This window comes from Cupressus sempervirens, chromosome 10 (assembly GCF_028749045.1).
Source record: "Cupressus sempervirens isolate cs-2001-9-10 chromosome 10, ASM2874904v1, whole genome shotgun sequence".
Classification (NCBI taxonomy): Eukaryota; Viridiplantae; Streptophyta; class Pinopsida; order Cupressales; family Cupressaceae; genus Cupressus; species Cupressus sempervirens.
This window is the reverse complement of record NC_143127.1, coordinates 286,785,683-286,857,771: the sequence shown is the minus strand read 5'-3', so window position 1 is coordinate 286,857,771 and position 72,089 is coordinate 286,785,683.

The following is a 72,089-nucleotide window of genomic DNA, read 5'->3' as shown; positions in this document are numbered from 1 at the left end:
CTCTTCTGCAATCTTGATCTGATTATACCTAGAAAATCCATCCATAAGGGATAGAATTTCATGTCCAGCTGTAAGATCTACAATCATATCTATGTTGGGCAAGGGAAAATCATCCTTTGGACAAGCTTTGTTAAGATCTCTAAAATCAGTGCAGATTCTGATGTCACCGGAAGGCTTAGTGACAGGGACCATGTTGGAGATCCATTCTGAGTAGTCGATAGGTCGGATAACCTTAGCAGCTAACATTCTTTCTAGTTCAGCTTTGACTAGTAATGCCACCTTGGGGTGCATTTTTCTAAGCTTTTGTCTTACGGGCTTGATCTTTGGATCGATTGCAAGATGATGAACTACAAGCTTTGGATCAAGTCCTAGCATGTCCTGATATGACCATGCAAATCGGCCAATGTTCTCTCGTAAAACCTCAAAGAGGAGGTCAGCTTGGTCTTGTGATAGGGATGTAGCAATGTGAACAATTCTAGGGATCTCTAAAGAACCAATGTTGACTTCTCTAGTATCCTCTATTAGAATAGAAGACACCTCTGGTTGATTATCTTGAGGAGGCAATACTAAATCCTCATGTTTTGCTTGTGGCTCTGGATTTTCTTGCGGAGGGGTTCTCTTCGCTGCCTTAGCTAGTCCCAGATTTACCTTAGTTTCTATTTTGGGTGTATTGAAACTAGGTTGGGAATTTTCTCCAAAATACCCCTTGGGATCTAGCTTGTAGATGTAGGTAGAATCTGGCTTTGTCTTTTTATGAGGAGTTTCGGCTCCCATGAATCTTAGAAGCACTTCCTCTGATGCAAACTCATCAATATGTATGACACTTGGTTGGTCCCAATCTATGAGTTGTAGATGAGCAAGTGGTAGGTCAATGAGATGGATGGATAGTTCTCGGAGAACAGAGTCTCCTAGGAAGATTTGGTCTGGGATATCGTCATAGGCTCTCTTTTCAACTTCCTCAGGAATGTCTTCAATTTCGACAAGGTCGCGGTGGATGTTCGAAAAAGCATGACCGTTCTCATTGGTGCCCCCAGTTGTGGGTATGCCAAAGCCAAGACCTGACTTTATTTCCCAATCATGTGCTTCGATGGGACATTGCATGCCCCTTTCTTCTGGTCCTAGTCCACCTCGTTGATAGTTCCATTTTTCAGTGATGACCTTATGTTGTTGGGGATACTTCTGGCTGAAGTGATCAAGGCGTGCTTGATTTCTTGGAGGTGCATCCTTATGTAGCCAATTGTTGATATCTGGAGTGAGCTCCTCATGAAGAGGGGTTTTTGAGGACACAAAGGTGGTTGGGCCAAACTGTTTGTATCAAGGAGGTGGAATCTCCTTAGCTTTGTGATATGTTGGCCATCCATGGGTATGTGGATCGAGTGGGATTTCTCTGACAGCAAATGCATCTGATAGACTATATTCTCCACATCCTTTGTTGTTGATCTTTACAGTAGATAGGGTGGAGGCAAGGATGGTTTCTGCGTCATTACAAGTATGGGATGAGCTGGCGATGGCTGTGCCAATGTCTATTCTAGGGCAATGGTTTGTATATGAAGCTTCAACTGCATTGCAGTAAGCAAAGGGTTCTGGATCGGCATGGATGGTTACCTCAGTGCCCTGATGCGGAAATTTGATGCACTGATGGTAGGTGGATGGAACGGCCTTCATAGCATGAATCCATGGGCAACCGAGGAGGATGTTAAATGGTAGGTTTAGATCAACAACATGGCAAACTGTCTCTTGGATGACTGGCCCAACCTTGATTGGTAGCAAAATAGTCCCTTCTGTGGTCCTTTCCAAGTTGTCATAAGCTTTGATGGTGATAACCTCACTGATCATATCTGCCTCAGTATACCCAGCTTGTTTTATGAATTTTAGGGTGCAAATGTTCAAGGCTGATCCATTATCTATCGTTAATCTTTTCACGACAAAAATGGATACCATGATGGCTATGCGAAGTGGAAGGGTGTGATCTGGCTCAACCGCAGGTATGTCGATGGGTTTGAAAGATAGGGCACATGAGGATGAAATGTGTCCAACAAGATTACAAAAATTAGTAGCATTGATATCAGAAGGGACATGGGATTCTATGAGAGCACTGTCAAGGATGTCTTTGTACATAGGACTAGTGCAGAGAAGGTCTAAAATGGATATTTGGGCTGGCATGTTCCCAAGGTGTTCCAAGATATTGTACCGGCTTTTTGATGCAGCTGATGGTGTTGATGAAACTGGTGGGCCTGCGATGTTAAATCGCGCTCTTTGAGTGGTGACCGCACACTCATTGTCTGGTCCTCGGATGTTGATAACATTGACAGAAGGCTCTTTCTTAGATATACAACCTATAAGGCTACCATAGTCTATATAGGATGAAGTGTGGTCATTGTTCTTCCCATGCTGTTGGTTTGGCTGGCGGTTGTTGGTGTTGTTTTGGATAGGTACTTTTCCAAGATTTTGGTTGTTGTGTGGAGAAAAAGCATTTTGATAAATCTGTAAGCCTGCATTGGGAGAGGTTTGGGCACCAACAGTGATTTCCTTCCGATCAATGAGGTCTTGCACATAGTCTTTCAGTTTCATGCATCTGAGGGTGGTGTGACCGTTTGCCCTATGGAACTTGCAATACTCATTGTCCTTGTACCATGCATCTTTGGATTGGTTTGGATCAATTTGCTGGGTAGGAGGAAATTTGATGAGGTTTTCCTTAGCCAATTTCTCAAAAATAACATCCAATGGCTCACCAAGGGGTGTATAGTTTCTAGGTGCAGGTTGGAATCTGGGCTTTTGCCCTACAACTACATTGATGGCATTAGCTTGATTGTTAGACCCTTGAAAGTTGGGTCTTGTATTGTGGTTTTGATAGCTTTGGTTATTTTGTTGTTGGTAATTGGTAGCTTGTTGGTTGTTTGTTTGATATGGTGGGTTAGACTGGTTTTGAGAAGGACCAACGACATTCACATGTCTTGTGTCAGTAACCCCATCTGTTGCAACATGCTTGTTTTTGTTCCAATACCTAGACTTGTCATTGGAATGTGATTGATTTTGGTTGGCCTCTTTGTAAATCTTTACCACACCATCTTTGATGAGTCCTTGCTCAAGGATCATTCCTTTCTCTTTGATATCCTTATAGGTCTGCAAACAGTTCATGGTCATGTGGTGAGCCAAGCTGGGATGTGCATTATCAATAAACATTTTCACCACATGGCGTTCTGGCAAGGTGCAGGACATGCGGGTGGTAAGGGTTTTCCATCTTTGCAGGTATTCAGCAAGGCTTTCTCCACCTTTTTGCTTGGTGTGGACAAGATCAACTATTGATAGCTCTGTTTCAACAAGATGGGCATATTGGGCTACAAATGCCTCAGATAATTCAGCAAAGTTTTTAATTGTGCCATAGGGGATTCTATAAAACCATTCAAGAGCTGGTCCAGCCAAGCTTTTGGAAAAAAGGCGCAAGAGGAAGACATCATTGTATGCCACGTCCTGGCAATGCATGTAAAATTCTTTGATATGTGTGACAGGGTCTCCTTTTCCTCTGAATTTGTCAAATTTAGGTACCTCAAAGTGTTTGGGAAATGGTGTCGTGGTAATGGCTCTGTCAAATGGGTAAGGACACACATTCTCAAACTTGAATGTCTTTGGATCATTCCCTTCTTGGATGGCTTTCAGAGATGTCTTCATTTGCTCCCACTCTGAATTGATAGGTGATGGTTGGGGTGCCCCCAATGTAGGAGTGCCTTGAGGTAGGTATGTGCTGGATGGGGCCATTGAATATGGATGGTTATGAGGGATTTTCTGATAGGGATTGTACATTGTTTGGGCAGCTGCATGGTGGATGACGGGTTGTTGAGGGGGAGGTGGCGCATATTGCTATTTGTGCTGTGAGGCTTGCTGTTGATATGGGATTTGAGGTTGGGATTGAGGAACATAAGCTGGCTGTGGGGTAAATAGATTGCTTTTTGGAGGTAAGGTATAAGATGGTTGTGAGGCTTGGGGAAAGGATCGGAGGGCTTGTGGGGTTTGACCAATATATGTGGGTTGTGCCCCCATTTGGGATGGCATCTACAAATAATTGGTGGTTGGCTGGGGTGGTGGATTACCTCCTAGAAGTGGCATTGAAAAGTAGTTGATAATTGGAGGTAATGGATTAGTTGGTGGTGGAGGTGGTGGGAATTGAAAGCTTGGGAATGGAATTGATGGGGTTTGATAGCTTTGTGGCTGGATTTGGAGGCTTGGTAGAGTGGTGGTGGGAGCTAGGGTCACTTGGGAGCTTGGTAGAAGATTGGCAGTAGCTTGTGGATTTGTGGCTGGTGGTATTGAGCTCCCAAGACCTAATGGAAATGATGGGATTGTGCTTTGGGCTGTGGTGAACAAGCTAGGGGCGATGAAAGGTTGATTACTTGGCCCCATGGGTGACATCCCTGTTGTATATTGCTGAGGTTGGCCAAAGATGCTAGCACTGATTTGGGAGATGGGTGGATTTGGAAGGCTAGGTTGGGGAGCAGCAGCAATAGTGAAGGGGGTGAACGGTGAGATGTTTTGGGTGAAGGGGGTTTGAAGCAGAGAGGTATGAACCAAGGATGGAGTGGTGGTGGCTGGGTTGGCTTGCGGCATGGAGATTTCAACTTGGGTGGATGATGGTATGTTTGGGTCTGTTGGGTCATATGGATTGGATAGGGGCTCTTCTTTTGGAATATATTGAGGATAATTTGGATAAGAGCCTATGGGTGGTGGCAGCTGCCCAAACAACGGGTGAGATGGATCTGATAATGGAGGGGGTCTTCCAAAGTCAAAGGTTCCTACATTGTCCCTTTGAAAATTAGCCATGATTGTCTCTTTGTTTTTGTCTATAATGGCGTTTACCAATACTGCATTTCCTGGTTGGTTCATGAAAGCTTCAATGTCAGTAGGTGATGGCATATCTGGCTTTGGGCTGAAGGATGGTTGAGTCCTCAAGGGGGGTGAGGCTGTTCGATCCAAATGATAGGGCTCCATTGTTTCTTTCTTCTTGGCTAAGCGAGTGACGGGTGGCATGAAAAATGCTCCTAGGGATGAGATGCAATAATGCTGATGGATGCAAAAGGGGGAAGGCTTTTCTATGCAAATGATTTCCTAGGCTGAGGCAAAGCTATATGACAAAACCTAAGGAGGATTGGGTTGGGGATTCTAACTTCAAAGATATGTTGTCAAAGCACAAAAGGTCTGCTTTCCTATGTGCAAGATTGGTGGTGATTGTGTCAACTTAAGGATAGACTGATGATCCTTTAGGAAGAACACGAGATTGACCACTTGTGGATCGCAACCTTTAGCTCAAGGTGATGAGGGATAACAAGTGACAAAGCTAGATTACCCTAGACAAAGCTCTGTCAAAGGGATAACCTTGGTGAGATTGGTGGATTTGGAATATTTTAAGAATGGCAAACTTTTAGCAAGGTGACAACAATTTTGAAAGCTTAGATGTGCAGATTTTGGATTGCTGGCTAGATGGTTTGATTCTAAATGAGATGGATGAGCTAATAATGCTTAAGGGGATAACCTAAGATGGCTGGCTTTTCTACAAAGATGACTCTAAAGTGAAGCTTATCCAAGAAGATGTGGAGAAACAAGGGTGTCTAATCATAGAAATCATGCCTAGTTGGTAAGGCATAAGCAGGATTAACTCCTGGATGTTGGCTAAATTTGATGGTGCGCTCTAACCAGGCCTCTTGAAGTGCTTCGTCGATAGCTTTGTCCTCTGCTTTGTGGAGTTTGGCAATTCGTGGGCTTGGTGTTATTTCTTTTCTCTTGGCTAAAAGTTCTTGGTATGCTAGAGATGGCTTGAGTTTGACCTTGTGAAAATTCTGTTTGGGTTTGGGTTGTTTCGACATAAATTCCTGAATTTTCTTGGCTTTGGGAAAAATCTCAGTGGTTTTGCTTCAACTTGTTCAACTTTCAAAATAGGCAGTGACTACACTAAGTGTGCCCTAAGCTAGGATTGACTAAGTTTGGCAAACATTCATTCAACAAGTAAAATAAAAACAAGCAATAGATAGGAACACCCAGATAGAAGTTTGTGGTTCTCAGAATGTGATACTTGCACCAAGGAGTGTGTATGTTCTACAAATGTTTCGATCAGTCACTCCAAACACATTAACATCCTAGATGGTTTTTTGCAAGGCTGAAAATTGGTTTAGCTAGGGAGTCCTCGATATACGCAAGGTACGTGAGGCCCAAATCCGTAGATGAGACCAAAAGGATGTCACACAGCCGAGAGAAGCGGTAACCCACTTCTCCTCTTTTGCTTCTCAAGGGTATAAAGTTCCTTGAGGCTTAGCCCGAATGACAAAATCTTGATCCCAAGAGAGGTGTCTTTCGATTCACCTCCCGATTCTTATACTCCGCCGGAGCGCTGGAGTTGAGGTCATCCAAGGGGTGATGAAATCCCCAAGCAGGCCTCCTAAAAAGAAACAAGGTTTTGGATCCTAATCTTATGCACCCAAGATGGCCTCGAAAGACGACAAGGGGAGAGAAGACTCGGATGACCTTGGGCTAAAAAACACGCTTGTTCTTTTACCAACTGACTCTTATGTGTGCTAATCTAGACTTTGCAAGCACTCATGTTTAAGAGACAATGTTCAATTCCAACTTGAAGCGCCAACAAAAGTAAATCGATCGAAGAATGCAAACAATAAGAAGAGTTAGGGTCAACAAAAGCAAACTCGCGCGCCCGGAGGCCCTCCACGTCAAGTATCGATTAATTTTCTTTAAGGCATTCAAGATTGAGTGTGAGTTTGTTTTAAGCCCAAAACAAAAGTGTGTGAGATTCGATTTCAAGCGCATGCCCGGAGGCTCTCCACGTCAGTTGTTGTTCAATTTTAGTGCCCAAACTTGAAGTGTGATCGATTTAATCTAGAGTTTTGGCCATTTAAGAATTTTGATAAAGTTAAAGCAAACGTTCAAAGACCAAGTGAGTGAGTTAGATTGTGGAACATTTAACACCTTTTTCAAGTAGACCCATCCCCGTAAATGGCGCTGAGATTGCAACCAATGGTTAATATTTGATGGGTGATTAGAAAAGAGGTGAGTCCAAGGAACTACTCAAATTGATTTTTGTAAATTTGTATTTTAACTTAACAAAGTTTCTTAAATGTCCAAAAATCAAACTTTACCTAGATTGCATGTGAAAAAGAGATTTGTAATGGTTAATTGATCCTTGGCATTCAAGATTGGATTTTTTTGTTTAAAGCATGCATTCCAAAGAAAGTTGATTTTAATCCATGACATTCAAGAGTGTGTTTTTGAGCAACATTCATTCAATGAAAAATGTGTTTAACCATTCAAGTTCATTTTTTTTTGAGCAACATGCATTCAAAGACAAATGGTTAAACATTCAAGTTGATTTTTTAGCAACATGAAAACCTGTAAGAAACATGGTTGGTGGTTCCATATGTGCTCCAACCTGCAATGAGACAAAGAAAAAAAAAAAAAAAAGCAATTTAGTTAGTTAGCCAAAATCTTCAAAAATGAGAGCTTAACTATGGGAAATTTTTTTAAAACTTTTTTTGTTGTTTTTTCTACCGTAACATAAGCAACATAAGCAACCAGAGAAGACAGTTTGTCAAAATACGAAGAGGACAAAAACAGATTTGCAGCACAGAACACAGGTGACAAGCAGAGATGCCGATTTGCGCAGATGCAGATTTTCGCAAACGATAATTTTCGCAGACGCGGATTTTTGCAGATGTCGATTTTCGCAGACGCAGATTTTTGCAAACGTCAATTTTCGCAGATGTCGATTTGCACAGACGCAGATTTTCACAAATGTCGATTTGCGTAGACGCGGATTTTTGCAGACAAAACAGGTTGCAGATGCCAAAACTGCGCCAAAAAAGCTGAAAAATGCAAATTTTTTTTTTTTTTAGATGGTATTTCTTCTTCCTAAGTGCATTCTTTAACCTGAAAAAACAAGCAAAACACCCTCACAACACACTCAAACAACAACAAACATTAGATGGTTAGAAAAATGACATATAGATGAAAATAGATGATTAAATGACCCATAGTGGGGTCCCACCGGGCGTGCCAAAATGTAGAACCAGAATCAGTGTGCAAAGAACATTAACAAATAAAGTAAACATTCACAAACCAAAAACTAAATTCACATATATGCTTAGACAAAGAAAGAAAACAAGAAGTGCAAACCTCACAAGAGAAAACAATCCATGCTTTCTTGATTCTGTAGATGTGTCCTTTTGCTGTGGATGTATGCTCAAGATGCTCAAAAGTTGCTTCAATGGAGATGGGTAATGGCAAATTGGTAGCTTTGTGAGCTCTCAATTTGGCATTATAAGGGTAATATTGATGGCTTTGGTTCTCAAAATAGCATGGTAACTTTAGCTCAAAGATTGTTGATGAAATGGCTTGGGATGGGATTCAATTTATAGGCTAAGGGGTAGAGGGATGGAGGGCTTAGATGCAAGGATGGATGAAGGCTTAAGGAGGGCTAGGATGCACTCAAAGGAGAGCACATGGATTGTGCTTGTTTAGCACCAATGGGAAGGTGACACTTGTCACAAGGAGGATGAGTGTGAGAGGGTAGGGTAAAGGGTTGGTTAAAGTCATGATGAGTGGGGTTGAGTATGTAAGAGAGATGTAAGAGAAATGAGTGTGGAAGAGGGAAGAGTGTGGAAGATGGGTGTAAGAGTCATGAGTGGGCTTTTAAGAGTCTTTATGTTTTGTAAGAGCACTCATGACTTAGTGGTTGGATTTTTTGAGGGGGGACTTTGGTTTGGATTAGGAAAGTCTTAAACTTGTTTAAGGAATGTGAAAAAATTAGGGGGTGGATTAGGCTTGGGTTTAGGATTAACTTAGGGATGTTAGAGATGTGCAAGTGGATGGAATTTAATGAGGGTGGGTGAGTTAGTGGCTAAGCTTGGTTAGTATGGGTGGATGGGGTGGATTAGGCTAAATGGAGGATTAGAGATAGGTTAGGGGTTTTTGAATTTGAGGATTTCATTTATCAAATAGATTTATTTAATAAATGGGGATTTTTGGAATTAGATAGAAGAATAGGATTTAATTGATAAATAATAGATTATTTGATTTATCAATTAGGACTATAGATGATTAATTAAATTAATCAACTAGGGATGGCAAAGGATTAATTAAATAAGAATTTAATTAATGATGCCTTTAGAGATGGCTAAATTAGATTACCAAAGCAGTGTAATCAAATTTTGGTGTCTACAGGATTGACTTCCAATTTTCTTCTAATCATTTTCATCCTTTCTACACTCTACTACATCTCAAATTTCTTCTGTATCTCTTTGTATACTACTTTACATCATATTTCTGGTGTGTCATCTTTCGATTTCACTCTGGAGGGGGCAGGATGATTACATCATTAAACTTGAATTTCAAATCAATTTGAATCTTCATCACTTGGGGTATCTTGTTCCTATCTTATGTCCTTATCACTTGGGGCATCTCATCTCTCAGGACATCTTGCTCCCTTCTATCTGGCATCTTTGCTATCTATCTTATCTTTTCATCAACTGATCAATATTATAACAACTCTTCTTAGAGTTTGATGGATAGGTATTGAGACAGTCTAAACCCCAACTCCTCATGATCAAGCCTCATTCTGGAGATGATTCTATGACTCATAATTTGATCTTACCATCCTTTCTCAATTTTAGGTATCTAGGTGTTCTATTTGGATCCTTAAAGATTAAGCTCCATTCTGGAGATGATCTTTTAAATGCTATTAATCTCAGGTATCTAGGTGTTCTATTGGATCCTTAAAGATTAAGCTCTATTCTAGAGATAGTCTTTTAAATGCTTATCAATCTCAAGTAGCTAGGTGTTCTATTTGGATTCTTAAAGGTTAATCTCCATTCTAGAGATGATCTTTTAAATGCTATCAATCTCAGGTATCTAGGTGTTTTATCTGGATCCTTAAAGATTAAGCTCCATTCTGGAGATAGTCTTTTAAATGCTTATTAATCTCAGGTATCTAGGTGTTCTATCTGAATCCTTAAAGGTTAAGCTCTGTTCTGGAGATGATCTTTTAAATGCTATCAATCTTGGGTATCTAGACGATCTGTTTGGATCCTTAAAGGTTAAACTTTGTTCTAAAGGAAACCTTTAAAATGCTTATCAATTTTGGGTATCTAGGTATCTTGCTTGAATTCCTTGGGATTAAGCTCTATTCTAGAGATGGTCCTTAAAAGCTTATCAATTGGTCTTCGTATCATCAATTTTGGAACCAATCTCATTTCTTGATCCTCACATCATGCTTTTTGATTTTCTTTGAATTGAACATGCTGCTCACACATTCATTCAAAGAGGGGCAAAATGTAATACTCCAAAATTGGCTCATTGCCATGATTACCAATTCTAATCTATTATGATCAATTCTAACACCTATTCTAATAGGCAATTCTCATTCTGATTGTCGCTACTTGACTTAATTGTTAGATGGAGAAAACCCTAATCTATATTCATCATATTTCCTATTTAATCCCTGTAGTACTCACTCATATTAGCCACATTAAACCTATTTGATTTAAATTTAATTTAATCAAAAGTATTCATACTTTATTAAATTAAATTATCTCCTAGGCTAATGTACTACGGGGTTAAATTTATTTAATTTAATAAATATTCTTATTTTAATTAATTAAACAAAATTATTTAATTAAATAGGAATTCATTCATAATTAATTAAATGAAATTATTTAATTAAATAGGAAGTCATTCCTAATTAATTAAATGAAATTATTTAATTAAATAGAAAAGGTATTTATGAGAGCATATCTCATTTTATTAAATTAAATATTCTTCCTAAATCTCCTCTTCAGTTCAAAATGGAAACTTTGAGTGAACTACTTCTCAAAATTAGAATCAATCTAGTTAACTTACTGTCTCACTCATGGCAAGTTTAGTTGACTACTCATCACACTCAGATTAGAAACAATTCACTTCACCTGCAGAAGGAAGTTTCCATCTTGACTAAATCTTTGCTTCAATCTCAACCATCAATCCGAGTTGATCTCACCTATTGATGGATTCCAGAAATTCTATTTAAGGGACTCATAATTCCTTATCAAAAAAGGTTGATTCTTGTTGCTATCAAATTTCTATTGAATTTCATATGCACTTTTTCTCACACATTTTCATACATTCATACTTCTAGCTTAATCTCATCTAGTTCTTAAAAATGCATAGGTTTAATCTAGTTTGATTTACATGTTCTTAGATTAATTGCATCTTTCATATAGAGTAATTTCATATCACATAGATTGATTGCATTTGTTTAAATCCTTCGTTCTTCAAGGGTCTGGTTGCTTACACCTTGAATCTAAGGATATCTAATAAGAAAAATCCCTTTAGATAGAAGGCAATAGGTCACCTTTCCAGACTATTCTTGGGTGAACAATCTTATGTTCATTCCAGGATGAATCCGCAAATAAGGACCGTGTTGAAGTGTGTGTGTTAACAGAGGCTGCATATTTACGCATACACCAAACACATCTTTTCAAACCTTCTAGTCTTCCATTTTCAAAATTTTCTCTAGAGAGCATTATCATTTGAGCTTTAATCCTTGAATCAAAGAGCATCTTGATCATAATCCTTTATCCAAATCAAATATAAAAAAATCAACATTTTGTTCTTTTTAAAACCCAACCGTAGGTAACAAGACTCCCAAAATTACAACATTAGACCTTCACCCATAGAATATTTTTTTATCATAGTTGTACTCACTCATTTGGGATCACAAGTCCATCTCTAAATATTGAGTCTTCTATTTGGTGTCCTATCTTTCTTGAGATCATTTTTCAATCTCTCATAGGAGAAATATACTATTATCCTAAATCCATTTGGTTTGGAAATCCAAAAGGTCTCTTGTTCGCACGTAGGTTGTCTTATACCTTAGTCATTTTTCAACATCATATCAAATCCAACAATCTAATCAATCAAGTCCTTGGTTATCAATCATAATCAATTAATCCTTGATATGGTTGTTCTCCCTTTACACATAGGTTCATTTTCTCTCTTATACTTTCCCCTTCCTTTACAATATTTCATCCATCATTTGGTCACACTTGTATGGTACACATGTGATCCAATAGATTCACTTTGAATCCACCATCTTGATTATTGGCATCACAAAGACATCAAGAGTTGGAAAATTCTTTCCCACGTAGATAAAAACCATTGAGTGACCTATTCCCTTCTAGTCTAAACATCGACATGCTTATATCTACAACACTAAGGGAACATGGGATTCCCTTACAAAATACTACTATAGGCATTGCCATATAAAATCAAGAAGAACCTTATCAAGATGAAGAGCCCACTTGGGATGATAATCCTCTCCCTGATGTTGCCAAGGTTTTTTCACACCCATATAACATGGAGATATTAGAGAAATCTATTAGGGAAAACAAGACTCATATATTCCTAAATCCTGTCAAGATGATGTTAATGTCCCTACAAACTTTGATGAGCATACTTTGTTTAGATAAATCACCAAAGATACTGCTCAAGTGTTACAAAATCCCATTGAGGCAAAAATTTCTAGCAAAGGAAAAGAACTTGTAGTGGAAACAAAAATTTCACTTACATCAGCTCTAGAATGACCTACCTTTCAATTAAGTGCATAACACATTCATAAAATCATTAGTGTTATGCCCAACATGACTACAAATGCCAGTATATCACTTTCCACCTAAATAGGTCCAACCATAGGATGTTTTAACATTGGGCAAACACATATCCAACAAAAAATGGTCATGACTCAACCAATGTATTCCTCATTTCTCCAAATTCCAACCAACATGTTGAAGATATCCATTCTAATTTTCACATCAACATACCAATACATTAGCCACATTGGAACACCATTGCCTCTACCACCTCCACCTCCACCTCATAATCCATTTGGAAAATCATATAAATTTGGAACAAGGTTTAATATCAATCCATTATCATCACAGACACATCAAAGTGAAGATTTGGTCCAATAGTTACAAGAACTCAAGAATTATGTCACAATTTGAGTAACAAAGGGATGAAAGAATTCTCTTTTGAGGAGATTTTCCCTTTCCCCTTTGACAAATCTATCAACACGATGTCATTTCCACCAAACTTTGAGATTTTTGAATTTGACAAATACATAGATTAAAAGTGGTCCATAACACATCTCAAAGAGTTTTTCGTCCTGTATTAAGAGTGTTAGAGTAATAAGGTATTGCCTTACTAATTAAATTATTCTGATTTAATTATTAAGTCACTTATTATCTCTAGTTTTTTGTTGATAGGTAATTGGACAAAGTCAAGATTATTTATTATTAATTTTATTATTATTGTTAGATCAATTATTATTATGTGTTAATCTTGAGTAGATTCAAACCCAAGACCTCTCTGATGAGAGATTCACAATTTACCAATGTGTTATAGGCTCTTGCCTACTTATTATCTCTAGTTTACTTAAGCTAATCTTTAGACATATAATAATTAATTATTTTATTAAATATTATCATGCAACCTAGGTTTTACTTGTTAGAGTTTTGATCTCCTTTTATAAGGATTGATCTCGTTGTAATTTGATTAATTTAGTCTTGATAATAGCAATTTCTCTTTTTGCTCATCAAGAATGTCTAATCTATCGATCAGGGAATTCTAGCCTCCATATCTTTTGCTTCTCTCTTTTCGTGATAGGTGTTTGCACACAGGTGATTCTTGGGAGCTGTGGGGTTGATCATTCATCAATTTCAACATGGTACTAAAGCTCTAGATCTTCATGCCCTTATTCTATTTATGAGAAGTTTGGCTTGGCTTTTAGATCTATGCTTTTTCATTCAAAGGGTTTCATTTTTTTAGAGTTTTTTTAATTATTGAATTTAGGGGGTCACAAATTTTTTGGTGCACTTTGAGCCCAAACGGACCAGACCGTTAAGCTCAAAGCACCCCAAAACCTCTAAAATTTGTCTAATTTGGACATAGTTGAAATCTAAGGAAAATAATATTGCATCCATATTGGGCACGTTTCCTGAGGTGGTGATTTTCTAATTTTTTGGCATGCAAATAAAGATTTTTTGGTTCAAAAATAAAGATTTTTGACACATTTTTTGAGACAATGATTTTCTAAATTTTGACAAACAAATTGATACTTTTTTGAAAACTAGGATTTTCTTAACATATTTCCCATGGTGATAATTTTTTAATTTTTGGCTCAAAATTTGAGATTTTTTTGGTATGCAAATCAAGATTTTTAGTCACACAAATCTAGATTTTTGGGCATGCAAATCTAGATAGCTTTGGTACATAACTAGTACGCTTTATGAGGCAATTTATGGTACTAGTGTGCATGATTTTCAAGGCATTTTGACATGGATCTTGAGGCGGTAAAAAAATTATTTTACCCTTACAATGCTTTTTTGATCTACATGTGGCTTTTTGGCCATAACTTGCTCATCTAGACTTCATTTTTTGATCCAAAAGAAGTGCTAGAAAGCTGATTTTGAGCCCGTTGTGATGGTTCAATGTATTCAAACTTTTGATTATTTTTGGTTGCCAGTTTATGTAGTCAAATTCAAAAGTTCTATTTTGCACTCCAGGAGACATATCTTGAGATATTCTATTTTCTAGATTCTGCTCCAGGCACATCCCATTCAGTTTTTTTTCTTTTTTGCATTCTGATGGATATCTTGGTTGTTTCAGGTCTGAGGATCAATTTTGTCTCTTTAGATGATATTTCATGGGTTGTACTATCTCTTGTATTATCCTTATGTCTCTTTTGATCTTTGTTGATATCCTTTTATCGTATTTTTGCAAACACACTAAGATAAACTGCCACTCTATTGCATCAAAATCTTGGACATGTTTGTGTTTTATTATACTTGCACTACATTATAAAGTACCTTGAGGGGTTTCATGTTGGCCATATTCACCATCTTCCTTTTCCAAGTGAGTGTTCCTTCCATGACATTAGCTTCATGATGTGTTGATGACACATGCCATTATAGGTGTTTGTACTTCTTTTGCACTCTAAATGTTCATGATTCTTCTTTCTATAGGAGATATTGCATTTAGTTTCAGTGTTCATGTCTTAACTCTCAGTATTATAAGGGGATTATGTTGGTTCTATTTCTTTCTTGGTTCAATGGAGTGAGCTATGTATTCAGTATTTGATTTTATGTACTAGGCAATTGCAATGGCTGGATACCTATGTATTTCAGTGAGATGGATCATTTACCATATAGACATTCTTTCATTCCTATATTTGGAGGCCATGAAGATACCTTCCATCTTCAATTGATCATCTCTTAAAACTTAGTCTTCTGTACCTAGTCATGTTCTATATAGTGGAGGTTCTTCAGATCAACAAGCTGGCAATGTTTGTAGCTTCATGCTTCAGTGGTGTTCTTCATGATCATCCTTTTGTTACTATCTTTTGGAACATTTTATTTCCATCTTTTTTTTGAGTAGAATTTTTCCCATGTGGTTTTCTCTATTTCTCCTCTTTTTAGAGATTTGGTTGTGCTTGGGTGCCTAATTAGGCCTTGTTTTTAGGACCCAAATTTGCTTTCAGCAATAGTTTCTAAGTTTTTAGCCACTCCCTAAGTTTATCTTAAGGGGGGGTGTTAGAGTAATAAGGTATTGCCTTATTAATTAAATCATTTTAATTTAATTATTAAGTCACTTATTATATCTAGTTTACTTAAGCTAAACTTTAGGCATATAATAATAAATTATTTTATTAATTATTATCATGCAACCCAGGTTTTACTTGTTAGGGTTTTTGATCTCATTTTATAAGGATTTATCTCTTTGTAATTTGATTAATTCACTTTTGATAATAACTATTTCTCTTTTTTATTATCAAGAATATCTCATCTAAAGATCTAGGAATTCTAGCCTCCATGGCTTTTGCTTCTCTCTTTCTATGATAGGTGTTTGCATGCAGGTGATTCTTGGGAGGTGTGAGGTTGATCTTTCATCAACTTCAACAAAGAGGTCATCTATAGTGAGGATTACTTTAAGAGACTTTTCACATGGAGTCTCAAAGATCCCACACTTGAATGGTTGATGAACTTACCAAAAGGATCTGTTACATCCTTTAATGAATTGAGCATAAAATTGTGACACAATACTCATACACCATTGAACACCATACATCCTTGAGTGACTTGTGCACCATAAAAAAAAGCAATGTTGAGACATTTTCTCATTTCCTACAAAGATGGTGACACCTTGTGAATTACATGTTGTACAAAGGTGAAGATTCACACCTAGTGGACATATTCATTAAAAACATGATCCCTAAGATGTCTTTCCAGATGAAAATGACTGGTCTTGAAGATTTCACAACCTTGGTCAAAAAGGGACAGAACATTGAGAATGGAATCTTAGAAAAGGGTTCCAATTTTATAAACATTACAACTCTTTATAATATAGAAATGACTCCAAAAATAATAGAAAACCTAAGTTTTGGTCCAAAAAAAAAGGTATTATACATGACAATGTCACTGATGTAATCAGTGTGCAAAACCTCCAAGATGGCAACAATAACAACAACTATCACAATAAGAACAATAATATTTAGAACCACAAAAATGAAAATTAGAATAATGAGAATCATAATCAAAAAAAAAAAAAAAAAATCAACAATCATGCAATCAATCATAGTTCCTTCCTCACAAACAACAAAAAGAAAAAAGAAAAAAAAAGACTACAATTACAATAATGATCGAAACAAGATACTCACTAGCTTCTAATAACCTTTAGATACCATATTCCAGAAACTAGTGGAGCATAATTTAATGGTCTACCCTAATATGAGACCCTTTGATGAGAAGCAACCTAACCCACCATGGTGCAAATGCAAAAAATATTGTGATTATCATCACATCAAAGGACACAACACTAAGAAATGCATCAAGCTCAAACATTAAATTCAAAACCTTATCGACGATGGAGAAATTGAGCTTGAAGGAGGACCATCATCTACCAATTCTAAACTAAAGACCCTTCAAAAATTTTTCCTCGATCACAATAATGACAACAAAAATTGAAACAACAACACAAACAATGTCAATTGAGATTCAAAATCTAATGCACTACACTACGACTATTCTACTAACTACATATCTGGCTTTGATTCCTTGTGTAAAAAAATAGAAACAAATGATATATGTGGCTTTGAATCCATGTATGGCCAAATTGAAAAAGTTGACACCCATGTAAACATGCTCACATTACAAACAACAAACTATGGTACAACTACATGACGAGGAAGAGTGACTTTGTAAGTTTCCACTCCCAATCTTGGTAGTTCATCAATTCCAAATGTGCATGTTGCACTATCTAGTTCACAAATAATGACTTCACACTATGATGTCCTTTCAAAGTTAGGAAAAACCACTACAAAAATGTACATACTTGAGCTTCTGACCATATCACCCATCCATAAAGAGATCCTTGATACTACTCTTTTAGAGTCTCATGTTCCTAAAAATATGAATGCATCCCAATTCACTACCATGATTGGAAATATCACTGGACAAAAACATCTTATCTTCAAAGAAAAATATTTCCAAGGTCATGTTCACCACCACAATTTTTCACTCCACATTGAAGTCCTTATACAATGACACAAAATAAAGTGAGTCCTTATAGATAATGGGTTTGGTTTAAACCCATGTACATTAAAGATGATTCATTTCTTGGGACTTCTAGATGATCTCCTTGATATCACCAAAATAATAACCATAAAGGTATATGATGAGAGAGAGAGAGAGAGAGAGAATCAGAAGGGGTTATCATGCTACCACTATAGGTAGGACTCATTGTAATAAGCACTTAATGTCATGTCCTTGACATATAATATCATGCTGAATAGACCCTTGATACATACGCTAAAAGTTATCATGTATAGTTATCATCAATGCTTGAAATTTACCTACCAAGAAAGAGAGGTCATAGTTATAGGAGATCCCTTATCTTTTGCCTTTTGCAAGAGGTTACAAAGTGCTCAAATATTTTTTTTTCCCCAATCAACGAGTTTGTGAAGGTGATACCTAAAGCTCTGCAAATAATAGAAAAACCTTTTGCAATAACCACATAGACACCTAACACTAAAGCAAGTTCTAAAAAGGAAAGGAGAAGGTTGAAGTAGTCAAGGTTAGAGCTACATAGAAGAAGGTGATCTTTTTCAATCAAGGAATGAGAGAGTACAAGTTGGAGAATGCCTTGTGCATTGAAAAACTACAACTCTCTCCACAATCCTTTGGTAAACCTTCCTAAATACTTCCTCCTATAGATAAGGAAACCTTGCATGTAAATAGAATAACCTTTGAGCATTGGGGTTAACCCCTTAGTGATGAACACGTGGAGTCCAATATCCTAGATTGGGTCTATTATGATGGTAAAGATGATCTCGTGAAATTCCCCAAAGAAAAGTATGTAAAGGCCTCACCTATTGTTGAAAATATGGGCTATCATAGTGTGGGCCTTAGAAGTAATGAAGATGGAATTATAAAAAACCTTGAGGCTAATAGCTATCATAAAGGATGGGGATTTCACTCTGTCAAACCAAAGGTATCCTATCCTTTCTTGACAACTATTGTATGCTTGAACCTGCTTTTGAGATTGAAGAGGAGGAATTCTTCAAAGTGCCCTTCCAATACATTGAAGATGACCTAGATAACTATGTGTGTGTCATGACCATAGCTGACCTTTCATCCCCCAACCTTCCTCTTACTAACTCCAAAATGATAGATTGGAACGTTCAAGACACACCACTAGCTCTGGATATCTTTAACTTTGATGAAGCAACAATGACCCACTTTGGCCTCAAGAATCTCCAAGACTATGAGAACAAGATTGAATACAACAATAAAGCATAATTTGGTATCTAAGTAATCTCTCTTAGTTGCAAAAGTGAAAAATAGTTTTCTTTTAAAAAATGAAGAAACATCGTCTAGTAAAAACTCTTCTAGGGTACTTCTGGATGAAGATAAAGATAAAATAAAGGATAAATATTTTGGTGAAAACCTCATCGAGGTTCTAGAAGATGGAGAGGATGAATTTCTATTCAAAAATATACCACCATAAAATTCATCTATCCTAATTGAAGATACTATTCTAGTTAGCTTGGGTACCACTGATAATCCACAGATCACCTGGATTTCTTCAACCCTAAGTTCTAAAGAATAAGAAGTAATGACTCAATTCATACAAAATGGAAAAACCAATTTTGCATGGAATTACAAGGATATTCCTGACTTAGACACAAAACTAGTTGTACATCCCTTAGGAATCAATCCAAAGACTAGACCTATTAAACATACATTACACAATATGCATCCTAAAGTGGCGCTCTTGTTAAAAGAAGAAGTACATAAAATGTTAGAAGAAAATTTTATCCAACCTATTGATTATCCTAAATGGGTTTTCCAATATTTTACCTATAGGAAAAGCCTTTGGGGGCATACACATATATTCAAATTTATGATATCTTAATCTTGCATGTCCTAAGGATGTTTTTCTACTACCAAACACAAACATTCTAGTGGAATTGACTGTCAGACATGAAATATTATCTCTGATGGATGGTTTATCAATTATAATCAAATCATAATTATAGATGGAGATACACATAAAATTAAATTTACTACCCCATGAGGAACTTTCTATTATCAAGTCATGCCATTTGGCTTGAAGAATATTGATGCCACTTATCAACTCAAAACAACCTGAATTTTCCATGATCTTCTACATGTGATTATGGAGGACTATTTTGATGACACCTTAGAGAAATAAAAGATACAAGATTCAAATATTATTGTTCTTACTACAATATTTTAAATATTGGAGAAGTACAAAGTATAGTTAAATCCCAAGAAATGTGTCTTTGGTGTAAAATTAGGAAAGTTGTTGGGTTACATTGTCTTAAGAAGAGGAATTGAGGTCAATCCTATGAAAGTGAAAGCTATCATGGAAATTCCTCCACCTACTAAATTAAAAAATCTCCCCAAATTTTAAGGTTGGTTATAATCTATCATATATTTTGTGTCTCAATTAGTACATAAAGTCCACCCGCTCCAACACTTGCCTAGAAAAGATACAAAATTTAGATGGGATTTCCTTTATGAAAAAGAATTTGAACAAGTCAAAGTATACCTAGCTAATCCAATAGTGTTACTTCCTCCTATAACTTACTAGCCATTGATTCTTTACATCTATGCTACTACTGTAGCATTGGATGCTCTCTTAGCACAACTAGATGACAATGGAAGTGAATATGCTATTTAATATCACTGTCGAACACTGGTTGGTTATGAGTTGAATTACACTTCTATTGAGAAATTTTACTTGATTGTGGATCCCAACATATAGAAGCTACCCCATTACATGCTTAATCATACTACACAACTCATAGCCAAGGTGGATCCTCTCAAATATCTACCATCAAAAGCTACACTCACTAGTTGCATTGCAAAAAGGGTCTTGATTCTTAGTGAATTTGACATTTTTATGTGCATTTCAAGGCTATAAAAGGACAAGGCATTACTACCCAACTCATGGATGCTTCTCTTCAAGAAGAGAACCCTATTGTGAGGCCTCACCATGACCCATCATAGCATAGTGATACCTTATTATCATTTTGATACTCACGACTCGAGATGTCGAGACATTATCTAATGCTTAGAACATACTATATTATTTCATGCTGTGTGATGTTATTTTCAAATATTTGATGTTTGTCATTTAATTTTTTATGTATATGTACGTCGATGAAATCAATAAATGTAGGATTGATACTTTGAGTTAAGAGATTTTAAATGGTTAAGAATTAAGTACGATGAAAGAAACCCTGATTGATGTATGTTTCAATTTATGTGAATTTTTGATACGTATATATATATGTACATGTGATTTTATGGGACTACTGATGTGTGCAATGAGTGTGCAGACATTTTAGCTGGGAAAATTGACGGAGGAACATAACTGATCTCTATGTGCTAATTTTGGAAACCTTGTTGTTTGTAATTCAAGCATTTTAATTGTGAGATGTATGTATGTATCTTTCTGTGACCAGTAAATGTTAATGTTCATAAACTGTGTTCTTATAGTGTCACTTGACACTCGTGAATTGTGTATGCTCTTCAACATGCTGATTTGGGGTTAGCTGTGTAACCTTTGGACCTAAGTTGGACTAAGTTAGTGTCTTTTTTCTAATTTGGTCCTCAATCGAGTTTAGTCATCCTTAATCCAGATTAGTGCTTAATCTGCATTTTTGAGTTGTTAGATGGTCCTATTTAATTCCTAGCTTTTGTTTGGCTCTAAACCTATTCCTAAGGCTTTAAAACATGAAATATTTATACCCAAGGGGTATGGGTATGGGTTGGGGGTCTTTTCCAATCCCTAAGCCCCTTTTATTGACTTTTGAGGCCACTCAAAAAGTCTCTTTTTGCTTTTGTGGGAAAATTGACTATGGCTACCATGAGTTGTCTCACCTCACCTCCACTTAGTGGTTAACCATAGTATGGGTTGAGTTAGGAGCTTCTAGATTTGTAGGTGGGTGGGAGAAGTTATTGATCCCTTTGGTGGTTGAGTTTGAGGCTTATTTAGAGGCCCTTCTTGGACTAGTTGAGGTTGTTACCCAATCTCTACATTTAGAGAGGAATCTTGGAAGATTGAAGCAAGGAAGGGAAAAGCTCTACTCAAACTTGTTCATTTGCCATTACCTCTTTGTGTAGGTAGGAATTCTCATCTCCCTTGTTCAGATTTTCATGTTTGTTTCATGCTTATGCTACCTTGTTGATGTTTGAATGCTTGTATGATTGTGGGTATGTTGGGAAGATTTGAAAACCATGTTTTTTTTCAATGTTTTCTTTTCTTGTTTATGTTTGAATTTTGAGATTTTCTTGCATGGGTTTTTTGGCATTACTCACCCTTGGAGAGGGGAGAAGTGGCCAATTTCGGGAAGGTCCTTTTAGTTGGACTCCAACAATGTAGAGTCTCTTCTCAGGATGAGAAGAGGGAGAGAGGGTAGGGTGTTATGAGCCCCTACCTGTTAGCACAAACCACGTATGAGTTTTGGCATGTAAGAATGGAAGAACGGAAGTTCTTGATTTATAGCCCCGATTGGGCACTTGGTTTGGTGTTGTGTCTGACATCTCCTGTTGGAAAAATCCACCTTTCCCTAGTTTTGATTCATTGTGAATCCTAACGTGATAACCTTGTATGAATATGCATGTTTGAATTGTTTCTGGGTCATGCTTGTTGTCACCTGATCAGATTCTGTTCCCTCCTTGGTTTTTAGAAATGTGTTGCAGAAATTGTTATGAATCCCTTGACGAGGGTCATGAAGAAAATTCAATTAAAATTGATGAAATTTGGCATTGATATCCTATGTAACTTGTATTTCAAATTTTGTTGTAATGGAAACGAAGCCGGGTTTTCTTCCTGGTTCTTTCCTGGCTGAGCCTTTGAATCAGGTTTGCCAATAAAATTGGTGTTTGAGTATAATTAGTTATCATGTGATTTAATCATCATTTTAATTTAGATGGATGCACATCAAAAATAGGATGGAAATAATGATGATGATCAATTTGGAAAAATTTCAAGTTTTCTTATATGTTGAAAATGAAAATTATGATCATGCATGTAGATTCAGTTTTCATGATTATTAGAATCAAACAATTATTGCATTATTGAATAAAATGGATAATTCAAATTCTCGGTATGTTAAGGTTGTAACAAGTCTTTATAGATTTTCATTAAAAAAAAAATAATGACAAAGGTCAAATTATTTCAATTCAATTTATATAGGAGAACAAATGATTATGGTGTTAATGTGACTCAAACTATGGTATAAATCTATTCAAAAAATTATATATATATATATATATATATAGCATCATATATCTAAATATCCTATTCTTACCAAATAAACTTTCTAACTTAATGGTTACCCCCATGGTCTCTATCTACCCCTGCTTTCTCCCTAGGTGTTTATTTGATAGTGCCATCATGGTTGCTGATGATGTCACCTATCCCCATTATCATTTTCCCCCATCTTCATTTTCACTGAGTGCTCACCTTATTATTTTATGAGGCAAATGTTTTTAAATTCTGTCATGTCACTTTATTCTTCCTAAGCGCTCCAATGAGAGTCTTGGTTTTGTGCTTAGCGGGGGGGACAAGACCTGTTGAGGAGACCCTTGGATCTGACACCATTTTCCTAGGAGTCTCCCCTTTCAACAAGCCTTGTCACGTCCTTGTGTTGGGGATGTGCACAGATCCATTGTGCAGCGCGCCCAACCTTGGGGAAGCACCCATTTGGGGGGGGGGGGGGGTCAAGTCAACTTGGCTAGTGACCAAGTGGGGATGGTTAGGTGTAGAATAGTTAGTAGAGTAGGGTTTAGTGTTAGTTAGGTGCTAGTTAGTATTAAGGTTAGTGGTAGATTTAGTTAGTTTAAATTTGGTTAGTTGTTAATTAATGTAGTTTAAGTTTTATAGATTTAGTTGTTGATATTTAAATTAGTATTAGTTAGTAAATGTTTTATTTAAGTTGTTTTAGGTTTTCACATTTATTTTTTGTTTGTAAAGATAATTATAAATTATGTTTGTTTAATTGTTTTAAAGATATATGTTAATTCAAAAAGTTTTTAGTTTAAAGTTAGTTTCGATTTCAATTCATTCAATTTTTAGATATTATGGATCTAATTGTTAATTTAGATTTGATTTCTTTTAATTAAATTTTAAATGTATTTAGTTTTAGTATTGAAGTTAGTTTGAATTTTTGAGTATTAATTGGTTTTAGATTTAAGGTTATTGTCTGTTTAAAATAAGTTTAAATGTAGATGCTAATTGCTTAGATTTTTAAATTAAGCTAATTTGAAGTCCTCTACATTATTATTTAAATAAATTGTACTATAATTTTGTATAAGAAATGTAAGATATAACTTTATCGATATAAATCTAATAATGAAAATTTCAAAATCTTAACAATGTATTCATCCTCTAGAGTTTTAAACTTAAGACGTAACGTAGAGAACCTATACTTAAACTGTGATCACAAACTTATCAAACTTGAGCATTTTAATTATATTTCAAAATTTCTTTTTTGTGTGTTTTTGCCTTTGTAGTTTGGGCATGACACCTATCATACCTGATTTTCTAGATGAAATGATTATGACTGTCACCCCTAGTACACAATGGGAGCTCTATTTTGAAGGCTCTTTCATGCATAAAGTATTAGGGCTAGGAGTCTTGTTTGTTACACCACAAGGAGAACTAATTCTAAAGTCTAACAAAATTTCATTCCCTTGCACAAAAAAATAGCTGAGTACAAAGGATAGGTAACAAGACTTTGTGAAGTGATCCATTGGAATATCAAGAGCTTACTTGTCTTTGGTGACTCCCAATTGGTTGTTAAGTAGGTTACATATGAATATCAAATGAAGGATGAAAACCTATTACCATATCATAGATTTGTAGAGGATTTTAAACACCATTTCACTGAGATAATCTTTTAGTGGATACCAATGACAAACAACAAAGAAAAATATGCTATGACTACCATTGCCTCTATAATCACCATGATAGAGTACACTCTTAGATGCGAGTTTCTTGTCGAGAACCTTTTGCTTCCCACTTATGAGTGGCTACAAATCGAATTAGAGATGGTGTGTGAAATTTTTGGTCATAAGTCTCCATGGTACTATAATAATTTTCCTACCTCTATCATAAATAATCCTTGTAGCCCTTTCTACAAACCAAAGCAAAACCTTCATCTATTGCACTACCTAATATACTATCTTAGGTGACACACTTTTCTAGAAACACTTCAAGGGAACCCTCCTCTGATGCCTTAATTTACAATGTATTGGAAGATCAACACCAAGGAATTTTTGGAGCCCATTCTAGTAGAATTATGTTGGAAAAGAAGCTTCTAAGAATGGGTTATTACTAAGCTACTATGGAGGTTGATGCATATCACTTTGTGAAATGCTATGTTCCTTGATAGCAACATGGAGTTTTGATACACACTCCCACCCATGACCTTCAACCCACCATCACACCATGGCCCTTATCCTATTGGGGTTTCGATCTTGTTGTTGAAATATATCCAAATTCTACAAATGACAACACATATATTATTTCTGCCACTAAGTACTTCACAAAGTGGGTTGAGGCTATTCCATTAACCTACACTATGGGAAAAAAAAGTTTTAAAATTTGTATTGAAATATATTATATATCACTTTGGCGTTCCCCAGGACATCATGAATGGCAACAATACTCCTTTCAAGAATCAGAAGGTCACCAAACTATGTAGGAAATTCAAAATTGCCCAACAATTTTCTACCATGTACTTCTCCTAGGGAAACAACCAAGCTATAGCTATGAATAAAACCATTCTAAAAATCCTCAAAAAGACCATTGATGTAGGTGGCCATTACTAAAACATCAAGATTTCTTTGGCCCTTTGGGACTACCACACCTCCATCTGCACTGCCACAGGAAAGAAAGAAAAGTTTGAACCTAATTGCTTGGACCATTTATCATCATATTGAAGTATGGCTATGGGGCATATCAAATTACAACTTTGGAAGGAGATTTTGTCATTAAATCTACGAACATTCAACATCTTAAGCAGCTCTATGCTTGAGTCTAACAATTCTTGTATAGTGTGAATCTGTTACAAAAACCCTAAAAAGTCATAAAATTAGCAAAAATCCAAAAATAATAAAAAATTTCAAAATCCAATTTTTTTTGCAAAAGATCCTGAAGAAAAGACTAAAAAGAATTAAAAGTTTCTAAAAAATCATTGTTGTGGTGAAAACTTGGTAAATAGGTGCCTCAGTGATATAAAAAACATTCAAAAAGAGAAAGAAAAAAATAATCCATCCAGTAGTGAAAACTTGGTAATTCAAGTACTTCAGATAAATACCATGGTGAAACTCTATTTTAGGTGCCATCTGTAGTAACTGGATCCTTTATCTATCAAGCTCACCTCAATTTCACAAAATCCTTCATTCATCCCAAGTTTGTGTAGGAGTTATTTTTGACTCACACTTTTTTATTCATCCAAAAAAAAGACCTCTAGTGTACAACACATTCATTTACTCCCATATGTTGGAAATATAAGATAGGCTAAGTTACAAAGAGGGGAGGGGTGAATTAGTGACCAATAAAACTTAATCTCTATTCACCAATTAATCCTTCATGTGTATTCTGATCTAATTGCATACATGAAAAAATGAAAGCATTAAAACATTCATAACACTTTGACACATAATATGGTGACCCATAAACCTTCCAAATAGAAAGTAAAAATGGGGTGGGGATGATACCCACAAGCTTTACTATGTAGTATAGAGTTGGCCTGTTAAGGCTTACAATGATCACTTCTAATGATCTACCCTATTAGGAGAAATAAGGATTGATAGGTCCACCTTGAAAAAGGATTTACAAACATACAGTGAAGTATGCACTCAATAAAGAGATTTACAAAAGACTCTTAAGTCTACCTTGTGAAAGGATTTAACTATTCCACCTATTAGGATGAACCAGTGGCTGATCTCTGATCTACAACCTTGATTTGTTGAATGAGATTCCTTTTAAGTGTAATGATCACCTTGCTGTGATAGATAAATCTTTGCTGCTCCTTATACTGCTTGAAGCCTTTTGCTTCACACTTATACTTCTTAATACATATTCTTTCATATTTCTATATCTCTTTGGATGTGATACAATACATTACATATATACCAATCTAATTTACAATTCATCAAAGTTGGCTATAATACAAGTTTCACCAAAATACACAAAGTTGGCCCAACTGTAGGTACTCAAGTTTTGAAGACAAACTTGGTGAGGTGAAACTCGACAACCATTGTCAATGTTCAACATCATCATGCACTTGGTAGACATAGAAGCTTAGCTCATATTGATCATTTTCAAGTAGTTTGAACTCGATCTACACTAGTAACTCAGTGAACACTGTGAAACTTGGCATATAAACTGAATCACTTGGTTGACACTCCATATCTCAGTCAACACTATCATTGCAAGTTTGGTATAAACTGAATCGCTTGGTTAACACCACATAACTCGGTCAACATTGGATTCACATCACTAAAACTATGAACTCGCTAAGCACTATAGATCTTAGTTTGCAATGAGAAACTTGGTAAACATTATGAAGCTCAATTTACACTAATAATCACCAACCTAGTAGATACTAGTTGGTGCGAATTGAATACTATTCCTAAAACTTGGTAGCAACTATAGAACTTAGTAGAGCCTGAATTACTTGGTTAACACTATTAACTATACAATAAGCTAGGTAGCTACTGGCTATTTAAATAAGCGTGTGTGTGTGTCACTAATAAACAAACTTGACTAAAATGTCAACAATCTTCTAATTTGGCATTAGTGACAAAAACACTTATCAAGCAAAATTGAATTCTCAAAAATTTCAAAACAATCTTTAGTCTCCATCTCGTGTCTTCAACTCGGTGACATACTCTATTTTTGAAAAATTTCAAAATTGCTTTTGTAAAAGATGTTTTATTTGAATATTTGTACATGTATATGTATAATATTATGATGCTCCACCATACATATATATTCAATATATTTTACACATTATATACATCTTCTCATGTTCTCCCCTTTATATATACTATCCTTTTATATCACATCTTCTTCCCTGTTACAATATGCTTTACATGTTATATACATCTTCTCCCTCTTTTTGACATAAATGCCAAAGGTTTATGCTACATTGTAATGCCAAAATGTGACAAGAAGTTAGAATGCACCTTTAGAATTAGTCTCTTGTCCCATTTTTCTTACAATACCTTACTTGCATGCAATGCAATATAAACTTCTACTGACAATTCCATCATATGATCAGAAAAGGAGAAGTTGTTATCGTGGATGAGAGTTTTAGCATGTGCAATATATTTTTGCAATGCATCTATGTTTGGAAGAATCATGCCTTGCATATCTACAAGTGTAGCCCTTATCCTGGCTTCTTCCCTTAGAAATTCTTCTTGCATATCAGTTAGAAATTTGATCTTTGTGTAGTGAGAAGAACTATAGCTTAGGTCAAGTGATAACTGGTGTGCACTTGCTTTCAGATCTTCATCTATCTTGGAGAGTTTATCTTTGATATCTAGCATGAAGATAGATGTATCACAGAGTTTACCGAATAGAGAAGTCACATTGTTGACAAAGATTTCCAATGAGCTAAGAATAGTGGATAAGTCTAATTGATGTATTGCAATCTTCTATGCTATGAGCTCCAATACTTTATTTTCAAAATTCTTCTCTGCCTCTACAACAATTTCTCTTGTCCATTCAAATCTTCATTGAATTTTTGGACCACTTCTACTAATTGAGCCAAAATAGGTTGAGAAGTATCTGTATCACCTAATCTAGTAGTGTAAAATGAATACTAACTAATAATAAAAGTATTAACAATACTAAATAAGCCAACACTTATGATATGATAGGGTTATCACCACAAAAGGAAGCAAACCAAGAATGGTAGGCTCCTTATGGTATAACCTATGATGACATAGTTGTGTCCTTGATGGATGGGAGTTTTATCAAGTGTGTAGATAGGTGAGGGTTTAAGAAATAGAGGTGTGGATGTATTTCAACATGGTGATGGTGTAAAAATGGCTTTGATGTGTTAATCAGTGGGGCATTATAAGTTTTCATAAAAAGTGGATGATACTTGTGAAGGGAGAGGGTTTCATTTGTAGGCTAAGGGGTAGTGAAATGGATAGTCCAGATGTAAGGATGGAGAGGGAGGGCTGAGATGCACTTAAAGGGAAGAAAAAGGATTGTGCTTGTTTAGAGCCAAAAAGGAAGTGACACTTGTCACAAGGAGGATGAGTGTGAGAGGATATGATAAGGGTTGGTCAAGGGAGTAATGAGGGAGGTTGAGTATGGAAGAGGGGTTTAAGAGTCATAAAGGGGGATGTAAGAGCCATAAATGCTTGAGGGTGAGGGTGAGGATGAGATTGTTGACTTTAGCTTGGGTTAGCAAGTCTTAACCCTTGCTTAAAGTTGTGCACATATTTAGGAGGGGGATTAGGATTAGCTTAGGAAGGGGGTTAGGGGGCAAGTGGCTTAGCTTTGATGGGATGAGTTAGTTAGGAGGATAAGTGAGGTTAGTATGGGTGAATGGGTTGGATTAGGGATAAAGGTAGGTTTTAGGGGTTTAGATATTTTATTAAATTATTTATTTAATAAAATGAGGATATGGGATTAAATTAAATAGATTTGAGGATCTGTTTGGTTTAATAGAGGAATAGGGATTTAATTGATAATTTGATTTTGAGTTATCATTTGATTTTATCAATTGGAATATAGTTAATTAAATAAATAAATTAAATAGGGGATGATGATTAATTAATTAAATAGTAAATATTTAATCAGTAATGTCCTAAGAGATGACTAAATATGATTACCTATTCATGTAATCAGATTTAGGTGTCTACATTTTGCCCCTGTTTGACATAGTGTTGGAACAACACTATTTCAAAGAAGTTTGAATATAAATGACACAAAGAATACTTTTTAAAGTGATATGGTTGCCCTAGTTTAGAGTGGAAGAGAAGAGAATGTATTGCATGATGCCCCCTCAAGAAGGTGGCAGGGAAAGAAAACAAGGCACGACGACATCTTGAAAAAGTATAAGAAGTGCACACAAGAGTGACTAAGAGAGGAGGGTTTAAGGAAGTGAATACTCTCACTAGGGGAGAATGATACAAAGGAAAACCTTGTGCTCAAGGATAACCAAGGGTTAAGAACACTGGTTATAGGGGTAGGGTTGGGGAGTGGCTATTTTAAATTGAACCCAAGGAAGTGATTTGGAAGATGGTAGGGTTGGGGAGATTATGATTCTAGGATTTATGATTGGTGATGACAAAGATTATGATTTATGCATGAGCTATGATTATGATTGATGGAGGAGCAAGGATTATGATTGATGCAGGAGCTATGATTATGATATGGATAAAACTAGTGGATCATGATTATAGGATTGATTGGATGGGATGCTTGGATAGGAAAAAATGTTTGGATAGGATGGGATGCTTTGATAAGATGGGATGTGTGGATAGGATGGAATGCTTTAATAGGATGGGATGTTTGGATAGGATGGGATGCTTGATAGGATGAGATGTTTGGATAGGACGGAAAGTTTGGATAGGATGGGATGTGTTTGTAGGATGGAAGTGTGAAGTAATCCATTAGAGCTTGAGCGTGTGGGTGTTACAAAGGGGAGCACCACCATATAGTTGAGCACTTATTTTGATATAGGAATATTGGAGATATGCTAAGGTTACTAAGAACATCAAGGCCTTTGTACCAATATTACATAGGACTGATGCAAAACAAACACACAAGGACTGCCCTAGCATCACAGATGAATCTTAGAGGAAATAGAGTGGAAATGATATTGGGTAACCCACAAGAAAATGATATTTCCCAAGTGTACCATGTAACCAAAAGTGATCACATATTTGGACTATGCTAGGGTCATACCCAACTAACTCACAAGCAGAAAAGAAGACAAAAAAGACCTGATCAAAATTATGCCCTTGAATTACCCCATTCACACCACACCATGGTATAAAAGATCATGGCAACCTAGAGGAGGGAACAACCCAAATCACTTGGAAGAGATATTTTAAGAACCAAACTTGAAATCCTGAAAATAAAATAAATCAAAAGAAAATGTAAATCCATAAAAGAGGGGCAAAATGTAGACACCTAAATCTGATTACACAAATAGGTAATTGTATTTAGTCATCTCGTAGAAAATTATTGATTAAATATTTACTATTTAATTAATTAATCATCATCCCCTAGTTAATTAATTAATTTAATTAACTATAGTCAAATTGATAAAATCAAATGATAACCCAAAATTAAATTATCAATTAAATCCCTATTCCTCTATTAAATTAAAAAAATCTTCAAATCTATTTAATTTAATCCCATATCTCCATTTTATTAAATAAATCACTTAATAAAATATCTAAACCCATAAAACATCCCTAAAACCTACCTTTATCCCTAATCCAACCCATTCACTCATACTAACCTCACTTATACTCCTAACTAACCCATCCCATCAAAGCTAAGCCACTTTCCCCCTAACCCCCTTCCTAAGCTAATCCTAATCCCCCTCCTAAACATGTGCACAACTTTAAGAAAGGGTTCAAGACTTGACAACCCAATTAGCTAAAGTAAAAAATCTCATCCTCACCCTCACTTTCAAGCATTTATCTCTCTTACATCCCCCTTTATGGTTCTTACATCCCCCTTTATGACTCTTACACCCCTCTTTGATACTCAACCTCCCTCATTGCTCCCTTGACCAACCCTTATCCTATCCTCTCACACTTATCCTCCTTGTGACCAGTGTCACTTCCTTTTTGGCTCTAAACAAGTACAATCCTTGTGCTTCCCTTTGAGTGCATCTCAACACTCCCTTACCATCCTTCCATCCTTACATCTTGACCATCCATTTCACTACCCCTTAGGCTATATATGAAACCCTTTCCCTTCACAAATATCATCCACTTTTTATGCAAATGTATAATGCCCCACTGATTTACACATCAAGGCCATTTTTACACCATCACCATATCCCCCATGCTCTTGTTCCCATACCATGGCTAACAAAAGAAAATTGGATACCAAAATAAAAAATCATAAATCCAAAAATCCACAAAAATCCAAGTATCAACATGTCCCTTCTAAAATACATGTTCTAGAAGAGAAAAATTTGATCCAAATCAAAGAAAACATCAAAAGGCCACGAAGGCCCAAGTTGCAAAAGTCAAAAATCATGTGGATACCCAAGATGCTCATAAAAGAAATACGTCTCAAATAAAAATCTCCATTGGCATCCATTCATGCTACTCAAAAAAACCTCATTTATTCATGCTTTCTCCAAATCTCCATATATACATCCTTCATCCCTCCCAACCCACTCTTAGTCCATATACTTCTTATCCTAAAATTCCCATCCTCCATCTTCCAAACTTTACTATTAGTCCTTATATTTCTCTTCCTTCATTTTCTCCTTAACACCGTTCAAAAATCTTGTGATTTATTTTCTTTGACATAGGGTATGTATGATCATGAATTAGAGGGGATGAAAGGATATGATCTTGATTTGGTTGGGTTGATGGGAATGGATCTTGAGATGGATTAGGTATGATGGTAAGATTTAGTTGTGGAGGGGATAGTGACTGCTCTTTAGATGGGGTGAATGGTAAAAGTGGATCATGTAGGGGAAGAAATGGGATGGTGGGATCTTTGTTTGTGTCAGGGGATATTTCAACATGATTTTGGACAAGATCTTGATAGGATTATATTGGAGTGGATGGTATGATAGGAGATGCACAAATGGTTTCTTTAAGTGAGGTAGATGGATGGGGAGGAGGTTTTGTAATGGGGATGGGTTGATGGGGGATGGACTCGTGAGGTTTAGTACATGGGATTTGGGTAAGGCTGGGAGGATGAGATGTAGATGGGATTTGGAGGGATTCGATGGATGAGAGGTAGGAGATTGAAGGGGTTTGATAAGTGAGGTGGATGAGATAGGGATGATAGTGATAGGACAATGTAAGAGGAGTGATGGGGCTGAGAGATGGATTTTCTTTTGATTTCCTTATAGAATTCCTTGGAGATGAGTGTGTTGGATTAGCGAGAGTAAGAGGAGTAGGGTGATGCATTGTATAAATAGGATTGGTTGGAGGATTTGGAAAATGGTTTGGAGGATATTGGGATGGTGGATTTGGACTAGGGATGTAGCTATTAGAATTGTTCTGGAATGGTAGAGACTAAGAAAGGAAGGTGAAGGAAGATGGAGGTATAACTAATGTATAAGAGGAATATGTAGGCACAATATAGGAAGAAATTAAGGATGAGGATAATAATGGATTTCCCTTGTCAAAAGCATGGTAAGGAGTACTATTGGGTATGCATGGACAAATGATGGAGCAGTTTGGAGGAATGATTAGATTTTGGAATATTTTGGGAGTAATATCTCTAAGGCTTTCAATATACCCATCATAGTCGACAAGACCTTCATCATTATCAAAATAGGATGGAGTGGGAGAAAAGGTGGGATGACCAAACTCATTGTAATAGGATTGTGACATCATGTTTTGGGGATGAAGGATGAATAAAAAAATGCAGATTAGGATAAGTTGGTAAGCTTAGATTTGGATTTGGATTAAGCTCATGATGAAAGGAAAGACTAACTCCAAAAAAGATGTAAATGGGGTGGGGAATGACTAAGAAGACTTAGCTATCCTAGGATAAGGAAGACTTGATGGAAGACTAGAATGATGTAAGAAAGGATGTGATTAGGATGAAAATGTTTTTGGAAGTTGGGACAAATCTCTGATAAGGTAGTGACTATTATAAGTATTCTTTTTATTTGGATTGAATACTTTACCAAGGGATAAAGTAGAATAAACTAGACTTAGGGTTGTTGCGAATAGACTTGCTAACAACCATGGAGAATGGTGTATAAGTGATCTTTGTAGCAAAAGGAATTGATCTTATCTAAAATATGGGGAGGCTTTTGAAAATTGAAGCATGCCAAACACACAAATAACCCTATAAGGTTTTTTTGGCTAGGATATAAAAGCTGAGCTAGGGGTGTCCTTGATAAACACAAGGTAAATTAGGCCCAAATCTATAGATGAAAGAAAATAATGCCACATAGCTGAGAGGAGATGGTAACCCAAATCTCCAGCTTCACTTCCCAAAGGTATAAAGTTCTTTGGGGCTTAGCTAAGAGTGACAAGATTATACTTCCAAGAGAGGTGTCTTTCGATTCACCTCCCGATATTTATACTTTTCTAGAATGCTAGAGTTGAGGTCATCCCAAGGTGTGATGAAATCCACAAGTAGGCCTCCTAAAAAGTGTAAAACAAGATCACATAAGTGATCTTGGGGTTCAAAAGACACTTGTTTGTTCCTGATTGATGATTTAGTTTTTGTAATCTATGATTGAAGACACACGTGTTTATGACATACAATGTTCTTTCCAACTTGACAGCATCATAAACATAATGAAAATTGAAAGTTCATCAACATAAGAAAATCATGCGGGAAAGATTTGAAACTGATAAGAATTCTTGTGCTTTAGAGCATTCGAGATTGAATGAATAATTTTTAAGCCCCAAAGTTTAATTGTGTTAATTTGCAATGTTCGTTGATTTTTAAGCATTCAAGATTGAGTAAAAATGTTTTATGCCCAAACTAAGGTGTTAATCATAGCAATGGTTTGTTGATCTTAGTCATTCAAGAGTTTATTTAATTGATCAAATTCAATGTGACATGCATTCAAAGACAAGTTTTTAAGCATTTAGATTCATTTTTAAGAAAAATTGACAAACAACATGGTTAGGTGTGGCTAGATGCTCCAAGCTGTAATGTTGCAAAGAATCAATTGATTAGTCATAGAAAAAATCCATAAAATGAATATTTAACTATACAAAAAAGCATTTTAACTTTTTGAGTTATTTTTGATAGCAATCCCATAGGTAAAAAAATAATCCCGCAAGGTAAACAATGATCCCATAGATATAAAGAGTGATCCTGTGGGTTTAAAAAGTGACCCCATGATGCAGGAATGTAGGTGAGAGGTAGCAGGATTATAGTACAAAGAATTGGTGAAATCATAGAGAAATCTCAAAAAATAGTGATCCTATGGGCTTTTGGAGAAGCATTCTCACGGATAGTGGGGTTGGTGGGTTTGATTGAGGAGGGAAAAAGTGGAGAAGCTAGGTTGACTAACTAATGTGAATCAAAAAGAACAGAAAAGAAATTGAAAGAAAATGTGAATCCATGAAAAAGTAACCTTTTGCCATATAAGGATCATATCTCCTAAATTAGATATTTAAAAGTACACCATAATCTAGTTACACAATTAATCTATACCATAATCTGTAGTCAAACATGATTAATAAATATTTGAAAATAACCAGATGAAAAAGTAACCTTATGTTTATGTGTGTGGGTTAGTATCAGGGTATATTTCCCCCGATACAGGTGGGATCAAAGTTACCTTGGCACTGATACTAGTTATCATGCAGATATTGGATGCAGGAGTCTCGGTGGCCTAGGGATCATTGATGTTGGCAGAGTTATACTGCAATTTACATTAGATTGTGTATCAGGGGGTCTGTCAATAGGGAAGGAGTATAGGGTTCCCCACATTATTACAGGTATGGGCATGGGAGCACATTGCTACATTTAGGCCGATCGGGTGAAGGGATAGGTAGGCAGATGAGCTAGTGGCATATAGCTAGGGGGAGCCTTTGACCTACCATCACATGGAGGATGTGGACTACTAGCGAGTCTAGGCGGATGAGATCAGGGTAGTGATATGGAGACCATATATGAGTTTAGGTCCGTGGGCAGAGGAGGGACATTATTTTCCCTATATGATATCACCATGCTTTATTTTTGGGTGGTGGGAGTACATTGCAGAGCAGTAACAACTAGATAGGTCTTGCACTAGTTTGGATGGGTCTAGGTGGCTCCAAGAAAGCTAAACTAGTACTAGCGAGTGACTTGAGAGCTAGTGAGTATTTACGAGCTAGCACTACAGAGGGAGGGGTTACTTCAGGCATGTCGAGATTTAGAGCCATAGTAGTGGGATTGGCATGGCAGGGCAACAGATACAAGCTCCACATAGGAGTACCAAGATTGGTTTGTGTGATCGAGGCCAGTAGGCCAAGTGTAGGTGACTAGGGTGGTAGTAGTGGTAGGGGAGTTAGCCCGAGTAGCTAGGCTAGGCACATACATAGCGAGAGGGCTACGATAGTAGGCCGAGGCCCTAGTATAGGAGGAGGAGCCAACACGACATAGGCAGAGGCTAGGGAGGTAGGAGGAGAGAGGGGTACAGCCAGAGAGAGGAGAGGATGGGCCAGTGGAGGAGAGGAGGCCATAGGGGGAGGAGGAGTAGAGGCCATAGAGGCCAGTGGGCAGAGGAGATGGGGGTGGCTCTTCATTAGGGGGAGAGGATGATGGATGGGTGGCTCGATATGCATTCTTGTAGTAGATCCATGATGTCACTAGCCAACTACTGCAGGACACTTAGCAGGAGAGAGACTAGCTCAAGATAGAGTGGGATCAGCTGTGATAGGAGTGGATGTGGCATAGGGGTAGGTAGGCAGGGCAGGGATAGAGGTGGGGACATTATGGATGGAGGTTGGGAAAATGAAGGGGAGATTGGATGTGGTGAGCCAAGAGAGGTAGGCAGTATAGGAGAGGTTGGATGCCTTGTAGCAGGAGTAGGATAGACTGGTGGTGGAGGTGGCCACCCTAAGAGTGTAGATGGTGATGGGTGGAGGGATGGAGGAACCAAGGAGATTGTGGGGAGAGATGGATTAGGTAAGGGAGAGGGTAGGATTCTACCAAGGGAGGTACCATGCAATGGTTCTAGCAGACTAGATAGAGCATTATAGATGGTTCACATGATTAGGGACAACTGGGACCATATAGGCATGCAGAGAGGGGGGAGAGTGGATGGAGCATGGGGGTTTAGAGAGGATAGGAGGGTCCCAATAAATAGGGTAGAACCATAGGACAAGGTAGAGCTAGAGATAGGACAAGGGGATGGGTTGGAGGAGAGATGAGGTAGAGAGTTCAGGGATAGGAGGAGGATAGATGAGGCCACCACCTCCATGACCAATAGTGTCAGGTGTAGAGAGGGATACGGAGGAGGGCCATGATGAGGAGGAGACTGATGAGGGAGACCAGTGATATGCTAGATTCTATTTGATTACATATTTTTTGGATGTAGCAGTGGATGTATTTTTGTGGGCACAGACCTGATGTATTTATATGTATGATATGGATACTGGATATCTGGACTATTAGAGTAAATAATTAATTATTTATTCTATTACTTAAGTTTACTTAGGTTAATGCATGAATTTAATAGTTGTAGTGATGAGTTGTTGACAACATGGGAGTTTGTTCCCTTCTAGCATGTTCCACCTTTTTGTGGAAGTGTGCTTAGTTGTTAACCTTATTTTCTACCACTTTCTAGCTTGTTCTACAAGCTTCTTTGATGACTTTATAATTGGTCTCTCTCTCATTATAAATTCATTCATTCACATAGCAATTTCATTTTCCTATTGTGAATTTTTTTCTCTTGCATCGTTTGCTTCAGGCTCTTGCTCCTTCAATTTCTCTTCAGCAGCCTATTTGCATGCAAGTGATCTTGGCACACTATAGGGTCAGATTTTATCAACTCCGACATGGTATCAAAGCCTCCCTACTTCTTGTTTGAAGGATTTTTGAAGTCATGATTCAAAGACACAAACCCTAGTTTATTTGTGCATTTTTCTTTAATCTGGGGGTAGACCAATTTTTTGGAGCACTTTGGGCCCAAATAGATGCTACCATTAGATCCAAAAGGCTACTTATAGTCAAGATTCATATAAAATTTGTCAATTTTGGCTTCCGGGTGTTAAGAATTTTTTTTTGGGCCCCCTAAAGGTTGCCATACGAACTGTACAGACAAAAAAAATAAAAATGTGACACCACCGTAGTAGCACTCGTGCACCATCATGGGGCCACCTGTGCACCACCTGTACCTCAATGACATCGGCCCTACCTCCCATGCAACACGTGGCCATGGTCGTGGCCTGTGCGCCACCCTTCCTCCACTTCTACTAGTGGCACGGTCATTGTGCTAGCGAGTTCTTCTAAGCACCACTATTGTTGGCACTCCATCGCCTGTCACCGCTCTGGCGAGTGATGTCACACTGTGACTATCCTGCATCAGCAAACCATCAATTGACATCACTTTTTCAATGACATCATTTTTCAACCATTGAAATCATCACTATCGAACCTCGTGCTGATATCATTTTTTGGTTGCTAACATTAGCAAATTGGCGATCGAAATTTTTTTTTGGTGATGGCTGTATGAGTGTCAAATTTAATCCAGTGACTATATTTTACCAGCAAGGTAGTTTTTTGGAGTAGTAGTAAATTTTTTGGCCATAACTTGAGTATACAGAGGTATTTTTTTGATCCAAAAAAAGCACCAAAAAGCTGACTCAGAGACAGAGACAATGATATGGTTTCATTAGATTCTAAGTTTGTTTGATTCCCATTTTTGGCATCAAAATAGAGGCTTTTGTTTCCTCCTCTGCATTTAAAATCTAGGTTCTTTTTCAATTTTATTTTCTTTCCATAGTTTTTCTTTGTGGTATTTGAGGGATATCATGAACTATTGTGGGGTGAGGGGGTATTTTCTTTTCTATTATTTAATTCAGAATATGACCTTTTACTTTCGACTTCTTCTCTCTAAATGGCAGATCCATCTGTGACCCATCTCATACCACACAACTATCACACCTGGAAGGCTCAAATGACTCAGCTTCTCATGTCAAGGGGCTTATGGTCATGTCTGAATGATAATCGAATTTTTCTCACATGTGCTTTTGAGGTTCTTTAGCATAGGAACAAAATGGATTAGGCCATGGGATTGATTGCACTGAACATTTTAGATAGTCTGTTGTTTCACTTGGATGGATTGACCACTCCACGGGCTTATTGGCTAAAATTTTAGGCTTTTTTTGGCACAGTGAATGAGTTTCAAGCACTTTAGCTTGATGTAGAGTTGACTTCTTTGTCACTAGCCAGTTTTCCCACCATTGAAGACTTCTTGATGAAGTTCAAATCTCTACATGCAATTTTATAGGGATGTGGGAAAAAAAAAATAGATGATGAGTGCATTTTTTTGATACTCTCAAAGTTGCAGGGATAGTATCAAATTTTTTCTTCTATTTTCTACTCTACTATGGATGCCCTTGGTGACAGATATAGGATGCCTACATTTGAGACATTTTGTGATGGGTTGACATGGGAATAGGCAAAGATCCAATAGGTGGATGCCTCTGGCTCTTCCAGCTGAGCATTGGTTGCTCAAAATTTGAAGGGAAAATAAAAAAAGAAAGGCAAATTAAAGAAAGATACATCAAAATCTAATCCTAAGCCTACAACTAATCCTCCAACAAACCCTCCAAAGGGTAAAGATTATTTGAAGTCTACTGAGTCTACCTCCAAGACCAAGAATAAATCTAGTGAGACTTGCAATTTTTGTGGCAAGGATGGACATCCCATTTCTAGGTGTTCGAAGCATTTGAAAGCTTTAGAGGAAGCCATGAAGGAGTATCATATTTCAGCCCCTCAGTCTTCATCCCCCCTACAGGGAAATTTCATGCTCTTTCTACTTGAGCTATGACTTTAGGGCCTACATGGATTCTTGATTCTAACACCTCTCATCATATGACAAACATTCCTAAGTTTCTTACTTCACTTGCTCCTTGTGCTACCACACAGATTTCCATTGGGAACTCTTCACAGCTTTTAGTTCTAGGTTCTGGTTCTATTACACTAGCCGAGGGCTCTCTGTAGGATGTTCTTTGTGTCCCTAACATTTCAATGAACTTATTGTCTATCTATTAGATTTTCCACTCTGAATCTAGTAAGATAGTTGAGTTCTCACCACACAATGTGGTAATCTGAGACTTACATGATTTTGAGATGATTGTGGCTACTGGGAGTGTTGACTCTACATCTCGCCTCTATAGATTTAATGGATTTGAGTCTTCTGATGACACAGGTTCATGTTTAGTTGAACATGTAGATTTATTAAGTAGACATTAGCATGAACATTTTGGGCATGTCAATTATAGATATCTTCAACAGATGAGCACACAAGCACTTGTTGTTGGGCTTCCCCAAATTTCCTGTCCTTATGGTGTTTGTCAGGGTTGTGCACTTGGAAAGCAACATAGGGATTCTTTTCCACATGGATGAGCCACTCATGCTTTGGTACCTTTGGAGTTGATTCATAGTGATCTCATGTCATTTCCTATTCCTTTTTTGGGTGCCACATATGTGCTTACATTCATTGATCACTTCTCCAGACGCACATGGGTGTACTTTCTCAAGTACAAGTCTAATGTCTTTGATTCATTTTGATTAATTTAAGGAATTTTTAAAGAAGTAGTCTGGTCTTTCTATTCACTAGATATGCATGGAAAATGGAGGGGAGTACATGAACCAAGCCTTTGGAGATTTTTGTTTTGAGCATGGTCTTTAGCATCAATTTTTAGTGCCCCACACTCCTCAACAGAATGGTGTGGCTGAGAGAAAGAACATAACACTTTAGGAGATGGCTAATTGTATGATTCAGTCCAGGTCCATGGATTCATGTTTTTGGGTAGAGGCAGTCAATTGTGCCAACTATATTTAGAATCAAATGCCTCACAAGGCACTTCAACATATGACTCCTAAGGAGGCTTGGTCTCATGTCAAGCTTGATGTATCATCATTATAAGTTTTTGGGAGTGTAGCATGGACATTTGTACCTAATGCTTAGAGGAAAGCAATGGAATGGAAGAGCTAGCCACTAATTTTTGTTGGCTACTATGAGGATGTTAAGGCTTATAGGTTGTTTGATCCTGATTCCACAGAGGTCCTATTTTGACAGGATGTCCAGTTTGATGAGAGCCCTCTTGTAGTTCATACCTCACTTCCAATGCCTACTTCATCTCCCACTACTCCCTCCTCTTTTCTAGGTTGTTCCATGGATGATGAGGATGCTGATCATGGTGATACCCATTTACCTCTACCATAGGATCCTCCCCAGATGTCTAAATGGGGTCAAGCTATAGTTGAGGCTGCAGGATCTCTAGCTGTTGACCCTTCCACTTCCTATCGCACTATTCTCATATTGTAGGTTCTAGTCTTCTGAATCATGCTATCAATGATGATCCTCAAAAATTTGCATAAGTGATAGGACATTCTAAATGGGATAGTGAAATGGAGGAGGAATATTCTTCTTTGATGAAGAATCACACATGGGATCTTTGTCCTCTTCCTAAGGGGAGAAAGCTAGTGTGATGCAAATGGATCTATCATACTAAGTATGTTGCTGATGGTTTGATTGATAAGCACAAGGCTCATCTTGTTGCAAAGGATTTTTTGTAGGTTGAGGGTATTGACTACACTGAGACATGTTCCCCTATTTCCAAGATGAATTCTATCTACCTTGTCTTATCCCTCACAACTTCATAGTGATGGCCTATTTATTAGATGGATGTGAACAATGCCTTTCTGCATAGTGATATCAATGAGGAGATTTATATGGAGCAGCCTCCAAGATTTGTACAGGATCCATCCTTGGTTTGTAGACTTTGAAACTCATTGTATGGTCTCAAGCAAGCCCCTAGGTCTTGGTATGAGAAGATGGACCCTTTTCTACTTTCTATAGGCTTCACTCGTTGCCATTCTGATCCCACAGTGTACATTTAGTGTCTTGGAGATGAGATTTTGATTCTTGTTCTATATGTTGATGATCTTATCCTCATGGGTAGCTCATCATCTATTCTTTAGGATGTTAAGTGTGCATTGATGATCCAATTTGAGATGACTGATCTTGGTTTGTTACACTATTTTCTTGGTCTTTAGATTGTTTAGTCCTCTACTAGGATTTTTGTGTATCAAAAGAAGTATGCTCGTAACATGCTTCACCACTTTGAAATTCTTGATTACAAGCCTTCTCCTAAACCTTTCTAGTTAGGTGTCACATTTTCTACCTCCTACTCTTTGCCTTCTATGGATGCTACTTTGTATCGACAATTGGTTGGCAGCTTGTTGTACCTGACACACACTCATCGTGATCTCTCCTTTGTAGTTGGCCTTGTCTCAGTTTTCTCAAGATCCTCATGAGAGTCACTAGCAATCTGCTAGGCATATTTTGCACTACATTTAGGGCACACTCATGTATGATATTCATTACACCATGGGAACTCCACACATTGTTGGCTACACTGACTCAGATTAGGTCGCCGATGTCGATGATCAAAAGTCTACTTCTGGCTTCATGTTTTGTCTTGGCTTTGGTCCTATCACATGGCCGTACAAGAAGCAACATACTCAAGCACTTTCATCTATAGAGGTTGAATACCAGGTCATTATACTTGCTAGTCACGAGGCTTTATGGCTTCGGCAATTGATGACTGAGTTTGGTTTTCCTCCAGATCATCCCACTATTTTGTGGTGTGATAATTAGAGTGCCATCAACATTTCTCACAACTCGGTGGAGCATCATTGTACCAAGAACATTGAGTTGCATATGCATTTCATCCATCAACCGATCTAGGATGGTGTTATTGCATTGGAGTATATTCCCATCGATGCACATGTTGCTGACATCTTCACTAAACCTTTTGCATCACCATGCTATCTTCAGTTGTAGTCTATGTTTGGGGTTACAAAAGTTTTCCTTGGTGGGACTAGTTGAGGCCTTCCTTCCTTCACTTCATGTTTTTTTTCAACATGTCTTTTACCTCTTTTTGGGGGAGGGGTTTTCCCATGAGTTTTTCTCTCTTTCTCCATTTTTTGAGGTTGCATTTCTTTGCATTGTTCATTGGTACCTAACATGGCCTTTTTGTCGGGACCCATTCTACATTTTCTCTTAATTTTGTGAGCTTAAGGCATTTCCCTAAGTTGCACTTAAGGGGGGATGTTAGAGTAAATAAAAAAATAATTATTAATTATTTATTCTATTACTTAAGTTTACTTAGGTTAATGCATGTAGTTAATAGTTGTAGTGATGTTAATAGGTTATGGTGGGACATGGATGGATGGGTGTATGATGTCATGTTTATGTTTATTATGTAGATGTTTATTAGATGTGTATGAGAGACTGGCTGTTTGTGATGTAGGATATGTTGTTGATGATGGGATTTGTATGGATACCACTAATTATGTTATGGTTGCAGGATATGATGTTTGATGATGATAGGATTTGATTGTACTGATAGTTTATGATGTAGGATATGATGTGTTTTGATGAGGGGATATGATATTGATAGTGTTGATATATTGGTGATTTGTTTTGATGATGTGATGTTTTTTGGGATAGTGCTAATGATAATGTTGATTTATGATGAGCATGTTTATAATGATTCTGAAATGAACATAAACTAAAAAATGAATGTTCAGTTTTATGATCATGACAAAAAATGAATCCAAACTAAAACAATGTATGTTTGTGTTTATGATGATGTCACAAAAATTTAAAAATGAACCCAAACTAAAATAAATGTGAGTTTTTATGATGATGGCACAAATTTAGAAATGAACCCAAACTAAAATAAATGTGAGCTTTTATGATGATGGCACAAATTTAGAAATGAACCCAAACTAAAATAAATGTGAGTTTTTATGATGATGGCACAAATTTAAAAAAGAACTTAAAATAAAATGAATGTGAGTTTTAGGATAGGTTAAAAATGAACACAAACTAAAAATGAACGTGAGTTTAATGATGATGATGCAGATGAAAAAGAATGAAAACTAAAATTGAACATGAGTGTTATGATAAGTTAAAAATGAACGTGAGAACCGAACTCAAAGCTTTGGTGATAACATATAAGAAGTGAGCTAAAATATCTAACGTGTGATGAAATATTTAATGCTATGATATAAGAGAGATCCAAAGTATGATAAAAGGTATATGAACACAATCTATGATAATACAACATGCTAAATGCTAGGATGTGGGGAGATAGAAAATAGATATAGGTAATGATGACAACAATGAGATACATGACAAATTATGATGGTGGGTTAGGATAACCAATATTTGAACTAGGATAATGATCTATGATAAAAAAAAATGATCGTAAAACATAGAAGATACTAACTCTAAGGAGTATGATGTTGGAAAATGATTGACCAACAAAGTCATAGTCAGGATGATAGTGGACGTAGAGCTAGGATTAGTGACTTATGATAAGGAGTATATCATGGTGGTGGGGAAATCTTTGCCTAAGGGTTGAGAAGTTACGAGAGTAGGATAATGGAAAGATCCAAAGTCTGAGAGAGATAGGTGATGTAAAGGAAGAGGATACCATGGGTTGTGATAGGAAAGGGAAGTAGAGTGATAGAAAACAAATGTGGGGTGTAGGAAAAAGGTACAAAATATCACTAGTTGGTCATGACCTTGGGCAGGAGGTAGAAATAATATGCACAACTTTAAATAGGACATGTTTTGAAGACTTAAATGGATGGGATCAAGTAGGATATCAAGATGATGAGGAAGGATTAGGTCATGGGGGCTAAGAGTTATGAGGGATAGGAGGTTAGGAAAATGTGTAGGAGGGAAGAGTACAGATGTGTATAGGGATAATAGGATTACGTAATTTTTTATATGGGAGAAAATGGTGATAGTGAGGGGATATACTGGAAGCTTGAGTGGGAGATACTTCGCGAAGAAGTACCACCATGTAGTGTGAGCATGTTATTTGATATAGGAATATTAGGGAACTTCCAAGGGTACTAAGAATGTCAAGGTCTTTTCCCCAATATTATATAGGACTAACTCAAACAAGCACGCAAGGACTGCCCCAACATCACACATGAGTCCCAGAGAAATCAACATTGGAATGATGCTAGGTGATCCACAAGAAAATGAGATCTCCCAACTGCATCATGCAATCATCAATGAAAACATATTTAGAATATGCAAAGGTGATAATGAACTAACTCACAAGTAGAAAAAGACTGTGGTTGAAACCATGCCTTTGAGTTGCCTCAGTCAAAGCACACCATGATATGGAAGACCATTTCAACCATGAGGAGGGAACAACTAAAATCACCTAGAAATGACCAATCAAAATATACAAGAGAAAACCAAAGATCAGAAGAAAGAAAAAATGTGCAAAAAAGTAACCTTTTGCTAATGAGATTAGGATAATGGGATACTGATGGGCTGAAAATAAGGATGAAAACATTCAGAAAGGACTTAGTGATAGTACACATAAGATAGTGATAAAAGGGGCAATGATTCTTTCCTATAGATGATGGGCTTAGTGATATGGGGTGTTGCGATAAGACACAAAAATGTACAAGCATGACTATGATGGGGACTTGGGAACATATGATAGAATTTAATAGTAGGTATGTGTACGAAGGGGGAAAGCTCATGATGAGGAGATATCATTGTTATAATACAGTTATTGTGACATGGGTATGATACATAAAGTACAATTGGTGTTACAAGGATTAGGATATGATAGTGTTTACAAGGTTTATGCTACATAGGATATGTCTGTTGGTACAAGGATATGATACATAGGATACTACTATTCGTACAAGAATATGATACACAAGAATTGAGACAAAAGATAAGCTACACCTAATAGGATATATATGGTAAAGTACAAGGATAAAATACACTCGATATGATACATGTGGTAGAGTATAAGGATAAAAATACACCTAATATGATACATGTGGTAGAGTACAAGGATAAAAATACACCTGATATGATACATGTGGTAGAGTATAAGGATAGGGTAGATATAGAAACTATAGATATAATACAAGATCTAGGTAGGATGGGCAAACCACTGGGTGTTGGAAGGTGATGTCATGAGGTGTAGTGGGAGTGTGAATAATGAAGCTATGGGGAACACCTTGGAAAAATGGGGAGATGGGTGATGAGGTGTAGAGGGGTGATGTGCGAGAGATTTTTCATGGATAGATAATAAAAAGGCTAAGTACACCTAGCACCTAATTACTAGGTTTTCACCAGGGTATCTATCCAAGGTGCTTGAATTGCCAATTTTTCACCATTGGAGACTTGTTTTTCTTTACGTGATGTAAACACTAAGGATTTTCTTAGGAATAGAATTTCTTGAGGTGAATGATGTTGGTGGGATCATTTAGGATTTCACCTTCAAGCGTGGTTAGCTGATAGGCCCTGAGCCAAAAAATGTTGTGACCACATAGGGGCCAAGCCATGTGGGCTCGAACTTGCCTTTCTTTTCTCGGTCATTGTGAACCTTCATATTTTCTTTGAGGACTACATCTCCTTCTTGAAAGTGGCATGGATGGACCTTCCTATTGAAATTTTTCTTGAGGCAATTCTGGTAGACCATTAGTTGGTCATAGGCCTCTTGCCTTTTTTCATCAAGTAAGTTAAGCTAGGTAAGTCTAGCTACTCTTTAATCTTCATCTGATATCTGGCACTATAAAGAAATGTGAAGGGATGGGAGTTTAGCCTCAATAGGTAGTACTACATTAGTACCATAAACTAGGGAGTATGGGGTTGTGTCAGTGGATGTATGAAATGAGGTACGGTAGGCCCATAAGATAGGGTTGATCTGTAAATGCCAATCACGGCTAGAGTCATTGACAACTTTCTTTAGGATTTTGAGTAGGGTTTTATTAGTTGCCTCTGCTTAATTGTTACCATGTGGGAAGTATGGGCTAGAAAAATGTTGATGGATATGAAGGGAAGTGCACAATTCTTCCATATTAAGATTTTCAAAATTACCTCCATGGTCAATAAAAATGGTAGCTGGGATGCAAAAGTGACATATGATATGATATAGGATAAATTTGGACACTTTAACTCTTGTGGTAGTGACAAGGGGGACTGCTTCCACCAATTTAGTGAAATAATTGGTGGTAGTGATTATCCACTTGTGTCCTTCAGAAGAGAGAGGGGCGATAACACCAACAAGGTCAAACCCCCAATAGGTGAACAACCATGGTGGTGCAATAGGTTGTAGATCATAAGTTGGGGCTCGAATGAGATTAGCATGTTGTTGACAAGGTAGGCATCATTTCAAAAAGTTGCATACATCATGCTCTAGAGTAGGCCAATAATACCCAGCCTAAAGGATTTTTTTAGCTAGAACTATCTCGATCGTGTGAGCACCACAAAGTTTGACATGTACCTCCTTAAGAGCCATTGTAGCCTCATTTTGGTCTAAACACTAAGAGAGAGTATCATGATAAGCACAATGATATAGGGTTTGAGTGATGATAGTATAACAGGAAGCTCTGTGAATAAGGTTCTAGCATTGGGTTCGTGTGAGGTCGGGAGATATGATACCATTTTGGAGGTAAGCATGAATTTTGTGGTACCATAAGGATTGGGGACCAACCAAGATGCACACCTATGTTCAATCATGATTCTCATATGCAAGCTCATGTAGCTGCTCAACTAAGAATTCATATAGTGTAGCCTCCTGTAGGATCTCTAAAAATGAGCCAATAGTGGCCATGGAATCCACAACTCTGTTTTGTAACCGGGCTATATGTATGAATTGAATTTGAGTAAAATGTTCTTTTAATTGATCTACCAACTCTTTGTAAGGTTACATCTTGTCATCCTTAGTTTGATATTCATCTAGAACCTATTTGATGATGAGTTGTGAATCTTTGAAGATCTGTAACTCTGTGATGTTCCATTCGACTGCTATTTTGAGTCTTGCAATAAGGGCTTCATACTCTGAGATGTTGATACACTAAAACTATAGTTTAAAGGATTTAGGAATGTAATCTCTTTGAGGTGTGACCAAGAGTATTCCTAAACTAGAGCCATGGGATGTGTAAGTGCCATCAAAGTATAACTTCCAAGAAGGTTGTTCTTCTATTAAATAGAGGTGTTCATTCGAGAATTCCATAATGAGAGTGCTCTGCAACCAAGGGTGCATCTTCCAAGTGATCTACAATAACCTAGCCTTTGATGGCCTTTCTATCAACATACTAGATGTTGAATTCACTAAGAAGCATGACCCATTTAGCTAGACATCCTGTGAGTATTTTGCATGATAACATATACTTTAATGGATCAATTTTGGATATTATTTGCATAGTGTGGCTCAACATGTAATGATGCAACTTCTGAGTGGCTAATACTATGGCTAAACAAGCCTTTTCCATTAGGGTGTAATTGAGCTCATATCCAACTAAAGTATGACTGATGTAGTAAATAGCCCTCTCCTTTCCTTTATCGTAGAGTTGACCTAGAAGAGCACCTAGTGTCATGGGAGTAGCTGTAATGTACAATATGAGTGGACGCCCTACAACCAGAGGAACCAAAATACATGGGTTAGCCAAGTATTGGTTGATGAGCTCAAAATTGCATTGGCAAATGAGGTCCCCCCTAAAGTTCTGATCCTTTTTGAGTAAATGTGTGAATGGTTGACACTTGTCAGTGAGCTATGAGATAAATCACTTGATTGATTGTAGCTTTCCTTAAAGAGAGTTGAGTTGTTTGAGTGTCTTAGGAGGAACCATATCCATGATGGCCTTGACTTTCTTTGGATCAATTTCAATACCATGCCCTGATACAATGAATCCGAAGAGTTTTCTTGAGGTAACACTAAAGACACATTTCTTAAGATTGAGCATGAGACAATATTTAGCTAATCAATCAAACACTTCCTTGAGATGAGATAAATGATCAAGAGCATTAAGAGATTTGACTAAAATATCATTTACATAATCCTCAAGAGTCCTATGTATTAGGTCATGAAATATGACTGTCATGGAGTGCTGATATGTTACCCCGATCTTCTTTAACCCAAATGGCATCATGTTATAATAGAATGTCCCCCAAGGGGCGGTAAATGTTTTCTTATGTTGGTCTTCCTCTGCTATCTAAATCTAATTGTATCCAAAGAAATTTTTCATGAGTGATAAGAGCTCATGACTTGCAATGAGATCAACAATCATGTCTATGTTTGGTAATGGGAAATCATCCTTCAAACAAGCCTTGTTGAGATCTCTGAAGTCTATGCAAATTCTGATATCACTAGAAGGTTTTGTGATAGGTACCATGTTGGAGATCCATTTTGAATAGTCAATCAAGTGAATGATCTTTGCCTCTAGCAATTTTTCTAACTTTTCTTTAACCAACAAAGCAACTTTGGGTTGCATCTTATGAAGCTTTTGCTTGATAGGTTTGGCCTTTGGATCCACAACCAAATGGTGTACTACTAACTTGGGGTCCAACCCTGACATGTCTTGATAGGACCATGCAAAGTGACCAACATTTTCATGGAGGACTTCAATGAGAAGATCCATCTTCTCAATTGGTAGAGATGCCACAATATAGGTAATTTGTGGTATCTTGGTCAAACTGATATTGACTAGTCTAGTTTCCTCTGTCAATACTGAAGATATGGGAGGCCTGTGATCTTATGGGGGAAGGATGAAATCTCCATCCTTGGTTGCCTTTGAGAGGTTTTGACCATCAAATATGTCCTTTATTTTCATTTCATTTTTTGAATCATCCATTGGTGCCCTAGGGGAGTTTTCACCAAAGGATGGTTTTCCTTTTCTTTTTTGCTTGTTTGTTTCATTTTTCAACTCAATTTTGTGACTAGATATTTCCTCCTCCCCAAAGTAACTTGTTGGATCCAATTTTTAGACACATGCTGATGGTTGTGGTGACTGTTTATGTAGCATTTCTACCCCCATGAATTTAAGGAGCACATGCTCTGTAGAGAATTCATCAACATGGACAACACTTGGTTGGTCCCAATCAATGAGTTTAGGGTGAGCGAGTGGTAGGTCTATAAGATTCAGGGATAATTGGTAGAGAAAAAAGGCTGTTAGGATAATTTCATCAAGGAAAATATCATTGTAGGCTTTTTTTTCTACCTCTTATGGAATGTCTTCGACCTCAACGAGACTGTTTTGGACATTTGTGAAGGCATGGACTTCTTTCTTAGTGCCCCTAGTTATGGGGAGTCCATAGCCTAAGACATTGTTTTTCTTTTCTTTGTATGCTTCAATAGGCTATCTAATGCCTGATTCTAGATAGCCCAAACCACCTCCTTGATAATCTCATTGCTTAGTAGCAAGGGGGATGTAACCAAGGATATATTTGTTTAAATTGATCAAGAAGTTCTTCACTTTTAGGAGGTGGCTTCTTGTATAGCTATGTGTTAATGTCTGGCATGGTTTCCTCTCCATTGATGATGCCCTTGGTAATAAATGTGGTAGGGCCCAACTATCTGAGTTGAGAGGTGGTATCTAGCCTTAGCCCTTGATTTTTCAGATGTCCTTGAGTATGCGGATCGAGTGGTAGAGTGCCGACAACAAAAACATCTATGAGACTGTATTCACCACAACCTTGGTAGTTGATCTTAATCATGGAAAGAGTGGAGGCTAAAATGGTATCTGGATCATGGTAGGTGCTAGAGGAACTAGCCATGGTGTGGCCAATTGTGATTCCAAGACAATGGTTGGTGTATGAAGCTTTGACCACATTGCAATAAGCAAAGGGTTCAGGATCTGTATGGATGGTTACCTCAATGCCATAATGCAGAAATTTTATGCACTAATGGTATGCAGATGGAATGAACTTCATGGCATGAATCCATGGTCAACCAAGGAGGATTTTTTATGGAAGGTTAAGATCAACTACATGAAAAATTGTTTCTTGAGTGGCTGGGCCAAATTTGAGAGGCAGCAAGATGGTTCCTTTAGTGGTGTGCTCCAAGTTGTCATATGCTTTGATGGTGATTACCTCATTAATGATATCTACCTCATTGTATCCTACCTATTTGATGAATTTTAAAGTACATAGATTTAAAGCCGATCCATTATCTATCATGACTTGTTTGACTACAAAGTTAGAAACCATGATAGCTATGCAAAGTGGAAGGATATGATCAGGCTCAACTATTGGGATGTTAGAGGTCTTAAAGGACAAAGAACATGATGTAAAAAGATGGCCGACCAATTTGCAAAACTCAATGGCATTTATGTTAGTGGGGATGTGTGACTCATGGAGAGTATTTTTGAGGATCTTTTGATAAAGTGGGCTTGTTCGTAAGAGATCTAGAATGGAAATTTGAGCTGGCATGTTTCCAAGGTGTTCCAAGATTATATACTATGGTCCTAATGAGGTTGATCCTAAGGGAGGTGTTCTGGATGGAAGTGGTCTCGATGGTGTAGGCATAAATGAACTAGTTATATTGAGTCGAGCTCAGTGAGTAGTAACTACACATTGAGTATCTGGGCCTTTGATGTTTATAACATTGATAGATGGCTCAACTTGTGATATGTAGCTGATAAGGCTCTCATAGTCCAAATATGTTGAGGTATATTTTTGAGACTTATCTCAGTTATAACCTTGTTTATTTTGAGCATTGTTGGGTTTGTTGGTAGGAGTGTTTGTTTGTGCTTTGCCTGTGTTTGTGTTATGAGATGGAAAAGCATTTTGATATATCATTAACCTTACATTGGGTGAAGCTTGTTCCCCCACTATGGTTTCTTTCTATTCAATAAGGTCTTGGACATAATCCTTGAGTTGCATGCACTTAAGGGTGGTATGTCCTTTGAAACAATGGAATTTGCAGAACTCATTATCCTTATACCAGGATGCTCTAGACTAATTGGGTTCCAAGGGTTGTGTCTGTGGATATCAAAAAAGATTATCCTTGGGTAGTTTTTCAAATATTGCATCAAAGGTCTCCCAATGGGGTGTGTATGTGTGGTTTTTTGTGAACACGTGATTTAGGTTTGGCCAAAATTTTGATGGCATTAGTTTGATTTTGATGGGTCGGTATTTGTTGATTGTTCTGCATAGGGGGCTGCTGATATACATGTGGTTGTTGCTAATAAGGTTGTTGTTGACAAAATGTGGTTGGTATGTTGATAGTTGCCCCAATGATATGAACATGTTGGGTGTCAATCATGCCATCTGTCATTATGTTTTTATTTTTATTCTAATACTGTGTCTTGTCATTTCTTAGGCCTCAATATTGGGTATTTTATTTGTAAAGTTTGATGACACCATCCTTGATGAGTCCTTGTTCGAGTCCCATCCCTTTCTCTTTAATGTATTTGTATGTTTGTAAACAATTCATAACCATGTGATGGGAAAGACTAAGATGTGCATTGTTCATGAACATTTTGACAAGGTGAGGTTCTGGGATGGTACATGAGATCCTAGTTGTGAGGGTTTGCCAATGTTGTAAGTATTCTACAAGCCTTTATCCTCCTTTTTGTTTTGTATAAACTAAGTATACTATAGATAACCTAGTCTTGACAAGATGAGCATATTGAGACACAAAGGCTTCAGAAAGATTAGTGAAGGTTTTAATGGTGCCTTAGAGTATATGACAGAACCATTCAAGGGATGGTCCTCCTAAGCTCTTTAGAAAAAGGTGCATGAGGAATACATCATTATAAGCCACTTCTTGGGAATGCATATAGAATTCCTTGACATGCATGACTGGATCAAATTTTCCTCTTAATTTGTCAAACTTGGGTATCTCAAAGAGTTTAGGAAAGGGTGTCATTGTGATGGTTTTGTCAAATGGATATGGACAATCATTTTCAAATTAAAAAGTTTTGGAGTCTATCCCAACTTTGAGGGCCTTGAGCACATTTTTCATTTCTTCCCATTCAGATTTTATAGGTAGGGTAATAGATGCCCCCAGTGTGGGATACATAATAGATGTTGAAGGTTGATATGGGAAATCCTGATTGCCATATGGTGTTTGTTGAAAAAAAGGTTGCACAACTAGTGGGATGGATGCTATGGGTTGTTGGAATGTAGCTTGTGCATACTACTGCATCTGTTGGGTAAATTTTTTGTGGGGAGGGTAAGTATGAGGTTTTTTCCCTACTACATAATTTTGTGTGAATACCTTGGGATACTGTTAGCGTGATGATTACAGTTGAAAAGATGGTAGCATTGGAAATGCCTAGGCCATGCTTTGGGAATGTATACCTTGCCCAATATATGTTGGTTGTGCTCCTGCTTGAGAGAGCAACTAAGTATTAATAGGGGCAAGGTAATTAATATGAGGAAAAGTGTTCATAGTAGGATATTTCAATGGAGGGTGATTTGACTATTGCCCATGGGTGGCATAGAAAAATAGTTGGTCATGGGTGGTAATGAATAGACTTGAGGAGTGGAGGATGATAACGACTGAAGTATGGACATAGTGACAGGCCCTTGTGTCATAACAACACTCTAAGGCCCTAAAGGAAATGAGGTTGAAGTACCTTGGCTAGTAACAAATGGATTGGTAGTGATGTTGGGTGGGATGGAAGATGAGGTATTTGACCCTAGTGGAGGCATTCCAGTAGTAAATGGACTAGATGTGTTGTGAGATGGAAGGGAAAATGTAGTATTGCTAGATGTAAAAGGGGGATTTTATGACATAGGGGGATGGGTGGTGGAAACAGATACAAATTATATACTTGGGATTGGTTGAGATGTGGTATGTACTAGCAATTGAGTGAGGATAGGATGAGTGTTTTGTGGAATGGGAGCAGTTACCTAGGTTGAGGGTATATTCAGATCTACTAGTTTAGCCTATGGTCGTTGGTACCCACTGTTGGGTGAAGAGAAAAGATCATGAGGGAAAAATGACCCTGTGATTGGTGGTTGCCACCCAAACAAAGGATGTACAGGATCTGTAATGTTGGTAGGTGGTGGGCATCCAAACTCAAAGGCACCAACATTTTCTCTTAAGAAATTTTCCATAATGGTTTCCTTATTTTGATCTATGATGGCATGGCTAGGTTGGTTCATGAAAGCATCAATATCTATGGAAGAACCTATATCTTTTGGTGTTTGTGGTGGTGGGCCAAGTGGCATTATGGAAACTATGGGGTATGGCTAAGCCTGAGCTGTGTTACCACTATGACTAGGATCCATGTCCTTCTTTTTCCATGTGTTCTTATCAAAATGGGTGTGGGTGGCATGAAAGGATAAAATCCCTAAGGATGAAAATGTAAGAAGGATGATGCTAAGTGTATACGATATCTTAGGAACCTAAATGATATGGTACTAAGTGAAGGAGGTTGTGTTTCCCTTAAGTGTGATCTTCAAAATGTGATGCTAATATCAAACCCTAAGGTAGCCTAATGTTTTTTTTTGGAAGATAAAGAAGGAACAAATGTGTAACCCAACCTTTGGCTCAAGGTGATGTGGGACAAAAGTGAGAACCTATCTTAGAAAATGTTTAGTTTCAAGGATAACTATGATGGTGAGATTGATGAAGACTTGCTTTAGGGAAAGAAAGCTTAATGAAGCAATGTTAAATGCTTCTAAGTGGATGAGTAAATAGTGGAGGATGTTAATGGCTTAATGATATATGTGGAGAATTCCTTGCAAACCTAAGGTTGATGAAAAAAATGGTAGGAGGTGATCCTAATTTTAGATGCTTGTATAGGGTAGTGGTTTTTATATGGAAGACTAAACCTATGAGGAGATAACTGAACAAGTGTGCGTGGAAAAAGGAAGGACCTAATCAGAGTGAGTAATAGTATAATTGTTGATAAGGCTCTGGTTGGCATCTTGTCGAAAAGTTAGGTTCTAAATTTTGTAATCCCACTTAGTTTATAATGGGATGTTGACACTATCTTTCTCAATTTGGTCTAGTTTGGCAATCCTCGAGTTGGGGGTATATTTCTTGTGTTCTATTTCTATTTCCTTGTAAATTGGTATTTGTGGAAGTTTGGCCTTTTTGAACTTAGTCTTGGGTTGGCCTGACATGAGATAACTCTAAGAGATTTGATCACAACTGTGAGGTTTAATAGGCAGTGACTATGGTAAGTATACCTTTTGACCTTTGGTTGGAAACATAAATCAATTCAGAAATAGCTAAGTTTCTAAGAAATGGTAAAGTAGTGAAGTGGGGCAAACTAGACTTTAGGATTTGTTGCGAATGAACTTGTTAAAAATCCTTTGGTCAAGAGTAAGGAGCACCTATTTTGAAGAAATTTTTTTTATTTTTGGTTAAGTAGGATAGGTAACAAGGGTAGTTTGAAAGAGACAAATGTAGACTAAGGAACAAAGGTTAAAATTTGCAACTAGATTTTGCTTAGTAGTGTGTTTTTGAGATAACAAGTATAACTTTGGAAAAGGTAAAGGCAACCCAAAGAGAAAAAAGTTGTTGTGAATGGACTTGCTAACAACTGCTTTTTGAAAGAAAAAAGATGGGATTTTTTTGATGTGAGAGATTTATGAGCAAACAGTTTCTCAAAGGACAAAGCAACTTTGAGAAAGACAACAAATGATCTCTTTAACAAAAGGATTTGATAATCACCATAGAATTGTGTATGTTTTTTGAAAAAAATTTCACGGGTCTTGAGCACAAGTAAGACAATTCAAACACATGCTTTATCCCTAAGGTCAAATTTTTTGATTGCATTATGCTATTTAGTAGCCCACAACTTGGTGTCTCCTAATTCTAGTGCAATACGTCCCTCTAATTGAAGAGGCGAGTTAATACAAGAGTTGATTGACAAATGATACATATCAAAGAATCTTCAGGGCATGGCAAATAGAAGTTCCCCTTCTATGAGAACAATGACCCTTGGAGATGAAAGCCAAGTGGCCTTATGCCTCTACCAGGGGAGCACAATGGTGAGTAATCTTGAGGGATGTTGTTTCCCTTGCATTGCGAATGAACATGCCATGGATAAAAATTGAGAAACTTTGACTAAAAGGGTTGTAAATGGGTTTGTGGCATCTCACCAAATGATTGTTATGTATGTGATCCACTTAAGAATATATTCTAGACATGCTGAAATTGTGGGAAAGTTTTCCCACCTCAGGCTACCCCTAGAAATAGACTGCTTGAACTTGGGTGATGAATGAAAAAGTTTACCTTTGCCCTCATTTATATACCGACCAATTTTTTTTCTTTGGTTTGAGCTTCTCACCAAAGGGGAAGCACTTCCCAGGTGGATGAACTTGCTAGAAGCACTCCTAGGTTGTTGTGGATGATCTTGCTAACAACTTTTGGTACATGCATCACATATTTTAAGGTCTTAAGATGCAGGAAATAGATAAGACAAAGATGTGCTAGAGGGCACAATCTTAGAACACGCAAGGAGCTTGGTTCATTTCTATTTGGATGCCTTTTAGATGCTCTATTTTATGACTTGAAGACACATGTGATTATCATTCAAAGGTTCTTTCCAACTTGACAATGCCATCAACAAAATAAATTGAGTCAAGAAAAGGGAAATCGAGCGTGAAAGCTTTAAAGAGGAGGGAATAAGAATGTTTTCACTTTAGAGCATTCAAGATTGAATGAAGTTCTTTTTAAGCACTAAAATCGAGGTGTTTGCACACAATATTCTTTATGCCTTTAAACTGAAATGTTTATCGCATTGGTTGGGTTTTAATACTTGGCATTCAAGAGTGGATTTTTTAATTAGATTTATCCAAACATTCCAATGATAAATGTTCTAAGATATGAACATTCATTCCATGAAAAAGTGAAAGTTTTTTCATTTTAAGAAACTAAAACACGGTTATAATGACAAAAACCCGCAAGAAACCTACAATAGAGAAATGTCAAAATTTGCAGCTAGCTAGTCAAACCTGCAGGGACTTGAGGATTTATTTAATTTAACAGAGGAATAGGGATTTAATCGATAATTTGATTTTGGGTTATCATTTGATTTTATCAATTGGACTATAGTTAATTAAATTAATTAATTAACTAGGGGATGATGATTAATTAATTAAATAGTAAATATTTAATTAATAATATCCTAAGAGATGACTAAATATGATTACTTATTTGTGTAATCAGATTTAGGTGTCTACAGTATCAACCTCAATGCTAAGTGCATCTGTAAGAATGTTCTTTGCATCTTCAAGCACTTGAAATTATCTATTTCTTTCTTCTCTAAGCCTCTATTGCTTAGCTTTCTTCTGTAGTAACTCTCCTACTATATGCATTTGACCAAGATTCAAAGTAGAGATATCCCAATTTAGAATAAGTATATCTTCATCAAGATTAATGCCTTCTTCCTTATCTTTTCTTTTGCTAGAAACTTTTGTACTTGGTTGATGCTTGGTCTCAATTGTCTTCATACTTATTACTTGCATGCTTGGAATAGAAACAATGGTAGAAAAGGAAGGAAGTTGCATGCTTGGAATAGAAACAATGGTAGAAAAGGAAGGACTAGCAACAAAAGTAGATATTGGACTGGTTGAAGAAATACCTTGTCACTGAGTAACCAAAACTGATGAAGGAAGAAGTACTGACTGCTTGGTAGATGAAGTACTGGTCACTTTAGTCAATGAAGTACTAAGTTGCATAGGTGCAAAGATTGGTTGAGTGCTTGGATTTTTAGTGTTTGACACAACCAACTTGGCAGTAGCTTTCTTTGAGCTAGATGGATTTAAAGCTTTTCTCGGAGAGTGAGGAAGTGAGGCTATCACTGTTGCTGCAATCTTCTCAAGGTCAGTTTCCTCAATGCTCTAAATCTCAGGGAGATTCTCCTCAATGGCTTCTTGTTCTTGTTCCTCATCATCTATATTACCATTATTACTTTCTTCTTCATCATCATTGTCCCTTTCCTTGTCATTCTCATCATCATCATTATCACTAACATTGACAACTAAATTACTCTTCTTATGAAGATTATAGATATTCTTCCATTTTTTAGTAGCATTCTTCACTACATGTTCAATTTCATTGATCAATATCAAGCAAGTGTTAAATGCCAAAGTAAGTTTCTCTTCATTCTACTTGATGGACTCTTTAACTTCTTTATCATTTAGACTCAGCGCGATTTTCCTCAAAGTCTTCTTATATATGTCCTTTGCAATTTTCTTGGCATGTTCCCATCTTGGCTAGATTTTGTCCATCAGTTCATTGTGAATTTGTTGTGCAAGTTGATTAGGAGAATATTTCCATTTTCCTAGGTTAGACATGATCATGTCTTCAACTTTCTTCCTTTCCTCTATAGTTCTTATCTCATACATAAATGATTTAAAGTTTTCCATGCAGGCTCTAGAATTAATTTCTTACAACTTTTCTTGGAATGTGGGTTGAGGCTTTTTGAAAATCACATCTCCTCCTTCTTGACCCAATTTTAGTTTCTTTCCAAAAGTTCTTCTTGTAAACACTGCAATAGATGACTTGGTAGGTTTGGTTATAATAGCCTTACCTTTCTTCTTAACTAGATTCTCTTCTTATTCTTCTTATTTTGTTTCATCTTCTGTATCATCTTCTTCTATGTCATCTTCTTTACCTTCTGTCAATAGGAGAGTAGAGCTGGGTTGACTCAATTTAGCTATCCTTTTCTTTCCTTTGTTGACATCTTAAGGAAGCTTTATTTCTAATTCAATTATAGCTTTAGCTTCATCATATGTTACAAAATAAGTAGCCTTTAGATCAACAGGTTCATAAAAAAATGCTTCAATAATATCCCTAGTGTGATCAATATTGACTTCACAACCTAGTGGTTTGACCCATGAAATTCTTAGTTTGACTACTTGTATATACACTTTGTCACAATCTACCATAAAACAAATATCATCCTTGTAATCTTCAACAAGTTTCTTTGGGATTCTAAATCTATTATTCATCTTTTCCTTGAATGCATCAAAATAGTTGTCCATGATATTGACATAATTTTCTCCCATCTCTACTATATACTCATTGATTTGATAAAGAACAAACACATCTTTTCTCCATACAATTGTGTCTTTTTAAGGGAAAAAATTTTCCACAAAGAAAAATAAATAGGTTAAGAGTGAACCGAACTTACAAGGGTTATTCTTTGAAGTCCTTATGCTTTCCATGTTCTTGTTGAATTGGTTCAACATCAATTTGGCAAGGTTGAATGACATGTTGTTCTTGACCACTTTGAAAGCAATATCCACTTCTTCACATGATACACTAGTGAGTCAATTGGACCTGTATATCTTGTGTGTAGTTATATGAATTCCAAACTTCAGCTCCATATTAGTAACACAACTGATCTTCATACCTCTTCCATCCCATTTGGTAAGGGTTTTCTTCTCTAGTTCTACCTGACTTAGGGTTTTAGTTGTTTTTGCCTTCACCAACATTGGAAGCCCTGTGATCCAATGAATCATTTTCTTTGTTATGGGAATAGGTTGCTCAACCCATAACTACCTATGGTGCACATAGCTAAGGATAAACCTTATCCATTTAATCTATAAGTCTTGGGGCATGTGAACAATGTGGGCTAAACCCTTAGTTTCTAGGTGTTGATGCTTGGGTTTTAACACACCATTCACACACAACTTCTCCAAAGTTTCATCCATTTCTAGGGTTCCTATATATAGAATTGTACAATGAAAAATGCAAGAGAATATCATTAACCAAGAGTACCTCAGGTGGAATCTATGATTTTTCTTCAGTTCAATCAAGTGTTTCCGCAATTGTTGGACTTAGCTTGAACTTAGGTGCCTTCCATTCAATGCCTCAAACCAACATCTCAGACCCTTTCTTGGTCTTGCTACTAGAGGATGCCATCGCTTGGTAGGGTTTGATAAGACATGAAAAAGTTCAACAATAATTGGCATAGATCGCTCAGATGCACATAAATCACTCTTCGCAAATAGCTCTTGAAAATTCATGGTGACAAATGAATTTGATTTTTCCCTTTTTAACAAATTCAACTTTCAAACCACCATAAATGCTTGGTACATTTGCTTGGTTGATGATAGACTGTCTTTCACTTAGCTTGAATTAATTTCTCGGTAGGAACATCCATGACTTGGAGTCCACACAACAACTTAGTTACTCTTGACCTTGCTCGATAAGGTCTTGCAACTTGACCTAGCTTGGTAAGGTCCAAAATTTCCTTAGAATCTTTGTGATCCCTTTACATCTTGAATGCTAATATGGATCTTTCCTTCTAGCTTACTTGAATGATGTAAGATGTCTACTTCAAAATCTTAGTTCTAGTTATCTTTGTGGGAGATCAAGTAGAAGTGTTTGAGTCACCCAATTCTTGAGTGACATGTGCTTCATTTCTTAGACTTGCATTCTCAAAAGATTTTGGAATCCATTGCTGTCTCATTTTCTTTCTAATGTTACCAGCCTTGACTTTCTTTTCATTTTTAATTATTCCAATGTTCGTACAGTTATTGGCAAGATGACCAAGTTCTGTACAAATGAAACATCTTCTAGTGGAGTCTCTTGTCCTCTTGTGATGTTTTACACAATTTATTCCAATGTGTCCAAATTCTCCATAGTAATGACATCTGCACCATGTGTTGTAGTCCCAACCAAATATAGCTTTTACAATTTGTTTTTTTGGATTCAATATCTTGGTTTTGCATTTAGAATATTTGTGCGCATGCTTCTTGCATTAGTGGCATTTGCCCTCAAATTTAGGTTTCTCTTTGCATTCATTGGCTCTATGACCATGCATATTGCAATTATAGAATTTTCCATTGAATTTAGCTTTATCATTGCTCCAAAATTTGTTTGATGTATGACCTAACTTACCATATTGAGTGCAAGTAGGTCTTTGATTCTTTTAAGCTCCTTGCTTGGATGATTCAACTTCTTCTGTATATCCAATTCCTACTTTTCCTTTTTGTTTTTATTTACTTTTCTCATTTAATTGATCCATGTATGCTTGAGATTTCATCATCCTCTCATTGGTTTTATTTTTAGTGTTTAGATCATTTTGTAATCTTTCATTCTCTGATCTTAGATTCATGATTTCTTCATTTGCATTAGTAAGCTGATCAATGACATCTGCCTATTGAAGGGATAGATGTTGAATTTCATTATTCTTTCCTTCTATTTCTTATTTTATCTTATTTTTCTCTTCCATGACTTCACACAATCTTATTGACTAAATTTCTTGTTTTCTTTTTAGTTTCCTTACTTCTTCTTTACCATTTTCTAATAATTCTCCAATTGCTTTATTAGCTTCATCTGAATTACTATTTGAATGGATTTCTTCAATTCTTTCTTCAATGCAGAGTTTTTCATTCATATGTACTACAAGATCTTTTCTTCTTTTCAAGCATTGAGAGATTTTCTCCTTTTCTTTCTTAAGTTGCCCAATAGCTAATTCCAAATCTAGCTTTTCATTGTCAATAGCCTTATCAAGTCTGAATACCTCCATAGCCTCTGATCTTTGCTCAACCTATCAAACTTATTCTGTAAGAACCACAAAGCTTTAATACCAATTGTTGGAAATATAAGATAGGCTAAGTTACTGAGAGGGGAGGGGTGAATCAGTAACCAATAAAAATTAATCTCTATTCACCAATTAATCCTTCATGTGTATTCTAATCTAATTGCATGCATGGAAAAATAAAAGCATTAAAACATTCATAAAAATTTGACACATAATATGGTGACCGATAAACCTTCCAAATAGAAATTAAAATTGGGGTTGGGATGATACCCACAAGCTTTACTACTGCAGTATAAAGTTGGCCTGTTAAGGCTTACAATGATCACTTTTGATGATTTGCCTTGTTAGGAGCAATAAGGATTGCTAGGTCCACCTTGCAAAAGGATTTACAAACATATAGTGAAGTATGCACTTAGTAAAGAGATTTAAAAAATACTGTTAAGTGTACCTTGTGAAAAGATTTAACTATTCCACCTATTAGGATGAACTAGTGGCTGATCTCTAATCTACAACCTTGATTTGTTGAATGAGATTCCTTTTGAGTTTAATGATCACCTTGCTTTGATAGATAAATCTTTTCTACTCCTTATATTTCTTGAAGCATTTTATTTCACACTTCTACTTCTTAATACACATTCTTTCATACTTCTATATCTCCTTGAATGTGATACAATACATTACATATATACTAATCCAATTTACAATTCATGAAAGTCGGCTATAGTAAAAGTTTCACCAAAATACACAAATTTGGCCCAATTGTAGGTACTTGGGTTCTGAAGACAAACTTGGTGAGGTTCTAACACTCAACAACCATTCTCAATGCTCAACATCATCATGTACTCGATAAACATAGAAGCTTGGCTCATATTGATCACTTCCAAGTAGTTTGAACTTGGTCTACATTGGTGACTCAGTGAACACTGCAAAACTCAACATATAAACTGAATCACTTGGTCTAAACTGCATAGCTTGATCAACATTATCATTACAAGCTCAATATAAACTAAATCACTTGGCTGACCCTACATAGCTTTGTCAAAATTGGATTCACATAACTAAAACTACGAACTCGGTAAGCATTGTAGATCTTAGTTTGCATTGAGAAACTTGGTAAACACTATGAAGCTCAATTTACACTAATAATCACTAACCTAGTAGATACTACTCAGTGTGAACTGAATACTATTCCTTAAATTTTGTAGCAACTGTAGAACTCGGTAGAGCCTGAAATACTTGATTAACACTGTTAGCTATACAATAAGCTCAATAGCTATTGGTTGTCTAAATGATTGTGTGTGTCACTAATAAAAAAAATGACTAAAATGTCAACATCATATTCATAAAAAACCTCTAGTCTACGACACACTCTCATCACATAATCACAATAAGGATTCTCTTTGATCCCATTACATTGAGATTTTCCCAAATAGCGACAACAATAGAACTTACACAAATTGAAATTGAGACTAAACAATTTGAAAAACTTGTTCCTTTCACAAAAAATGCCAACAAAAATTCACACCAAACACACATGTCAAACATAGAAAAGAAATGTCTTATAGGATGCATTCTTCCTACAATAACACAAAACATTTGACCATCAAAATAAAAGTTCATGGCAAGAACTATGGACTCAATAACTACTTGGTCAAGAGGTCTTTTTGTTGATTTCATCTTTTTTTGAATGGCCACCTCCTTAGATTTTGCTAAATCTTCAATATTTTGGTATTACCTAAGTGGTTCAAATTGACTACACATGTCCTTTGTGGTATGATATGTTTTCCTGATTCTTTAGTACATCTAAATGATAGTTTATGATTTATGGTTATGCATTTCTCACTGGGGAAACAAGTTAGCCCACTTTCCACTGAGATCCTTGAAAATATTTTGGGGGTACCCAGACCTCTCTTGCATGTATATGTCATTTTTTCTATCATGGATACAAAATATACATCTATGCTCCTAAAGTCTCTATTATTTTTGAGTGTCTAGTCCATACAAAAGGAACCTTTTCATTTGTGCTACTATAACACCTAATGCATAACTCCTTTTGCAAAATCAAACTAGGGTGTTCTCTCCCATATGAACACAATTGGATCCATCGGTATCATGTAGTCACAATTCATCTAGTCTAGGATTCTTGGCACTTTTCTTGAGACAAGGGTTTTGTTTACCCCCCTCCTACTCTAAGTACTTGATTCCTAGCTCTACAGTTTGATATATTCCATTTAGAGTCTCATCGTTACAATTGCATTTTCATATTCATCTTGTATATTAGTTGTCATCATTCATTTTGCATTAGGTTGCATTATCTTTAATTAAACATATCATTCATTTTAGTGAGTTTTGATATGTTATTGACATTTTATATCTTTTTATTCATTTTACATTTTTCATTTTATTACACCTACTTATTAAGTCACATATCCACTTGCATCTCATATCATTTTCATTAATCATTTAATCATCTTATTAGTTCATTGCATTGTCCATTTATCATTATTATATATCATTAATAATTATCCATTTGTGCATTAAATATATCCATATACATCAATACATGATTATACATCACATATCACATAACTATAAAATACATCCATACATCATAAAACCATATCTCATAAGTATCATATATGCCCATCTCATAATTGCAAACATATAGGTCTTGCATCATACACATGTTAGACATCATATAAGCATCATACAAGATCACATAACATCACACACATCTTGCATCAAAAAAGTCAGTAACATTGTCATAAAATCATAATAAGAATAACATATAGAAATCATATCCATCACATGCACAAATATTTGTAAGACATAATGCATACATATGCAATACCATCAAATCATGTCATCATGTATATATCAAAAAATAAGTGTCCATATAAATCCCATATAGATTACAAAATAATTGATCATATTGTACATCATACATCATACAATATCAAAAGTACATTAGAGTACATCAAAAATACAAAAAAGTCCATTTGCATATGCATACAAGTCCATCATGCATGTATCAAAGTGTCAACTCTATGACTCAAGTGCTTGACAAAGAGGGACCTGTTGCACCTATATCACCCCTAGTTAGAGGCCCTGACTAAACCACATAATGATCTAATACATGTTTTCCCCCAATGGTCCAAGAGATGGATGTCTCTTGAAAATAAGGTCAACACTTCTCTATTGACATGACCTCATAATATAGGGCCCAGTAGTATCCAACCTCTTTGAGAGCTGAGGTCTCATGGTGGTGTGCTGAAAGGGCCTCCTACATGATAGATGTTAGGCCTCTATCTTGGGTATCCTATAGCACTATATCACATTGATCATGGTACTTTTCCACTCTTTATTGTAGTCTCTCTTGGTTTGTGCATAGGGTGACCACCTTGTATCACAAGGCATCTAGCTCTTCCATCTACTTTGCATTAGTGTGCATGGTGACATCTATGAACTCACTTGTATCCACCCTAGCCTATAGTGCAGCTAGTGCCTCTTGTTCATTGTTCATCCTCACTCACTTAGGATGCACCTCTTCCTACAATTAGGTTATCTCAACCTATAATATGGTGATCTCAGAATATACACTCATAGCTCTAACTACCTTTTTTTCCAACTACCCCTATACATGAGCCACACCTATCTATAAACTAGTCTACTTTGCACTTACAGTATCACAATCCTCCTATTAAATAGGAGGTGGTCCACATGGTCCCTATGGTGCATGGGATGGTTGTTTTGTCTGAGGTACCTAAGGATTTTTTACCGGAGGTGATATCTATTGTGGTAGTACCTTCTCTCGCCCTAAAACTAGCCTTAGTAGTGGTGGTGGAGTAGGTGGTGCCTGTCCTCCTATTTGAAAAACTCATCATGCATATCCCCTACCTCCTTTGTCACCCCCTCCATCACCTCCTATGTCCCCTTTTTCTCCTCTTGTTACTCTATTTGTGCCTCCCTATGGCTACTCAACTAGAGGTGGTAGCCTTGGAATAGTCAGTCTAATAGGTTGATAAGACACCCACCACTGTGTTTATGTAGGAGTGACCCCAACATTCCCCTAATCTTGTCCCCTGACCCATGCAACTACTTGCATCTCTCACAATTATTTCCTAGCTAGTCAAATGCTAGTTCCATCCCCATAGTTTGCCACCTTATAGGATAAACTAGATATACAAATCTATCCAGCACCATATCCTAAATCTTCCTGAACTACTTTTGTAACCTAGAGGTCATGTACCATCTAAAAATGTAAGTTTTTAGATAAATCAACTAGTAGTTCATCTATATATACTAGAGATAGAACTAATCCTCTACGTCATCCTTTCCACCAGTTAGGATTGTCAACCCCTAGCACTCACAAACTACATAAGGAGTCAAGTCTATACCTGTAGCAATTGTACTTCAGATGGTACCTATTGTGGCCCTAGAAATGGTGGTGGAGAAGTTGTTTCCTATCCTCCTCTCTAGAAAACTCATCGCCCTTGTCCCCTTTATATCCTCTAATTTCTCTATCTCTACCTCCCCATGGCTTCTCAACTAGAGGTGGTGGGCCTAGAATGGTCATCCTAATAGGTTGATGTGACACCCATCACTATGTATATGTAGGAGTGACCCCAAAATCCCCTTGGTCCTATCCCCTGACCCAGAAAACTTTTTGCATCCCTCACTATGATGACCTAGCTAGTAAAATGGTAGTCCTCCATCTCCACAATCTTCCAACCTCATAGGATAAATTGGATATATAAATTTTTTGGGCACAACATCCCAGATCCACATGAACTCCCTCCATACCCTAGAGGGCATGCACTGCATGTGAATGTGAGTCATTTGGTCAATCAACTAATAGTTTGTCTATATATATTGGGGATAAAATTGATCCTCTGTGTCATCCTCCTCACTAGCTGGGTTTGTGAACCCCCAACATTGGTCATATGCATGAGGAGTTTAGTCAAACATGATAATCTCATCCAAACATCTCCACAAAAATCTCACTAACTCTATTGAGTTGTACTTGATGGGTGGCCTGTACCAACATACAATGGGCTCACCACACCATCGTATCTCTCATTGTATGATAGGCATAGTCACACTTATGTGCTCCTATGACCAAACTAGTAGTAGAGTCATCCTAGAACTATTTTCTATTGTCTCTTATATGTGCACATGTGTAGATTGTAATATAAGTGGGCCAAGATGGTATGTCCCTAGCAAAAGACTGATCCATCATCCCAAAGAAGAGTGATAAGAAATAAAATCTAGCCAATCAAAAAGCCATGCCCTACATGGTCTGGTACCATCCTCTAGATAAGATAGGCTAGGTATAAACATATCCATGATAATCTATCCTCAATGGCCTCTCTCCAAGGAAACCAAGTCTGTTGAATCGACAACCTATGTCTCCATTGCCCAAAGCACTCTTGTAGGTTGGGGTACAAACCCTTTAAGATATAATCTAGCATTGTTCCCTAGATAGGGAATCACAATATCTTCTAGACATCTAGTAGAGTAACTTTCACCTCTCTAGTAAGTAGATGAAATATAGAGGTGGGGTTTTGCCACCTCTCTATCAATGCATATAATTGTGGTGCATGCTCCTATAGATTAGGAAACTCATGGACATGTTCAAGCCCATAGATCCATAGATATCCCCACTCTACCTTGGCCAATCTCTCTTAGGGCCATAGTCTCTAGATAGTGCTCTCATGACCAAAATATCACTATCAACTCCTATAGCATAAACATGCAATCATTAAATAATTTTTAATCTTTGATTTTAATTTTCACCCTCCCAGTCTAGGGTAGAAAAGGCCCCTAATCTCCCATTTTGGTGCATGATATCCCCTTCACACATGTTAGTCCCTTCTTACATCTACCATTGATTAGTCCAAATTAGCAGAGGTGTAGATTGATGGAGATGCTAATCCGTGAGATGCTAGTCTATGAAGATGCCAATTTAGCATCTCTGCCCTGATGAAAGATGCACACATGATGAAATCCATGCAAATGCTTATTTTATTTCTCTCCACATGAAGATGAAATTTTATCAAATGTCTTCTACAAGGATAAATCATATGACGATTATTGTCTGTGCAGATGACAGTCAAATGATTGTCATCTGTGCATATGATGATCTCAGGAATATTGTTTGTGCACATGATAGTCAAGAGACTGTCGTCTCCACCCTACCACCTTCTAACATTTTTCTATCCCTAGCTAGCATGAAAATTTTGAAAGAAAAATCAAAATTTGAAAATCTTAGTCAATCAACTCAGTTGTGGTCCCATGTCTGTCAGTCTCAAGTGTGTTTGAATGCTCTCACCAAGAAGCAAATGATCAATAAAATCTATTATGTGCTCTAGGTTTCTATTCTCTAAGTGTGTGAATGAACCTTCTTTGGGCCCTTTAAGGCCTTATATAGGACCCCTAGGGACCCTTTTCATCTGGACCCTCATTTTTTCTGCCCTTTCAATTCTTTCTAACCCACAAGTCATGCAAACATTCTAAATGATCTCTTTTCACCCCTTTTTCCTTTCGAGGTGCATTTTTTGACCAAATTGTGCAAAATGGATCTTTTATGCCCTATTTCTTGAGGGGGCACCCTCCACTCTTGTTGCTATGACATGACTCCTAAGACTTCTCTTTTCTCTAGGGAAACTCATATTTTCTTTTCTTTGATGCAATGTCATTTTGACACTACATCAAAGAGGGGAAAAATGTAGATGCTTAAAATCATCCCCGACACTATATTAATTAATTAATTGTATTTGTTAGTCTCTTCAACCTATTTAATTAGATTTATCTAATTAAATATGTTCACTTCCCTAAGGTATTTGATATAAATTCAAATACACCCCTCAAAATGAATTAAATTTATTTAATACATAGTGCTCCACAAAGTCCCCACTACAAAATTTGGGGTCAAATTACGATGACAATACGAAAGTGCAATTTTTCTATGATTTTTATGTTTTTTTGCAAATGTCCCCAATGTCATCGTAATACTGAAGGTTTCATCATTATTGTGATGCTCGTGTGATTACAAAAAAGAAAAAAGAAAATGATTGACTCATTTTTCATTTGTCAAGCTAAAGAAAAGAGCTAGGGCGAAGTCACAGAGTTGAAGTCAATCCAAGTAAGGAGTGTATCTCCATATATTTATGTGCTTCTGAGCTTGGCCGATTAAATCTTTTGTATTTTCCATGTTTTCATTGAAGCTTGAGAGTCTCCAAATAGTTGTTGGACCAAGTCTAATTTCTTCATGAGAAATAGAGGTTCCATGTAGCTAAACAATGAGTAATCATGATAGTAGGAATTATCATTCATCGTTGGCCACACTGGAAGCTATTTTTTTATTTGACCTAGATGCTCACTCATCTTCCACTCTTTCTCTTGGGGACCCACCCCCTTCCTTGTGATTATTCCTCACATAGGTCCAACAAATACTAGTAATACCGGCTCTAATACTCTATACACTTTAGACTCCAATCGATCAATGAACAAGCTACTCATCATGATAGTAGCTCTAATAGAAAGTTAGCTTTATGCTGTTAACAAGAGCTACAGTGTCAGTGCCCCACTCTTCTAATAGGGATTCATGGGTTATCATTGGAATGAACATAAACATATTTCCTCAAGACCCCTTTGTGTGTCAGGGAATACTCTCTTTGTAGACTGTCTTTATTGCCATTTATGTCTACAAGGAAGTCTATGTGAATAGTAGAGGGCAACGACCTAAAAATATTGATGACTATGTGGATCTTATTAATGAACCCAAGTGCGCATCTTAAACATTGAAGAAGTATGATAGGATCCTAGTAGGTGATGACTAGTTGTGTTCAATGACAATGAGAGGGACATGATTCTTGAGGAAGCTAACAATCCAATAATAAACTGCATATTTACTAATTAATCATTGATATATATATTAAATATGCATAAGCATTAAATATTTATGAAGCCTTCCTGAAAAAAAACTCTTGCAGGAATCCCAAAACAAATCCCCTTCATAGGGAGGAGCCAAGCCCCATAATGTTCAATAAAGATAATGCTTCAAACCCCACTATTGTATATCCTTTAGAAAAAAGATAAATCATTAAGAATTTCAATTTCCACAATCTATTTGATTTATGTTTAGTGTCTTTTCTTTCAATTTTGTAGTTTTAAAAAAAAAATTAATATTTGGATTATTGTGTATTACAGTGTGATCCATCATTAGAGTGATTCAAAAAATCTCACACAATCCAAACCAAAAAAACTAAACTCAAACATTGAAAAAGATTAAGAAAAATTAAATTTCACTTTAAAATAACTTCTTGGACTATTTATAAACCACCTACTAAGTAGCTTCAGGTGCACGATTTCTTAGCTGCTGAAAATAGGAATGGCTAAAAATATGACAAAGATACCATTAACCAACTAAAATATTTCTATTTTAGAGCCATAGGATAAACATGATTTCATTTTTATATGGATCAACTAGTAAAACCACAAGTGTTGGGCCAATTTTGATATTTCCCCACAAAATTTAACAAGAAACATCCTAACAGACATGTTGTTGCAAAGAAAAAGTTAACTACCTTCATCAAACAGAAACATGGGTTTAAATTTATATCCTTGATGATAGAATTGTTTATGAAGATGTCTACTAGTCTTAAGAGTTCTAGTCTTATCAAAACTTGTCGCTCTCAAGCTTCAATGCTATAACACTAACTATAATCTATGTTCCCATATGATATTTGACAATTTTATGGAAAATATGAAAGATAGTTGCATTATTTGGGACATGTATGTTAATTTCATCCCACATTATATATCTATGTATGTTATAACTTATGCTCTTGCCTAGTTTTTCCACTCATTCCTTCATGTAGGATTTAGGAGTGAATATTCATTTTGTCTCTTATGGTGCCCTTGTGATCTATGTCTCTCCAATGATCTTTTTTAGTGGAGAAGGAAGAAAGGGAAAAATGAAAAGAAAGGGTCTTGTATACATAATGTAGTATAAGTGGATTAAATACAATCACATTAGTGGCTAAGAGGAGCAACAAGAGGCTAAGTCAGTCAGTAGTAGTGGTAGTAGTAGTAATAGTACTAACTATACCATAGTATACTATGTAGAGATAGACTATACTATGATCATAAATAATAAATATGCCTAGGCTTCTTCATGCCCATTATATGATCATGCAAAATGCAATCCAATTGATCCTTTATTGATCTTAGTTACAACCCCACAAACTCCTTTATGTTCCCATATGACCTAATTTTGCATTAAATTACTTTCTACCATTACTCTTTATTAGAAGCATCTTCTATTTTTTTGTTAGTACTAACAAATTGCCAACCATCATCAATAATAATAAAAAGTGGTCGTGTTCCTCCTTCTGGCAGACTATAAGTTGTCATTGTGAGTAGCATAAATTGAATTCATGATATGTGTGCTAATAAAAGCCAATGGAGCAATAGCATTTCATATTAGTGATAATGCTAACAAATGAAGCATGAGCATAGAAAAAGAAAGCTTATCAAAATGTAGACCAATTGGTAGCCAATGACAATTTTGAATTTGTTAAACTATAATACATTTCACTTTAATTCGAAGGAAAATAGGAGTAGAATAAAGAATAAAATAAATACTAAAATATCTTTATATTCTAGAGTAAAATTAGCATTATTGGTTTTACCTCTTTAATCCCTCATCTACATCTTTGGCTGAGATGTTAGTGTAAAATTTGTCCCAAGTACATCATCCAAACCAATAAATGATTCCAGGCATCTGCTGATTTTACAAGACTGAAATTCAATCAATGGGAAGTAATCTCACCCATGGTCTAAAATCACACATGGAAAGATAGGAATATTTAAATAAGAATAATCAACATCACCTCCTTTTCATCTCTGTGATAGGTATACTTAAATCAAAATAATCAACATCACCTTCATTTCACCTTTTCTTCTCCCATTCAAACTATGAGTGTCCTGTCAGGACAAGTGCACACACTCACACTCTTCAACCAAAGATAAACCATGTAATAAAATAAAAATAAAACTTAGATATATCATTGGCATATATTTTGGAATATAGATCAAAATAATTTTAAACCACTACATACTTTAGCCACTATACTCTTGTTGATTAGAAAGGTTGTGTAAGATACTAAATCATAGTAAATCAAACAATTGAATTAGAAGTTAACCTCTACATAGATTTGTTTCCTCAACAATTAGTATCCTTTCTTTTCACTGGTTTTTAATTTGGATGAGATATCTTTTTGGTGTTGGATTCTATATAGTCCTAAAATTTGTTTATTTTGATGATTAAAAGATAAATTTTAATGTTATAATTTTTAGTTGATGCTCTCCATTTTACCAAAATAATGATATTTTATATCACAAAACTCTGTCATTATACTATAAAAAAAAACTTCTAATGAAAAAATGTAAATCACTCTCCTATGTAGTGTGAAAATAAATATGGGTAAATAAAATGAAAAAATAAAAAATAAAATGATGTCCAATGCATTGCACCTTAAAGACTTTTTCTAAAAGCTACAACATTATACCTCCAACCAACTCTTCATTCAAACTAGAATGCTTACATTATTTAATGCCACCAAATTAATGTAATTATTTCACATCTCTGTTGGAAATGATTGAAATGATCATAAGAAAAGTTGTTAGCATAATATATGGAACTGGTAAAGAATGTCCTCAATCAGTGTTTTGTCATTGATATCAAACTTGCTACTTGCAGGAATGACAATTTCTTTAGTGATCCAAATACTATAAATTAGTTGATTGTCAAGGAGGAGACAATCAATAAGATGTAACTAGAACACCTAGAGAAAGGTTGAAGTTATGATGTTGTAATGAAGTACAAGGATCAGCTAAGCCATTGATGAAAAAGTGTATTTGATGACATACTATAAGATACAAAGAATGGGCACACTGAAACATATCAAAGATTTAAGGTTTTAGCTAAGCCTTTTGTAAAGCTCAATAAAGTTCATTACAGAGAAGGAGCTGAGCAAGCTAGTAAGAGCCGAGAAAATTCCTAGTTAATGCCGAGTAAACTTCAGATGCCAAAAAAACTTCAGATGCCAAGTAAACTTTAGATGTTGAGTAAACTTCAAATGCCGAGTGACACAAATTTTATCAAGTGCCGAGCAGAATCAAGTGTCGAGCAGAACCAAGTGCTGAACAAAACCAAGTGCCAAGCATGTATAGGTACCAAGTAACATAGAGGTGCCAAGCACCAGTAACTCAATAATGCCGAGTTGCTGCATTATTTT